The 71,221-nt window shown below is 48.0% G+C and overlaps 1 protein-coding gene across 6 annotated transcripts; it reads right to left on the minus strand.

The window, feature by feature from the left end:
• Nucleotides 1–8,578: 8,578 nt before the first annotated feature.
• CD6 (CD6 molecule) lies at nt 8,579–57,544 on the minus strand. 6 transcript variants are annotated; one of them, XM_064287992.1, is made up of 13 exons: nt 57,215–57,523; nt 25,220–25,288; nt 23,991–24,341; nt 23,052–23,360; nt 21,355–21,657; nt 19,602–19,658; nt 16,530–16,670; nt 16,119–16,217; nt 14,996–15,118; nt 13,196–13,267; nt 12,565–12,762; nt 12,167–12,268; nt 8,594–11,602 (listed from the first exon to the last, which is right to left on the minus strand). In XM_064287992.1, exons 1-13 carry the CDS (start codon nt 57,273–57,275, stop codon nt 11,538–11,540), a joined length of 1,950 nt encoding a protein of 649 aa, XP_064144062.1. In that variant the 5' UTR covers nt 57,276–57,523; the 3' UTR covers nt 8,594–11,537. The 6 variants fall into 6 exon arrangements, with proteins under 6 accessions (XP_064144066.1, XP_064144065.1, XP_064144063.1 ...); XM_023559701.2 differs by having other exon boundaries at nt 8,597–11,602; nt 12,167–12,295; nt 57,215–57,494; XM_064287996.1 differs by lacking the exon at nt 16,119–16,217 and having other exon boundaries at nt 8,579–11,602; nt 57,215–57,544.
• Between the last annotated feature and the right edge of the window lie 13,677 nt (nt 57,545–71,221).

The raw sequence follows: 71,221 nt of genomic DNA on the forward strand, positions 1-71,221 counted from the left end.
AAAGAGCTCCCACTGGCCAAAGCTGAAACACTTTGAGCAATAAAATAAAGAGGTATTGGATTGTAACCCAAAGTATAAAATAAACATCCATGAATCCATACTGATACAAATAAATGAATGGTTAAGAAATAAATAAATGAGGAAAGAAGAGACTAATGCCCCATGCAGAAGAACTAAAAGATGATTTATGTAGACACTTTGCATAGGAGAAGCATAACTCCTTACTCCTTTAGTGACAGCTCCATACAGTGACTAAAAACAAAATGAAACAAAAAAACCCATTGCCATGGAGTCAATTCCAACTCATAGTGACCCTAAAGGACAGAGTAGAACTGGTGGGTAGGGTTTCCAAGGGGCAGTCTGTGGGATTTGAACTGCCGAACCTCTTGTTTAGCAGCTGAGCTCTAAACCACTGTGCCACCAGGGCTCCACCCTTCCTGGTTTAGAGGTCATAAATTTTAGTCCACAAAATAAGCGCCCCAAGAAATATCTTGTATTTTTAATTTTCTTCCCTACTTTGGCCCAGGATGTGTCAAGTAGTTTCAGGAAGGGACTCCAAAGATCATTGAATCACATAGTGTGAACACGATGCCCATTTGAACTTCATGATGGTCCTTTCATGACATCGATTTCTCCTGAGATCAATGAGAATGTCTCCAGCTGGTGCAAGGATGTATTTAACACCTCTCTCCCCCTTAAATCCATTGCCATTGAGTCAGTTCCATCTCATAGTGACCCTATAGGACGGAGTAGAGCTGCCCTATAGGGTTTCCAAGACTGTAATCTTTATGGAAGCAGACTACCACATCTTTCCCCCATGGAGCAGCTGGTGGGTTCAAACTGCCCACCTTTCGATTAGCAGCCAAGTGCTTAACCACTGCACCACCAGGGCTCCTCTCTACCCCTTGCCCATCTTCAAATGTAATCAAGAACAGGCAGATCTCAGGCTCAAGCTTCAGCGGACAAATGTATCTAGCAAGATTAAGAGCATGGCTTTATTGTAGAATTACCTTCAAGTTAGAGCAAGAGATTGGTTTTCCATTTATAACAGCAATACAGACAGATGGCTGTCGTCGAGTTGGCCCTGACTCATGGCGACCTTATGTACCACAAAGTGAAACGTTGCCTGGTCCTACGTCTTCCTCATGATTGCTGGCATGTTCTAGTCCATTATTGAGGCTATCGTGCCAATCCGTCTTACAGAGGGCTCTCTTTCCCCTTGCTGGCCCTCCACTTCACCAAACATGATGTCATCCTCCAGCGACTGGTCCTTCCTGATGATATGTCCAAAGTAGATGGGTCGGACAGTGTTCTGTCATGATCCATAAGGTTTTCATTGGCTAATTTCAGAAGTAGATGCCAGGCCTTCCTTCCTAGTCTGTCTTAGTGTGAAAGCTCTGCTGAATCGTGTCTGCCATGGGTGACCGTGATGGTATTTGAAATACCAGTGGGCGTAGCTTCTAGCATCACATCAACATGACAGCCACCACACTATGACAAACTGACAGACTGGTGGTAGATAATAGCAATAAATTTTCCTACAAATTATTTTAAATTTTAAGATAATTTCAGACATACAGAAAAGTTGCAAGAATAATACAAAGAATTCCTGGGTATCTTTCATCTAGATCCCCTAGTGTCAACGTGTTACTGTATTTCACAAACACATATACTATTTTTTTTCTGAACCATTTAAAAGTAAGTTTTCCTTTTACCCCAAAACACTTCAATATTTCAGTGTATATTTCCTAAAAGTAATGACATTTTCTTATATATCTTCAGTACACTTACCAAAACTGAGGAAATGAAAAAAAAAAAAGAACTACCTAATAGTACTATCTAACTTACAGACCTCATTCATATTTCACTGTTTGTCCCAATAAATGTCCTTTATAGCAAAAGAAAGGATCCTGTTGGCACAGTGGTTGAGTGCTCAGCTGCTGACTGGAAGTTCAGGGGTTCGAACCCACCAATTGCTCCACAGGAGAAAGATGTGACAGCCTGCTTCCGTAAATATTCCAATCACTAACCATTGGCATTGAGTTGATTCCAACTCATAGCAACCTTATAGGACAGAGTAGAACTGCCCATGGGGTTTCCTAAGTGTCTTAGTTATCTAGTGCTGCTACAACAGAAATACTACAAGTGGACAGCTTTAACAAATAGAAATTTATTTTTGAACACTCTAGGAGGCTAGAAGTCCAAATTCAGGGTGCCAGCTCCAGGGTCTACTCGATGGCAATGGGTTTAATGGGTTTAGTAGCTTCTCAGCTCAGGGATCCTAAGTGCAAAAGACGTGCTTCCCTCCTCTTGCTTTTTTCTTGATGGCATGAGGTCCCTCCCCTCTCTGCTTGATTCTCTCTTTCACATCACAAAAGAGATTGACTCAAGAAACAACCTTATCCTGTAGATTGAGTTCTGCCTCATTAACATAAAAAAAAACATAGCTGCCTCTAATTCTGCCTCATTAACATCACAGAGGTTAGGATTTATAACACATAGGATCATCACATCAAATCACAAAATGGTGGGCAACCACACAATATTGGAAATCATGGCCTAGCCAAGTTGACACACATTTTGGGGGGCCATAATTCAATCCACAACACTAGGCTGTAAATCTTTATGGAAACTGACTGTCACATCTTTCTCCGTGGGTTCGACGTTTTCTGTAAAGATTTAGAGTCTTGGAAACCCTGTGGGGAAGTTCTACTCTGTCCTACAGGGTCCCTAGGGGCCAAGTTGACTCAATGGCAACAGGATAGCAGAAGACGACACCAGCTCATGGTTTGCATCCGGTTGTCGCATCTCTTTTGCTCCTTTAATCTGAAACAATTCTCAAGTCTGTCTTTGAATTTCCTGATCTTGGCATTTTTGAAAAGAGCATTCCAGGTATTTTGTAAAATGTCTCAAGATTCCTTTTAAGATAAATTAAAAAAATAAGTGAGTCCATTTAAAGAAAAACTGTTAAGTAACCAAGAGAACAAATGGCCCAAAAAACCAAAAACGAAACCCATCACTGTCGGGTAGATTCTGATTCATAGTGACCGTATAGGACAGAGTAGAACAGCCGCATTGAGTTTCCAAGGAGCAGCTGGTGGATTCGAACTGTCAACCTTTTGTTTAGCAGCCATAGGTCTTAACCACTGCGCCATCAGGGCTCCTCAGTAAAAAAAAAAAAGTAGATATAGCAAAAACCATGAAGATGGTACATGGATAACTAAACTTTGAGAAAAGTTGCTTTAAATCAACTTAATTCTGCCCCTGGGCCCTCATCCCACTGGGGTGGTCAGGTCCTGGGTTGATACATCAGTGGTTTTGTTACACAGGGGCGGCAAAGGCTGCCCTGGCTAATGGGCAGGAACTCACCCTCAGGGGAAGAGAGTCGGAATGTTGAACTGTCTCGGGGAGGGGGGCGGCTAGCGAGGGGCTGGGGAGAAAGGATGCCTCGTGTGGGGTCATAGTGCATGCAAATCCCATCTAAAGAGTGGGCTATACAAGTGGAATGGAGAAGAAAGCCTGGCAAAAGCAGCAGAAAGACATGAGCGTGGACAGGAGAGGAGGGGAGTTTTCTGGAACCTGAGGGAAGGGAGGGGATCTCAGGGTCTTTACTGAGTGGGGCTCCAGAGTCAACACTAATGCCATCATCCCACACTCCAGATGGTTACCCTAAAGACAGAAGGCTATGGTGGCCTTGCCTGACCCTAGACCCCCAAAGTGCCTTTTCAAGGGATGGATTGGTTGAGTGTAGGCATGAGCTGGGGTGGTCCTGCCAGGGCACAGAGCATCTGTTGGGTCTGTTTTGCGTCTCTAACTTGGGCTATCTGTCCTGCTGCTTGTCAAGGATACAGCCGCCTGTTTTCAGGTGCCAAGAAAGTGGGAGAAATGAGGGCACGAGCAGGAAACGCGGGGCAGACTGCAGGAAATGGGGGCACCAGCCACACAATGGGACTGTAGGTTTGGGGGAGAAGGGGTGACCATTTAGTCATATAACGAAAGGCATCACTGCTACTCTGCCAAGCTGAAAAGTCCGGGGGTTACTGGCCCCCATTTATTTCAGTGTCTCACCCTCTAATGGGAGCAGAGGCCAGCCTCCTGGATGCCAGGTGGGGAGACTAAAGGGCCTGGGGAGGGGTGGTCCACACTGCCTAGGTATGGCAGACGGAGGGGAGCAGGGCCCGAGTGCTGGTCCCTTCAGGAGGGAGAGCAGCGTGCAGCCCGGAGAGCCCGTGGGGCAGAATGCGTCTGTGAGGCTGAGGATGTGAATCATTTTTTCTCTCCCCACGTGAGGTGTGGAGGTGAGTGTGAGCCTGGCCCCAGCTCAGGGGGGCAGGGAAGGGAGGGGACCCCACAGGCAGGGAGGGTGCTGTGAGCAGAGTCACTCAGAAGAGGAAGCTCAGGCATCTTTCAGGTCCTGGGGCACCAGTCGCCTCCGTCCTGCACTTGCGGGGTGGCTGGAGGGAGGGGCTGGGTGTGGTGAGCTTGGGGTAAGGGACCCAGGAAGGGGGGCATCTACCATCAGCAAGGATGGGGCTGGGTCCTCTGGGGATGGTGGGGCAGTCCTTCCCCAAGGAAGGATGTGTCATCCTCCCCCATCACCCCCCCAGCCCACCCCTCTCACTTTCCAGCCTCTTCCCCCCTCCCCCATTTTCTTTCCTTTTCCCCTTCCTGCCCGCTGGGCTGGAGCCATTCAGACTGGGCATGAACCAGGCTCCCCCAGTTCCTGACTGGGTGACCTTGAGCTAGTTCCATGTCTTCTCTGTGCTTCATTTTTGTCACCTGGAAGACTGTGGGAACTAGGCTGGCCTTCCTGCTATGAGCAGGCTTTGAGGATTAGGTGAGGTCGCACGTGTAAGGGATTCAGCACAGGCCTAGCTCAGAGGGCTGGCTGGATAAAGGCAGCTTCGCTGGCCATGCTGGCCTCGGCCTTCTGCTCAACACTCCCTTCCCTCCCCCTTATCCTCATCTTCCTCTCTGTGTGGTCTCATCCCCCTTCTCTTTGTCTTTCTCTTCTTTGTCTTCCTCTGTTGCTATTTCGGGCCTTCCTCGGGTGAGGGTGCGGGTGCACTTCTTTTCATGTCAGGACGCCAGAGCCTGCTGAGCTGGTAAACAGCTGAAGGATGTGGTAGTCAATGAACTTCCCACTGAGGCCCCTTTGAACGGATCCCTCCTCAACGGGGCTCCCCTGCGCCTCCCCCACTTTGGAGACGACATCCCATCTTCAGCGGGAGCCAGGAAGGGGTCCTGGGGCCACGGCCAAGAGGAGTTCACGGACAAGGCCACCCGGACTTCAGCCACCTCTGCTCCTCTCCAGAACCTCCAGGAGGATCTCAGCGAGGGTGGCGGAAGTGGAAACCAAAGATGGAGAGATAGAGAAGGAAGGGGAGTGGAACGTGGCCTGGCAGATGTGCCTGGGGGGGAGGTTTCCAGTGGAAAAGTTCAGGTGCCCAGGAGGCGAGGCCCCGTGCTCCCCCGGGAGCGGCCTCAGAGCCTCGGAGCCCAGTCGACGTGGCTGGAGACCCTGGTGGGAGATAGGACCCTAGTGAGATAGTTCTGTCTGTGCCTCCTCCAGGCCTGTCCCCTCAGGCTCTCCCAGCCCTGTGGAGTACACAAACTATGGGACCTGAGGAATGGCACATTCACACGCGGGGCATTCACGTTCAACACATAGAATGAGCCTTTAGCAAGGACCTCACTAGCCCCGTTCCTGTGGAGTGGCTGGGTCCAGCCACACCTTGAGGAGCTGAGGGCTCTGTGGAAGACCCCAACCTTCCCCAGCCTCAGTTTCCTCAACCTTAAGATGGGCAATGAGGAGCCCTGGTGGCGCAGTGGGTGAGCGCTCAGCTGCTGACTGAAAGATCAGCAGTGGGAACCCACCAGCCACTCTCGGGAGAAAGCGTGGCAGTCTACTTCCATAAAGATCACAGTCTTGGGAACCCTATGGGGCAGTTTTACTCTGTCCTGTAGGGTCTCTGTGAGTTGGAATCAACTCGATGGCAGTTATGTTTGTTTTGTTTTTTGTTTTCGGAAGATGAGAATGATAATAGTACCCCAAGAGTCAACACTTGTTAGTAGGAGACCCTGGCTGGTGTTAACCCAAAGGTTGGAGGTTTGAGTCCACCCAGACGTGCCTCAGAAGAAAGGGCTGATGATTTACTTCCAAAAAATCAGCCTTTGATCTCCGGAGACATCTACCTCAATTGGCATAACATAGTTTATAAAGAAAATGTTCTACATCCTACAGTGGTGAGTAGCGTCTGGGGTCTTAAAACTTGTAAGCGGCCGTCAGAGATGCTCCACTGGTCCCACACCCTCTAGAGCAAGGGAGAATGAAGAAAACCAAAGACACAAGGGAAAGGTTAGTCCAGAGGACTAATGGACCAGGACTACCATAGCCTCTACCAGACTGAGTGCAGCACAACTAGATGGTGCCTAGCTACCACCACGGACTGCTCTGACAGGGATCACAAGACACAGCTGGGGAAAAATGCAGAACAAAAGCTTAACTCACAAAAAAAGACCAGACTTGCTGGTCTGACAGAGACTCCAGTCTCTGTCGTCCTTTTAACTAAGCACTGAAGTCACTTCTGAGGTTCACCCTTTAGCCAAAGATTAGACAGGCCCATAAAACAAAATGAGGCTAAATGGGATAAGAAGGCAGGAGGGGACAGGAAAGCTAGTAACGGGGCACCCAATGTCAAGAAGGGAAGAGTGCTGACATGTCGTGGAGTTGACAACCAATGTCACAAAACAATATGTGTATTAATTGTCTAATGAGAAACTAATATGCTCCGTAAACTTTCATCTAAAATACAAAAAAAAAAAAAAAATCAGCCTTTAAAAACTGTATGGAGCACAGTTCTACTCTGACACACATGGGGTCACCGTGAGTTAGGGTCAACTGGACATCAACTGTTTTACCTGTTAATATGCTCAGAGCAGTGCCCGATGTGTAGTAAGTACTCGGGAATGCATGCGATTATTACCAACATCAGTGTCCTCAGACTATCATTACGACTGGGGGCTGCTGTGTTGGAAAACCAACGCCCTTGTATGTAATCACTCTCCAAAATCCTGGGGTCCCTCTCCAATCCGGTTCCTCTTCTCCACCCCTCAGTCCTGGTCACCAATGCTCTGTGCTCACTTGCCAATTGCCCCCTGTCCCTCCAGGCTCCAGCCCCCTTAAGCCCACCTCCGCTTCACAGCAGTGATCTTTCTAGAGCATCCATCTCATCAATCACTTCCGGGTCTTAAAAACCACTCGTGGCTCCCCAGTACCTCTAGGACAATGACCAAACCTCTCGGCAAGTCACACAAGACCCTCTGAGATCCTCGCTGATAGTCTTTTCTACCTATGCCCCCTCTGCCCACCTCTCAGGCTTCAGCCAGTGCACACCACACTTGAACATGTTGGTATTGGGAACGTCCTTCACTTCTCAGCCCAGTGAACTCGTACACATCCTTCAAGGGCCGACCCAGTTGTCCTCTCTTTTATCATACTTTCCTCAGCAAACCCTTGCAGAGTTAATGGCATCTTCCTCTCTGCTGTCACAGCCCTCTGTGGCAATGTGGTGGAGTGTGGTATGAGGTGGAGGTTATGTGCTTGGGCAACACCAGGGACAGAACTAGAAATGTCTACCTTGCTCTGGAGAATCCCTTAGGAAAGTTCTCTCAGAGATGTTGAAAAGTGGAAAGAAGCAAGGAGTCTAAGAGTGTGGATAGAACGCCTATTTGTTTAAAAAAGGGGGGAAAGCAGGGGGTGTTCAAAACTTTTGGTGTTTGCATCAGACAAACAATAGTTCTCATGTTGGGGGAGGGAGGGGATAGGGTGAATGGGGGGTTGACGAGATTTGAGTGACATGCATTTGTATGTTGTTTGAGCTTTTAACTCTGTGAATGCATTTCCTAGTTTTTGAAAGAGGAAGGAAGGAAGAGAGGGTGGGAGGGAGGAAGGAGGAATCCATCCGTTTAGAACCTTGTTTATTGAAGCCGTGCACTGGCTCCAGTGTTTTTCCCTCCAGCGTGAGATGATCCACATGAAGTGGTAGGCTTACATTGCAGGCCTGCCATGTATGAAAAACATGTATCTTTAACAGTTAAATCACACCCAGTGTGGCTAGATGCCCACAGGGTGAGCTCATCTCAGTATCTGGAACCGACTGAGGGAACAGAGGGCCCCCGGCTCCCACTCCCCCTCCCAGGCATTTGTGCACTGGGGGCAACAGTGAGCTCAGTTGCCGTTTTACTTTTTTGCTGCTGAGCAGATACACTTAAGTCCGAGTGGGTTATGTGTGTCCACAATGTGCCCTGCTGTGCAGTGTGGTGGTTTTGCATTGGGGGAGCCCAGCCCAGCTGCAGAGAGGCAGTCAGGGAAGCTTCCTGGGGGAGGTGATGCCCAAGCAGAGCTGTGAAGGGTAAGTAGCAGTGAGCCATGGAGGTGGGCAAGATGTTTTCCAAGCTCCTTCCAGCACTGGCATGCTTAAAAAAAAAAAAGAAAAAACACACCAAAAACTGATTGCCATCAAGTTGATTTCAACTCATAGCAACCCCATAGGACAGAGTAGAACTGTCCCGTAGGGCTTCCAAGGTTGTAATCCTTATGGAAGCAGACTGCTGCATCTTTCTCCCTCAGAGGGGCTGGCGGGTTCAAACTGTCAATCTTTTGGTTAGCAGCCAAGTGTTTAACCACTGCACCACCAGGGCTCCCTGGGAGGTGCTTACTGCTGGCATATGCACTCAGATGGGCAAACAGAAACTCAGAGATGTTAAGTGGCTTGCCCAAGGCCACACAGTCAGGACAGGGCGGAGCTGAGATTTGAACCCAGGCTGTCTGATAAAAAAACCTTTCACAAACTCTGGAAGTCTGTCCCTACCCACCTCAGCAGGGGCCCCTCCCCTCGGAATCCCCCAGGCATTCATGGGGAAGGTTCAGAGGGCCGACGAGGGGGGCTATCACAGTGACAACCACATCCTGTGACGGTTACCCTGGGGAGTGCCTGCTTTCTCTCCACCTCTGGGACAGGTGAAGGGAAAACAGGCCCTGCCCAGCCCCACAGGGCAGGCATCCACAGCTCAGCCTCCCCAGCCCTGACGCCCACCTTCAACCTATAGGCACAGCGGGCATTGACCATGGCAGCTGGTCTACAGTCACCACCTCTGAGTGGACAGAGGCTGGAGGACGTGCCCACATTCCTCTGCAGGACTCCCATCCACAGCCTCACCTCGAACTCCTCCTGGGCTGAGGAGCTCACTACCTCTGGAGGTAGCTACAGCAGGCTTTGGAGTTCTCCCTAACCTTCCTACCTCCATGGATAGGGCTGCCCTGCCATTGCTTCCACCCAGCACACAAACACACACACACACACCCAAACCCACACACACACACGCCCCTGTTGTGTTGGTGCTCCTCCCTGACTGTTCCTATGGAAGATGACTTTCTACAGGGCTTGCCTCTGACCTTCTGCCCATAACTTTCTCTGGACCCAGGAACGTGCTCAGCACACACACAGTTTGAAAGTGCTGGGGTGGTGGTTACTGTCCCTCAGCCAATGGCAGGCAGGGGTTGTGCAGGACAACCTGAGGTGTGTTCTGGACACTCTCCCAGGTCCCCAGCAGGGTTGACCCCAGCTGCCCACAATAGTAACCTGTTCATTAGCTACCTGTACACATTCTTCCTCCCTTCCATCTTTCTTCCTCCCTTCCTCACTGATGCTCCTTGGGGTCACCTCCCAAATAAACAACTTTCTCTCAAATCCTTGTCTGATCTGCGGCTGAGAGAATCCAGTAGTGCCACAGACAGACAGACACACACACATGCACACACGCACACACATGCAGCCTGGGTTCCGTGAGATTTCAAGGATCCTGAGGGTAACTATGAGTCGGAATGGACTGGACTGCAACAGGTTTGGTTTTGAGAGCTAAACCTGCTATAATCTCTCTCACCCTCTCCCTAGCTACTAATGGACTTAGTAGCTACTAATGGATACAAAGTAAAGCATGTGCCTTAGGGGAACTGATTGCCCTCTGAAGAAAGCCAGACCTCTGCTAAGCTGTCTTAGTGGGGCAAAGGGGGAAGGCTCCTGACACCAGTAAATCTAGAGCGGCTATCAGGAGAATCGTTACCCACCCTAAACAGGGGCAATGAATGGTGTCCATTGCCCACAGGGGGTTTTCTACTTTTACTATCCCTTTTATTACCCCTTTCCCCTACTCAATTCCTGTACATGCTGTTTGGCACGTAGACATGGCTGTCTTGTTGGTACACTAACCCACGGAGAGAGAGGCTTCGGAGTTCTCCTACGCCGCAAAGTGGGGCGTGCATGGATGCCATAAAACAACACACCTGGGAGGGGAGCCTAACCCGGGGGAACCCTGGCTGATGAGGATGTTTGCTGTTCTCCTCATTCCTGTCGTGTTTGTTCTGTGGGCAATAAACGCCTGTTGACCACACCATTAGAAAAGTGTGTGGTCTGTGTTCTGCTCCAAATGGTCTTCACTACAAGCCTGTGAATACAGTACAGTGCAAAGGACTGGTCTCTCCACACTCCAGTTTCTTTCAGCAATTCCCTTTAATCTCAGGATACTCAGAACAGGACAACAGAACTTGGCCTCAAGCCCTCGGGCCTGGATATGTTTGCAGCTCTGGGTACGACACTGCACATTCACGGTGTCCGTCGGGAGCCTCCCATCCAGCCAAGGGGATGATGGGAACTCAGGGCTCAGTACCGACATCTCTGTGCTCTGGCCCCCACAGGGCCTGGGACCCCACCTCTGGGCTCTGTAGGGCACTGGGCCATCCTTGTAAACCACAGAAAGCTCAGAATAAGGATCAGCCATCCAGGGACAGTCAGAAAAGTGCTGTTCCCAGGTAAGCTCCAAGGGTCTCTAGAGGCAGGGCCAGCCTCAGGCTCCAGCCCCCTGGGGGGAGGCACACAGTTGCCCTGCTGGCTATCACCGGGGCACATCCAGGGAAGGTGGTACTGCCAGGCAAGCCAGGTGCAGTAGCCAACCTCGAGGGCCTGGGTCAGCCCTGCCCGTCAGTGTCAACCTGTCTGGTGACAACACTGGGTTTCCTTAGGCAGCAAAGGGCCAGGGACCTGTTTCTGCCCCCTCTACCTCTGGGCCCTGAGCTGTCTGGGACTCACAGATCAAAGAACCTGACACCAAGGTTGGGAGGGAGCCTCAGGAGCCATCCTGTCCAACTCTCCACGCAGCCTGCAGGCAGGGGGCACAGTCTGCTTCTTCACCTCTTAGACAGACAGCTCACTACCTCTTGGAGGCAGCAGCGGTCTTCTCGGGGCTGCTCTTTGGAGCCAGGGGAGGGCTGTCCCAGCAGGCTCTCTTTGATGCAGAGAGGTCATGTTCGATAGAGACTGAGGGGTCCAGCACATGGAGCTTCCTTTCTTCTGTCCAGGAGAGACCCCTTGACCCAGATGGAGCCTCCGGGGGTGGTGTGGGAGAAAGGTGTGAGGCAGAGGTAGTGGGTAGATCAGGAGGCCTGAGGAGCCACCCCGGGAGCCCTGGCTGGGCTCGGTCTAGGCTGCTCCAATGTCATCGTAGTCGTCGTCGTCAGTAGAGTCAGGCTCGGGGCTGGGGATTGCTGGAGGACCAGGAGGCTCAGGTCAGCCACAGGCTCAGCCATTGCCTCTGCTGCCCACAGAACAGAGCTGAGCAGGGCTGAGTCCACATATCCCTTCCCCCACGGTCCTGTCTGAAACCATCTTATCATCCCCTACACTGCCATCTCCTTCTCTAGAAGGTCAGCCGTGAGGGCCGAGACCTCATCTGTCCAGTTCATGGCTGTAGCCCCATACTGGCACAGGGTACATGATGAACGATTGACTGCTGGGAGCCCCTCTTCTACAGCACTCTCCCCCAAGGGGGCATCGGATGATTCTGCTTGAATGCCTCCACCAACAGGGAGCTCGCTTCCTCTCAAGGCAGCCAGTTCCATCTCTTTGAATCTTTCTTCATTCCATCCACACCCATTTTCCCACCTCCTAACATTCTCTTTTTGTTATTTAAAAAAGAAAAGTCCCTTTCCCTGTCTTTCCCTTCCCATCCCTTGTGATGATATATCCAACTTATCCAGAGCTCTCCGAGCCATCCACTCCCCAGCCCTCTCTGTCTCCCTCCCAAGACCCCCACCCCCAGCCTCTGGCACCTGGATACTCAGACTGCTCCATCGAAGGGGGCTGGGGTGGCGGCTGGAAGTTCTGGTACCACTCCCCGGATGAGGTGCTGGAGCTGTCGTCAGCTGCGGGCCCTGCTGGCAACCCTGGAGCATCACCCTCTGCCAGGAGACAGCCACTCACCAACTGCCAACACTGGGAGCCCCTCCCAGCTCAGAGAACCCAAGCCCTTGCTTGGCAAATGAGGAAACGAAGGCCCAGAGGAGGGAGAAGACTAGTCCAGGGGAGTGGCTGCAAATCTGGGACTAGAATCCAGAGCTCTGCCTGCTCAGGGAACTCCTGGGGCACCCAGGTTGGTGCTCCCTCCAGGCAGGTTGACTACAGGGTGAGAGACCAGGAGACACACAGGAACTTCCTGGGCCCAGCTTACCTGAAAGAATTGGCTGGGAGCCAGCCAGCTCCAAGTTAGGGGGCTGCTGCCAGAGGAGGTTCCTCTCCGAAGAAAAGACTTGGGGGTTCCATGGAGGAGGCAGCTTGCTGCTGGGGCTGTTGCAGTAATCCTCCCCGGAAGATGTGCTGGAGCTACTGCCGTGCCCTGGGTGGTGCTGAGGTCCCAGGGAGGGGGGATCTGCAACACAACGTCCAGAGTTGGCAGGTGGGACTTGGAGGCATGGACCTCTTCAAGTCCTGGGCCAAGAGTAGGAGAATGGTGAGGATAGAAGAAGCAATGCCACAAGAGGGCTTTAAGTTAGACTTGAGAAAGTACTTACCACCAATAAAAGAAAACCAAACCCAGCTGTCAAGTTGATTTCAACTCATAGTGGCCCTACAGGACAGAGTAGAAGTGCCCCATAGGGTTTTCAAGGAGCAGCTGGTGGATTCAAACTGCCGACCAAAATAATAATTGAGCTCTTAACCTCTACACCACCAGGGCTCCAAGTGCAGAAGGACCTGTTGCAAAAGGCTGCTACCAGTGCTTCTCACAGCGAGCTGAGCTACTAAGTGTGGAGGCAGGGCTGGCAACCTAATCACCCCCCTTGCCCCTTCCCAGCCTGACTCACCTTCTTCCAAGGGGGGCATCTGGAACCGGCTCCGCTGGACCTCCTCATCAGTGACCCGGTGCCGCTGGGAATCTGCAAACAGAGGGGGCGATGGCGAAGGGCGAAGCCTCAACTTCCTCATCCTGGGAGTCTGAAGGGGAGGGCTGGGGGTCCTTGGGGCCTGGGAGGGTGTGCCTGAGTCTGAACAGGGCTGAGAGGACAGTCCCCCAGGAATACAGAGTGGCTTCCATCGGAGGGAAGGATCAGAGGGATGGTTGCCACCAGATCCCAGGCTCGCATCTCAGTCCAGGCAGACCCCTAACCTCATATTGGGGCAGACCCATCTCTACTTGAAACCAGCACAGGGCAGGCTGCTGGTGGCCAGAGACCATGTGCCTGGCAGCCCACCCGTCAAGGGCCCCTCCTGGTACTTGGGAACATATCAAGAGTCCTGGGTTCTCCTGAGTGCCCTGGCAGCTCTGGGCAAGATGAGGGCAGAAGTTTGCCCTTCGAGGAGCTTCCAGGAGAAGAAGACAGATGGGCTGGGGTCTTTGCATCACAGGCCCTGCAACACCCCAAGTTTCAGTCAGAGAAACTGAGATTCAGAGAGTCTTAAACATTTGAGTCTCTGTGATCCTAGAGTCAGCCCTGTCAACCCTCGGTGCCACTGGTTTTCAGTCTCCGTGGCACAAAATTGTGGAATCTCAGGGTCTTTTGAACTGTACACACTCAGGCTCAGAATCCTGAGAACACCTCATTCTGGTGGCTGCCAAATGCTGCTCCCTGGACCGGCAGAGGTGGGATCATCTGCATCCCACCCCTTGAGGCCCTGGTTTACTGGCTGCTCCCCAATATCCAGCCTCCCCTCCTTCTGTAGTAGGAGACCCTGTGGCCTTTAACCGGACCACAGCTGTCGTGCAGCTAGTGTGTTTATGGTCCTGCCAATAGTATGTGAGTGGACATGATGTGGGCATCTCAGGGCTCCTGCCTTAGGGGGCAAGGCATGCCCCCCACCCCCGCCCCTCCCACTGGGTGGGATGGGGACATGGTGGTGAGCCTTTCTGGAGCGTGAGGATGAGGGCAACATCTTAGGGATTGCAGAGCAGCAAGAAAGAAGGAGCCTGGGCCCCTGTCAGCTTCTCAGGTCATTGGAGGTCTCTGTCACACAGCCAAACTCATCCTAAGTTATATAGGAGGTGCAGACTGGGGCTCAGGAATCGGAATTTTTGGCACACTCCCGAGTGATTCACAAGAAGACTGGGAGTCTCTGGTCTGGTCCAACCTCCCAGCATTGTTGGGCTCAGCCTTAAGCACTATCCTTCCTCTTCCTGCCTCCCAGCAGCAGCGAGAGGAGCTGGAAAAGCCAGGTAACAGGTGAGAGCTGGGGTAACAGTGGAGAGGGTGAGGGGAGGGCAAAGATGGGGTTGGGCAGGGCAGGAGGGGGCACTGAAGGCATACGAACGAGCAAGAAACCACCAGAACTGTGTCCTTCCCCTGGGTGCATACAGATGCAGCCACTCAGGTGAATACTGAGGGGCTGGGTGTGGTCTTAAGACTCTGCATGGCCAGAGACAAACATGGGAGAGAAGGTCAGAGTGGAAAGGTGGAGGGGACATTGAGCCAATGGAGCCGCCTCTCAGAACACTCGGGCCAGGGTCACAAAGCACTTTGAAACTTCAGTGCAGGACCATTTACAGTCAATCCAATGGAAAACAAGTGGGCTCCACCCATGTCACGGAGGAGTCACCAGGCAGAACCCACTGAAGGTTCCCTGGCCCTGGGACAGGTGGTGGGCCTTTGGGAGCTGGCCCAGGCACTCACTGTAGAAGGTGGTCAGGGCCACAGGAGGCTGGGCACTGAAGTCATAGTGCTCGTAGTCCGAGTCGGAGCCGGAGTCAGAGTCCTCGGGGGGCGGGGCCCGGACCTGGATGGGCAGCTTGGGAACTGGGGAGAGAGCAGAGTCGGGGCATGGCAAAATGGTAGGCAGAAAGGACAAGGAGGGGTAACACAAAGCACGGATGGCAGGAAGGAGGCAGAAAGGCAGGGAGAGCACCATCTAGCCTGGATTTCCCGAGCCCCTCACCCCACCCCACCTCAAATATGGGGAATCCACTATACAGTTATCTGTTTAACAAACACATAGCACTCACTACATGCTAGGCACTATTCGAGAATTTACAAATATCATCTCGTTCCATCCTCATAATCACTCTGTGGTGCAGGTACACTATTACTCCCATTGTACAGGTGAGGAAATTGAGGCACAGAGAGGTTAACCATTTTGCCCAGAGAAGCAGGCAGTCTGGCTCTTAACCTCTATACTGTGTGCTCCAGGAAGCAAGTGCCTTGTGCCTAGTGCTGTGTTTATACTCTTTTCCCAAATGTATGGATACTGCGTGCAGAGTTTTTATATTTGCCTGAGTTTTGTCTTGGGTTTCATGCCACTGAACCTTCTGAATAAAATTGACTTAATAGATGTATAATGCATTGTGATTAAACTTGACTGGCTATGCAAGAACTTCAAGAGATATAAATTTAGATACCTATTAATTTTTTTTCATTTAGAAAACATGAAATAGAATTATTTTCCAGGCAAATCTTTAATGGGGCCCTGCCGGCAAGGCTGGTTGAATGGTCCGTTGAAAACCAATAAGTCAGTTAGCATAGGGAGTACTCTTCTCTGAGAACCAAGATGAAAAATGCCCTTGGCCTAACATCGGTTGAGAACTGGAAAGCCTTGAGTCCAGGATGACTGAACTGGAAGGGTTATCAAGGCCTACAGAAGGGGCTGGGCCTGCTCATGGTCCCACAGCTCTTAGCGGGCCGGCCCAGGTCTCATCTCCAGCTGGGACACCGTTCTGATTCGAGCAGCACTGACCCTCCAGAAAGTATACCTTCCTGTCTTCCCCAGTCCTCCCCACCTCCAGGCTGGGTGACATCCTACCTTCCTCTTTGGGGATGGCGATGGAGACCTCTTGGTAGCTATTGATCCCTGCTGGGGTAGTGGTGGGGAGGTGCTGGTGGTTCACTGTAACAGGGAAGGCTGAGGGCGGGGAGGTAGGGGGTCTACAAGTCATTACAAGTCCTTTTATGCCTTCTCCCGGTCTACCTGGTTCTGTTCTCACTGAAACCCCTCCCTCCTCACCCCACCCTCCGCACTGTTCCTCTCTGATGGATCCACCTCTGCGGGGCATGCTGGGAGAATCCTTCCCAACAGGAGATACTCCCTGGGGCCAGTGCTGGGTAGGCTCATTGCTGTCCCAGGAACCCTCGTAGTCCTCTGGGACAGCCACATCACAGGCCTCCTTCTTCCTGTCCCTGGGCCTGCCCCTGGTTCCCAGGACTCTGCACCTACCGTATTTTCCTTTAACTTTCAAGAGGAGGAAGACTATGAAAATGAATGAGCCGAGGAGGAGGGCTCCCAGAATGATGCAGGGGATAAGCAGTTTCAGCTCCTGAGATTCCTTGTCCTCTGTTATCACTGTCACAGAAGATTCTGGAAGGTAGAACCCCAATTCAGGGAGAAAGCAGAATGGTCACAGACTTTTCACCCTTCTCCTGGCTGTTCCATCCCCTCTGCAGTGGACTCATTTCCTCTTTTCACCCATCTTCCTCTTCCCTTCCTTTTGTCAATCTTTGCCATCTACTTTCAGGAGCCTAGTATATAGTTGGTGCTCAATAAATGCATATTGAATGAACAAGTCATTGACTGAATTTATTGCCTGAAACATTCCCCTGGCCACCAGCCCACAGGGATGGCTCTCCTCTCCTGCCCTCCAGTACCATCATTTTATGTACCATGGCGTCTGTGTTCAACAGGCAATTGCTGAGAGCCCACTGTGTGCCTGGCACTAGGCTCAGACTAGGGATAAAAATATGACAACATACTCACAGGCCTTTTGGGGCTGTATCTAATTGCAGGGGAGGGTGCCGACAAGCAGACCCAATCTAATATGGGGAGATGCCTGCTGTGATGGAGGTATAGAGAGGGACCTCAGAGGCAGGAGACACAGCGAGGGCCACTAGTTCCCTATGGAGCAGGATCAAGGCTGGCTTTCCAGAGAAGGCCACACTCAACAGGGAAGAGACCATCAGGAGAGCCAGATCCCATCTCTGTGCCTTGGACTGATCCTTCCCTGCTCTGCTGTCTTCCTGCCTTCCCCTCCCCACCTTGGCCCCAAACCAAAAAACCCATTGCCAGTGGAGTCGATTCAGATTCATAACGACCCTACAGGACAGAGTAGAACTGCCGCATAGGGGTTCCAAGGAGCAGCTGGTGGATTCGAACTGCTGACCTTTTGGTTGGCAGCCATGATCTTAACCACTGTGCCACCAGGGCTTCCTCTCAGCCTCAATTCTGTTTAAAAGGATCGGAAGCACAAGAACAGAAGGAGGCTGTCTCCTGCTTAGTTTGAAGGGTAGTGACAGTGTTGTGGGGAGTCGGGGGATGAGATCATCCTGGCCCCCAGGCTGGGGGGAGGAATGGGGTGAGGGGGTGGGAGCAGTGCCTGCTTGCCCCGGAGACTACCTTCTCCCTGACCTCGCTTTCCTCCCTCCCCTTTCCGTCCACAAAGGGCTGGTTGAGCACGTGGATTTAGCTGCAGAAAGTAGGTGTCGGCTGGGCTTTAGGGGCCCAGAGGGCTGGGCTGAGGGAAGGATTGATGGGCTGGGGCTGGGACTCCCTAGGTCCCTGGAGTAGGGTCTCTTTTTGCTCCTATGAAGCCTCAGGGCTCCCTGCCCTGACCTCAGGGAGTGTATGAGGGGGTGCGGGTGGGTACGCTTGTGTGGGGGTGGTGTCAGGCAGGGGGCCGGCAGGAGCTCACCCACAGCCTGCTCTGGCTCCCAGCATTCCATCCCCTCTCCACGCCCTCACCCTGTGCCAGGGCCTCTGCCAGGACTTGGTGTCCCCACTCTCTCCTCGGGCCCCCGCCAACCCTCCTCTGAAGGGTGTCTGAGAGAAGGTGGAGACAACCAGAAGGCAGGGGAAGGGCATACAGCTCCATGAATCTGGGGTGCTGAAGGATTATTCCCAGGCCTTCCAAGGTGACCTCAGGAACTGGGGGAGGGACCAGGGGCCCTGTGCCTGGGCTAAATCACAAGAATAACTGACCCTCAGATAGTGCTCATTGCATATTAGGCACTGGTCTAAGCCCTTTATAAAAATTAACTCATTCTCCATGCTTAGGAGACACTAAGCTTCTGTTAATCCCTGCTGTCCTCGAGTGATTCTGACTCACAGCCGCCCTGCAAGACAGAGCAGAACTGCCCCATAGGGTTTCCAAGGTTATAAATCTTGATGGAAGCAGGCTGCCACATCTTTCTCCCTCAGAGCGGCTGGTGGGTTCAAACAACAGACCTTTTGGTTAGTAGTTGAGTGATTTAACCACTGTGCCACCAGGGCTCCTTAAGCTTCTGTTAAGGGTGATAGTATAATTTAGGGACGGATAAGGGTGATGATTGGGCACCATGAAAATATAATGAATGTCAATGAGCTGTAGGCATAAAGATTTTTGAAATGTCAAATGCTTTGTTACATGTAGGGTCAGCAGTTCAAATCCACCAGGCGCTCCTTGGAAACTCTATGGGGCAATTCTACTCTGTCCTGTAGGGTCGCTATGAGTTGGAATTGACTGCATGGCACTGGGTTTTTACTGGGTTGTTACACTTACATTTCCCACAATTAAAAAAATAACTAACTCATGGAAGCTTCACAATTACCCTAGGAGAGTAGTACAGGGTTCTCATCCCCATTTTAGGGACTGAGGTTCGGCGAGGTTAAGAAACACCCAACATTGCACAGCTATCAAGTGGCAGAGCTGGGATTTGAACCCAGTGAGTCTTCTCGATACCGGCCCCACTGCACACAGCTGGAGGATGGATGGGCCAACATGATGTGGAGCTCAGAGCCTGGGATGGGGCTCCAGCCTGCCACTGCCGGTGCTACCTCACCCTCCAGCAAGCCTCCTCCTCTGTGTGAGGTTTATTGTGAATTTATTGTGAATAGAAGGGTTACTGTGATGCCTTCCCCTGGGGCTGCTGGGAGGATTAAAGGATTGGGGAGCAACGGCTATAGAGCCTGGCCCAGTGCCTGGACCATTCTAATCACACTCGCTGTTGCCCACAGGCTCCCACCACCTGCTGGACCAGGATCACCCCCAGCTGGAGGTGGTATCAGACCTACCGGTCAGAACAGCTTCGGTTCTATCCTCCTGCCCTACGGGAGCTCACGAGAACTTGGGGAAGTGGGTTCCAGGCCACAAGAGATTGGGATTCCGTGAGCTGTGGGGCTGATGTGGGGGTGGGGAAGAGCGCCAGCACCCCTCAAGGCAAGTCCACTGGCTGGAGGCGAGTGTTGGGGGACAAACCAGCAGGCCCCTCCTGGGCACACACACACATCCTGAGAGGCTCTGCAGCGAGTGACACTCACCTACAGTGACCGGCCGAAGGCTAGTAGGAGCTTCAGGAGAGGATCGATTGTGCGAACCTGTCAGAAAGCACTGCTCGTTAACACAACACATATTTATAAGCAACTACTGTGTGCCAGGCCTAGAAAGTGAACAAGACAGACAGGTGTCCTGGAACTGGGGGGTAAGTACCCATCTGGGGCACATGGCTAAAGAAATGCCTGCTGCCCGCCCCCACAGTTCAATACTGGGAAGGTTCTTTGGTTAAACTAAAGGGGCTAATGGGGTCCCTGGATGGTGCAAACAGTTAACACTTGGCTGTTAACCAACAGTTTGGCAGTTCAAGTCCACCCAGAGGCACTTCAGAAGAAAGGCCTGGCAATCTACTTCTGAAAAACCAGCCAATGAAAGCCCTATGGAGCACAGTTCTACTCTAACACACGTGGGTTCTCCATGAGTTGGAAGGGACTCCAACTGGTTTGTATAATTTGCTACACAGCACACATTCCTTTTCCATTCAGCCTGCTGTTTGTTCTTCACACTAGTCTCAGGAGGTTATCACCATTATCATAATCAGCACTCCCATCTGACAGGTAAGGGAGGGAGCTTACAGAGTCCCATGGCGTGTAATATCTGATTTCCCAGCAGCCCTGTGAAGGGTTTGGTATCAGCATCCTCCCATTCAGGAGACTGAAGCCCGGGGAGGTTGAGGGGCTGTCCACAGCCCCCCACCTAATAAGTGGCACAGCTGGAATTCATAACAGGTGTCTAAACTCCATAGGGCTGCTAACTCTGTGTTTCTTCAGGTCTAACTCTCAATTTTTCACCTTTTAGCCTTCTGAAATCAGGATGAGTGTTGTAATTGATGGCGTGTCAAGAGTTTGTTCTGGCAGCTTTTTTGTTGTTGTTGTTCTTTGCTCATGGTCCATAAAATACTGGTGTGACTTATAACCACACCACAATACGGCAGAATGCATGTCACAGAGTGGATGTGAGGCTTAGCTGGAATGAGACGTGCTGAGTGCTTGGCATTGCCTGGTACACGGTTGGGGCTCTACAGATGGTAGCTGATATTAATAGTAATACCTTTTAGTATTATCTTTAATATTATATTTTAACTTCCTATAATCACCAGCCTGGGGATGGCAATGGTTTCATCTCCTAAGCCAATTTCGGTCAGCAGGAACCACTGCTTAATGTAACGTTGTTGCCACCATCGTGTCAGCCCTGTCTCACGGCGACCCCATGCACAACAGAGCAAAATGTTGCCTGGTCCTGCACCAACCCCGTGATCAACTGTGGACCGGACTGTTGTAATCAATAAGGTTTTCATTAGCTGATTTTTGGAAGTGGTTCACCAGACCCTCCTTCCTAGTCCATCTTAGTCTGGAGGCTCCACTGGAGCCTGTTCAGCGTTACAGCAACACGTAATCCTCTACCGACAGACGGATGGTGGCTGTACGTGAGGTCCACTGGCTGGGAATTGAACCCAGATCACCCGCATGGAAGGTGAACATTCTACCACTGAACTACCACCATCCCCATTTAGCATATAATTCACGATTCTAGGGCCGAGTTAAGGATGTGTGGAAAACAGTGCCCTGATCAATTAGTCATGTCTGCCTGGGCACGGTAATGTCCATGGTGCCTCTTATGCCAGTATTTGCCCTTCCCAATCTAGTCCAAGCCCTGGTCCTTGGGCTGCAAGTTCTTAGACCATGGATCTCAGTGGAATTCCTGATCTAAGTAGGGGGTGGGGGTGGGAGAGGGCGATACCTGAGCAGATGACCCTGGCTGCCATTGACTGGCTGCAGAGATTGGAGTTGTTGAAGCGCCAGGAGCAGCTGGAGAGGGTGGACTCCTCTCCTGTGCACGAGTAGTACATCAGGCCTGACAGGGAGTGGGGCAGGCCCTTGGGCACTCTGTCCAGGGTCCCACAGCCCAAGGTCCGGCAGAGCACTTTGGCCTCCGGCGCGTACCACTCACTGTCACACACCGTGTTCCAGGCCCCACGGAAGTGGACCTCCACCTGCCCCTCGCAGGGGTCAGCGCCCCCAGTCAGACGCCAGGACTGGTGCTCTGCAGCGGGAGTTGTGGGGGAGGGAGAGCAGATCAGGATTCTTTGGGTCAAGACCAGACCCCAGCCCAGACCCATATACGCAGGCCCCCACAGCTAGGCGGCCTCTCGCTCCTGTGCATTGTTCTCCCTCTCGCATTCACATCTCCCTCTTGCCTTTCCTGTCTGCCATGACCCTGCTGCGTAAGTTCCCTGTTGTTCTTGTGGAGTGCAGTACAGCGGAATCCGATTCATAGTGACCCTATAGGACAGAATAGGACTGTCCAGTAGGGTTTGCTAGGCTGCAATTTTTACTGGAGCAGATTGCCAGGTCTTTTCTCTCACAGAGCTGCTGGTGGGTTTGAACCACCCACCTTCAGTTCACAGCCGAGTGTTTAACCACTATGCCACCAGGGCTCCTTCACCATATCCCAGGTCCTCACTACACAAAGTGTGGTCCCCGGACCCGCAGCAACAGCATCTTGTTAGATGTGTAGAATCCCAAGCCTTGCCCCAGACCTACTGACTCAGAATCTGTGTTTTAATAAGAGCCCCAGGGATTCCCGAGCACAGTGAGGACAAGCACTGGGCTGGGCAGGGCCTCATGGCCTCTCCTCTGGATGGCCCCACAGCCTCCTCACTGTCCTGGCTGCCTCCAGTAGGCTGTGCTCTGAACCACGTGACAAACCCCCTCTGAGGAAGAGTTTCACTTGGAATGTCACTTCTTCCAGGGAGTGGAATGGGACTTACCCCTCCCCTCTGAAGTGCCTACTGCCTCTACACTTGACCTGACCCCCTCTCAGACAGCGGCATAGTGAGGGTAACAGCACCCAGGGGCAACCTCTAAATTTCGCTCCCACCCCCCCCCCCAATTTCAAGATGTATGGCCATGGCTAGCTCCGAGTCAGCAGAAATGCCTTCCCCCCTTTCTTGTTCAGCTGCCTCAGTCAGGCGCCTTTCAAGTATGTAGCGCCTCTGGCGTATCATCCTGAGCCTGTCTGGAGCCCCCCTGGACTTGCGTGGGGCGCCCCCCACCCACTACGCCTCTGCTTTAGGCCATTTACCTCTTTCTGCCCTGGAAACAGAAACTTTGGTGGCTTAGTGGTTAAGTGCTACCTACGACTGCTAACCAAAAAGTCAGCCCTTTAAGTCCACCAGGTGCTCCTTGGGAACTCTGTGGGGCAGTTCTACTCTGACCTATAGGGTCGCTAAGAGTTGGAATTGACTCACTGGCAATGGGTTTGTTTGTTTGTTTTTGGTACCTTGAGTTATTTTTGCTCTAGTCTCCTCTCCCCTCCAGATGGTTGCTCCCAAGGCCTGTGTCCATCCCCCCAGCACTAAACTCCAGGCCTGGCGCCTAGTAGGCCCTTAGTAAGTGTTCGCGGATGACCACGGTTCAGCCATGCTGTCCACTGACCTGAGCACACCACACCCGCGTCCTCTTTGTGGCCGCAGTAGCGGTCTCCCGGCAGCCCGGGGCAGTCCCACAGGTAGGCCTCGGCCCCGGAGCAGTTCACCTGGTCCCGGTGGATGGGCCCTTGGCCAGGGGCGAAGTGCAAGCCGGGGAGGGCCTGGATAGCCCAGCCGCATCCCAGTTGCCGGCACACCACGTGGGCGTCCTCTAGGTCCCACGTGTCGTCGCACACCGAGCCCCACTCTCCGTACTCCAGCATTTCCACGCGGCCCGCGCACCTGCCACCGTCCTCCAGCCGCAGTGCACGATTCTCTGGGGGTGGGCGTGGGGTGCCCCAAGGGGAAGGGTTTTGTGGATGGAGGCGCAGGGGGAGGCAGGGAGGCAGGGGAGCGGTGGGCTGCAGAAGAGGGGTGATTGGGACTGGGCAGGTTGTGGGTGGGGCTGTGGACCCAGAGAGAGGGGCAGGACTGGAGACCATGTCGGGCGGGGCCTGGAGACCAGGTTTGGGGGTAGGGGAAGGACAGTCAGTGCTTGGGGCCCCTGGAAACCTGGCATATTTATGTAAGTGAGGGAAGGGGCGGTGATAGAGGTAGGTGGGAAGACCGTGAGTGAGCTAGAGAGCCAGTTAGGGTTGGAGACCCAAGGGATCAAGGTGGGGATAAAGTGGGCGCATCTGGGGATCTAGTCGGGGCGGGGGGGGGGGCGGGGCAGGCGCGGATCTGAGGGTCATACCCGAGCAAATGGGAGATCTGATGCTGCGGTCCCCCCGGGGTGGGAACCAGTGGTGTTTGCTTTTGGTGGACGGGGAACTGGAGGTCGGAGAGTGAGGCTCGGGTCCAGTGACCCGGGCTGGGGACAGGTGTGAGGGGCAGTGGTTGAAGACCTGGGGGGGTGGGGCAGGCAGGGGCCGGAGGGCTGGCCCGCGGGGCAGTCCGCTTGTACCTGCACAGGTGACCTGGGCCGCTGTCCCGTCTCTGCTGCACGCGTGTTCCACCACTTCGCAGAACTGCCACTCAGCGCTGAGGCACACGATGGCGGGCGCCGAGGCCTGGGTGGCGTTCGGGGGGCCGCTAGCATTCCCCGCCGGGGACCCGGGCGGCGGCTTCCAGGTGGGCTGGACGGCCTGGACCCCCGCCTGCGCCCCGCCGCAGCCCAGCGCGCGGCACACGGCCTCGGCGGCATGGCCGCCCCACAGCGCCCCGCACGCGGGCTCCCAGGCCTCCCCGAGCCGGACCTCCACTGTCCCGCCGCAGCGGCTGCTCCCGTTCACCAGGCGCACTCCCAGCTGCTCCCCTGCAAGCGCCAGACACTGGCTGAGGCCTCGGAGGACTCCGACTTTGCCCCACCAAGCCGCTGGGTCACCTTGAACTACACCCGACCTGCCTTTGGACCTCAGCCTTCCTGTCTACAAAGTGGGGCTGGGCTGGCTCATCTCTAAGCCCTCTTTGAGGACTGACCCTCTGGCTCTCCCTGGAGTCAGGAGAAGGTGGGGCTCTGAGGTGGTCCTGGAGGTTAAGATGGCTTAGGCCTGGGGTCACAGTCCTCACAAACCCTCCTCTGCCCCTGCCTCCAGGGGGACCCTTGCTCAGAGTAGAGTTCTGGGTTTGGGAGCCCTGGCATAATGGGTGGCACAGAGCGTGCCCCACTTCCCCTGAGGGCACTGCATAGAGGTGACCCAGAAGTCCTGGAGAATGTTCATGAAAGACTCTGGGGTTAGGGACCAGGTAGAAGATGGATAGTTTCAGCTGATAGTGGTCCTCGCTTCCCCCAGAGCCCCACTTTTGGGAACCACCTGCCATTTTTGAACAAAAACTTTGCACAGAGTCAGTGCTTATTAAATACCTGTAACTAAAGGACCCACCTAGTGAATCCCACCCCTCCCACAAATAGCTCTTTAGTTTGTCCTCAACTAACCCCCTTAAAGTGTTCTCTGAATACCTTGCCCAGGAGTTTGTGTCTTTTTATCAGAGGCCTCTCAAAGACGGTAATTCTAAGATCTCAGAGTGAATCTAATGGTGGAAGTTCAGGCACTGTGCCAGGAAGGAGAAGCGTCTGAAGTCAGGGAGCCTCCTTGGGACCCTGAAAGTCTATTTCCCTTTCCCCACCCTGGGTGACCACCTACTTGATCTCAGAGAGCTGACTGTGGACCCCCAGAATGGTGGCTTCCTTACCTGGCTCCAAGGGCTTGATCTCGGCTCTACTGGTGTTGAGCTGGCTGGACGGGGCTGGAGACGAAGGACCTGAAATTAACCAGCAGCAGCCTAAGTGAGCTCAGGCATCGGAGGGCACAGAGCCGCCACCATGGCAGGGGCACTTCCTGGAGCCTGCTGTGGCTTTAAGGGGCCTTTAGAAAGACAAGATCTTGGGCCTTGGATGCATTTGCCTCTTTTCAGAGTAGGGAAAATTCTCCAACTTTGGAGTTGCCGCATCCTCCACTTCTGCCAACTGCTTGCACATCCTCAGGAAACAGAATAGATCGGGGAGGGATATTGTGGGCTTTGGGGTCAGATTCTCTTCCTGGCTGTGTGACCATGGACAGGTTGCTTAGCCTCTCTGTGCTGGAGTCCACATTTATTGGTGACAACACTTAGGAAAGTATTATGAGACTAAAATGAGCAAATATCTGACATAGAGAAGAAGCTCATGATTCCATTAAAAAAAAAAAAATAGCATGGTGTGTTTGTTTATAAACATACCTCCCCGGGGGGGTAGAAGTTGGCAAACAAATACAGAAGGGTGCGTGTTATTTGAGTAAAAATACGGTATTAGGAAAAGCAATTTTGTTTAGAGCATTTGTTTGAGAATTTCATATCAGGCTTAAGGATAATTAGAGCATCTGGGGTTTGGAACCATTAAATTGCAAAGTGCTGTCAGACTCTGAAAAAGTACCATTTGTTAAGTGCTTTTTATATGCCAGGACTTTGCATATATTATTCCATTTGTCTTCAACAGCACAGTGAGGTAGGTATTAGCAGTCCCAATTTACACATTAGGAAACAGAGGTCCTAAGAATAGAAAATGTCAGATAGCATCCCTTTGTCTTTCCAGAGGCCCCACGAGGCTAACCCGTTTGGACAAAAGCAATGTCTTACTGGGCCCTTTGGCTTCCTCTGGGTTCAGTCAAAAAGAAGCACCAGTAGAGCTAGGAGGGAGGGAGGAGAGTGAAGTCAGGCTGTTTATTCCTCTGGCTCCCTCCCTGTGAGGTCCCACGGGTAGCCTGTGTCTCTCAAGTGGAGGTCACCGATCCTCTCAAGGTGGCCGACTTGCTCAAGGCAGTCTCCTTCCAGGTACCATTGACCACTCCCTGTCCTTGTCGCCTTGGGCCCAGGTGGTAACAGCCCAGCTGTTCCCAGCCTCTGTTTACTGCATTATCCTTTGTAAATAGCCCCTTCATAAGTAAGCCCTCTTCAAACCCTCCTATTCTGAGTGTGCCACCTGTTTGCTGTTGGGACCCTGACTGGTACATCACCTGAGGCCACCCGGCCAGCAGGTGGCAGAGCCAGGATTTGAACCACTCTGGGCCAGGATGCTCTGGTTTGCAGAAGCCCAAAGGGAGGGCTGTGGCTTTCTACATTCCCGGGCCTCTCCTGCAGTTAGGTTGGCACCACTGAAATCTGGGCAGGAGATTCTGGGCCAAGGCAGTTCCTCCATCTCTTTTTTCCCTGTTGCAGTGATGTTTGGAGTCCCTGGATGGTATGAAGTTTAATGCATTTGGCTACTAACCAAAAGGTTGGCAGTTCGAGTCCACCCAGAGGCACCTTGGAAGAAAGCCCTGGCCATCTACTTCTGAAAAGTTAGCCATTGAAACTCCTATGGAGCACAGTTCTACTCTGACACACATGGGATAGCCATGAGTTGGAGTAGCCTCTATGGCTGTCTTAGTCATCTAGTGCTGCTATAACAAAAATACCACAAGTAGATGGCTTTAACAAAGAGAAATTTATTCTCTCACAGTCTAGTAGGCTAGAAGTCCAAATTCAGGGTGCCAGCTCCAGGGGAAGGCTTTCTGTCTCTGTCAGCTCTGGGGGATGGTCTAGGGGCTTCCCAGCACAGGAACCCTGGGTCCGAAGGATGTGCTTTGCTCCCAGCACTTCTTTCTTGGTGGTATGAGGTCCCCCATCTCTCTACTCCCTTCTCTCTTTTAGATCTCAAAAGAGATTAGCTCAAGATACAAGCTAATCTTGTAGATGGAGTCCTGCCTTATTAACATAACTGCCTCTAACCCTGCCTCATTAACATCACAGAGGTAGGATGTACAATGCATTGGAAAATCCATCAGATCACAAAATGGTGGACAGTCAGTCACACAATATTGGGAATCATGGCCTAGCCAAGATGACAAATTTCAGGGAGGACACAATTCAATCCATAACAATGGCAACTGGTGTTATTTGGAAAGTGATGCTAGAGGCCATGTCTTCTACACACAACTGCTACAAGATGGAAGGGTATGTCCACCCAACTGAATTTTGTGTGAGTGTAAAGTAAAATTTTTTTGTGTTAAGCATGAAGATCTTGGGGTGTACCTGTTACTACAGTCTAGCCTGACTAATACAGAGGCTGAAGATTAAGTCATGACTGCTACACATTCTCGTAGCTTCACTTGAGAAGACTCACGGACTCACATCCAGGTGAGGGCGTGTATAATGTGCCTGCGGACACAGCCCTCCCGTAAGCATCATCCAGACAGAAAACAGTCGGGTCATTACGGGCCCATCCTCACTAACTCTCTGGTTGGCTGCCCAACCTGACCCCTGAAGGGGAAAAGACTCAGAATTCAGAACACAAACTCCATAGCTAATGTAATATTCAGAGAAGGAATTCAGAAACCCACAAGTCAGGATTTCAGAATTCCAGCTCCCACAGTGACGGGGTCCCCAGTGCTCCTGCCTAGTTTTCAATATTTCCACGCGTGCCTGGAGGGAAGACTGGGCTGCTGACTGCTGTGTGTATGAGTGTGATTATGGGCAACTGTGTGTGAGGGTGTGTGTGTATGACTGAGGTGGGCGTGACTGTGTGCAAGTGTGACCATGTGTGGGTTCGAGTGTATGATTGTGTACAACTGTGTGTGTGTGAATGTAATTGTGTACAGCTGTGTGTGAATGTGTGTGTGAGACCGTGTGTGTATGACTGCATGTGAGTGTGGATTTTGTGGGTGTGACTGTGTGTGTGTATGACTGCATGTGAGTGTGACTTGTTTGGGTGTGACTATGTGTGTGCCCATGAGTGTGTTTGTGTGAGTATAATTGTGTGCAACTGTGTGTGAGTGTGTGTGTGATTGTACGAGTACAAGTGTGACCACGTGGCATTAGGGGGCTCTAGTTCAGTTCTGTATCCCATCTCTCTGGGTTCGGAAAACCACTTTCTCCTGCATAAAGGTGGGCATGCTTTTCCACTTGACCAGAAAACCCTGGCAGGCAGGGCCCTGGGGTGGCTCAGCCCTGTGATCCGAGGGTGCCCGACACAGTGTCTGCTAATTAACTGGGTAAAAGAAAGAGCAAGCAGGAGCTGCCAGTTCCAGGGACAACTGTCACCAAGGCAGTTTATTAATGTCAGATATACTCAGGGTTTTTTTTTTCCTCTGGCACAAAGCATTTCCCCTCCCCTGTGAGTTGGAATCGACTGGACAGCAACGGGTTTGGTCTGGTTTTGGCAGCCCAAGAAGGGAGCCAAGCTTTCGTGTTCTCTGACTTCTGGGCTACAGGGACAAAAGCAGAAGTTCCCTCCCACCGTCCTTCCACTCTGGGCCCAATGCAAGATCCATGCGTCCCAGACATCATGACCATCTTGCCCTGGCCCCCGCACTCCTCCTGTGCTTCATTCACACTTTTTTAGTTGGTTCACTTTTTTGCTGCAATAAAATTTTATTTCAAAGGAAGCTTTACCCCTTCCTGTGAATTTGCATTAAGATGCCCAAACACAAGGAGAGTTTTTTGAACAGCAAAATATTGAAAACAGAGTGAGTGCCCACCTGACAGGGAATGGCTGAGTAAGTTATGGCCCATCTACAGCGTGGCTCTAATGCAGCCTTTATAAAGAATGGAATAGACCAACACCAGTTGGAGGAATTTTACGCTATGTGAATTAGGAAAGCAAGATGCAGAGAAGAGTGTATAATATGATACAACTTCTGTAAAACAACCCTTCTAAGAAATGTTGGTTGGTTATATGAACATGGAGGTAAGTTGGAAGAACACACACCAGATTGTTAAAACTGGGTGGGCTTGAGGAGAAGGGGAAAGGCAGAGGAAGGCTGGCTTCATGGGTTTGTGACCCATGCTGTCACACAAGGTCTCATACCTAAAAGGGCCCCATACTTGGTTTAATGCTCTGCTGGTGCCATCTTGGAAACCCTGGTGGCGTACTGGTTAAGAGTTATGGCTGCTAACCAAAAGGTTGGCAGTTTGAATCCACCAGGCACTCCTTGGAAATCCTATAGGACAGTTCTACTCTGTCCTGTAGCGTCTCTGTGAGTCAGAATCGACTTGATGGCAATGTGTTTAGTGCCATCTTGAAGCTCTTAGTAATTGTTGACCAAGGGGCTGCCATGTTGAAACTCTTAACAACTGTTGAACAAGGGGCGGCCATTTTGAAACTATTAGCAATTGTTGAACAGGGGCCCCTGCATTTTTATCTTGCAGTGGGGCCCACAAATTATGCAGCTGGTCCTGAGGCAGAAGTAATGCTAGTGGAAGAAGACAGAAGGGTGAGAGATGAAGCAAGCAATTAAGGAAAAAGATAAAAGGCCGTACTTAGAAAAATCATGTATATTATTCCGTTTATATAAAATAAGGCACATATCTAGACATACAAAAAAATTAGAAACTATTAAAACATGATGAAACTTTTTGTATTGCTTGCCTAAAATAGAAGGTAATTGTAAAAGTAAATATATTTAAAATAAAGTCATGTTAGAAATATTAAAAGACACAATCGTTAAATTGAGGCTGCCTCCTCCATAGGATCAGAAGGAATGATAATTGAAGATTAAATAACAAAATACTTTTCTTGCCATGTGATTTGGCATTCATTTACCACTTGAAATTATATTATGTGCCCCCGAAAATCATCTTAATCTGTGTCCCACATTCTGGAAGTTATGAACAAAGGGGGTGGGGAGGAATAGAGGGAAGTGTGTTCTCAGTGGGAGAGGAAGAAGCAGTGGGAGGAGAAGGAAGTTGGGCGGCTACCCGCAGCTCAAGAAGGAGACAGGTTCTTCAGGCCACTCCCAAGCAGGCCACTCTGTGTCCTACAGAATCTCTGATGGGGCAGCCTAAAGATGCCAAGGGAAGACAATGGAGAATTTGTGAGGACTGGAGAAATGAAAACACTGAAGAGCCTCCTCATCAGAGCTGGAGAAAATAGAAGGCAGATCCTTGGGCTGTCACTTAGCCAGTCTGAGTATTAGTCTCTCATAAAGTAGGCTAACAATGCTTCTCTCAGAAGCTTTGTTGTGATTGTTTGTAAATGGTTGAGACCATGCAGACATGGAAATTACTACTGGCCAGGGCAACAATCTCATTGAGTTGAGACAAAATCTGAGGCCCAGGAGAAGTGCACCCCAAAGCACACAGAGAGTCAGACACCCAGTGCAATACTTTCTCCAACTAGCCCAGGTGCCACTGCAGAGTACTGCTGGGTACAGGCAGCTGGCACCAGGCACCTGTGACTGCAGTGTCCCCAAGCCTTTGGAAGGGTGTGGGTCCTGCTGGACTGGAGACCAGCATGGCTCTTGTTGGTGCAGGCTGGCCCTTCATGTTCTGGGCAAGGATGATGAAAGCTGTATGCACTCTGACTGGTCTGCCTTCCAAGGCTCTGGTTTGGCCCCAGACATTCAAAGGGAGTAATAGTGGTTCAGGGAGCAGACCAGAAACACCCACTGGTCCCTGCCCCAGAGTTCCATGGGTGGGCAGCTGGCCTGGCATTCCGGTTCTGTAGGTGGACATCGTGGGGGCAGCCAGATGGGGGCCTAGTCCTCTATTTTCATTCACAGTGAGGAAGCAGTTACCTGTGTGGGGCATCCTGGGTCCAAAACGCAGGGAGTTAAGGGAAAGGTGGAGTCCCTGGGTGATACAGTCGCCATGCTCGGCTGCTAACTGAAAGGTTGGCTGTTCGAGTTCACCCAGAGGCACCTTGGAAGAAAGTCTTGGTGATCTACTTCTGAAAAATAAGCCATGGAAAACCGTATGGAACACAGTTCTACTCTGATACACATGCGGTCACCAGGAGTCGGAATCGGCAACTGGTTTAAGAGAAATGTGTTGCGATGCTTCCCATGACATTGAAGAGGAAAAAGGAGACCCCAAGACCACTAAAGCACCCACCACCAAGTCTGCTGGCATGGCTCAGTGATTAACCCCACCATTTATTCGGTGTTTTACACACCAGGACCCTTTGTAACGCTTCAGGCGAATTAACCAGTTTAATTCTCCCAGCAAGCCCATAAGGTGGGGGAAACAGGCCCAGAGCAGTTTAGTGTTTTGCCCAAGATCACACAGCTAAAAAATGACAGGGGCTTGGTGTTTTGGTCTTATTTTACAATAGGATTTTGTTTGTTTTCACATCTATACCTAAGAAAGAGGAACCCTGGTGGCGTGGTGGTTAAAGCCCTCAGCTGCTAACCAAAAGGTCAGGGATTTGAACTCACTGGCAGTTCTGTGGGAGAAAGACCTGGCAACCTGTTCCCACAAAGATTACAGCTTAGGAAACCCTATGGGGCAGTTGTACTCTGTCCTACAGGGTCCTAGTTGACTCGACGATGGGGGGTTGGTTTTGGTAATACCTAGGAAGGACTTGGGGACACAAAGAAAACTCAGTGCACTTGACCAACAGGGGAAGGTGGATGACAAAGTCCTCAAGGACTCCCAGCCCAGAAGGCCTTCTGTCATTCAGGTCAGAGAAAGTCAGTCTTACTTTTTTTTTTTTGTCTCCGTGTCATATAACAAAGGATGTTCACTGGCATGACATACTCCATGCATACCTAGATTTTAAGCCCCCACCCCCTCCGCCTGCCACCAAATCCAAGGGGAAGTAAAGGACAATGACAATTCATAATCTCAACAGTAAGGCAGCTTAAAGATACAATCAACACAGGCACAATGGCTTTAGGGTGTGTTCAATTTCTGGAACTCCCTCTCTTTCTCCCTTGTTCAAGGAAATGAGGGTGGTGAGCGACGTTATCCTGCTATCTGAGGAATGCATTGCCAGCCTGAATCCAGTTCCATCCACATTTGCTGAACTTGCACCATGTGCTGAACGCTAGAGCTGGCATCAGGGAGGTAACTGAAAATGGAATGATCTCGGGAGTAGGAGCGTCAGCACGCGTCCCCAGGCGCCAGTGCATCTGCTGAACAACCTCCATCCACGCTTAGGAAATTCTTTGTTCATGGTTTAGAACAGGGACTTGGGGGGAGATGGAACTAGGATCCAGACCCATCTCTGCAGATGTGCAGCTGCGTGACCTTGGGAAAGTCATGAAGCCCTGCTAGATTTGGTTTTAACCTGACCAGGAGGATAATACCTGGATCACATAGAATTGCTTCGAGGGATGAATGTATAATGGCTATAAAATGTTTGACTAATTGCCGTCGAGTTGACTCCAACTCATGGTGATTCCACGTGTGTCAGACAGAGTACAGCTCTGCTCCGTAGGGTTTTCAGTGCCTGATTTTTCAGTAGATCCCCAGCCCTTTCTTCCGAGGTGCCCCGAGTGGACTTGAACCACCAATCTTCTGGTTAGAAGACAAGTGCTTAACCATTTGTACGACCCAGGGATTCCATAACCAGCTGCCATCGAGTCGGTTCCAACTCATGGATAACCCCATGTATATCAAGTAGAACTGCTCCATGAGGTGTTTTTGTTTTGTTTTGTTGCCAGTTCAGCTTTTTAAAGGTGTACAAATTATTGAATCAATTACATTAATCAGCTGTGCAACCCCTTACCCTTAATCAATGTGAATTTTCTATCACCATAAACCAAAACTTAGTGGTCCATAAACAATAACCTTCCCCCTTTCCCCATCCCTCTCACCCCTGGCAACCAGCAACAAACTTTGGTCTCTTTACTTTTGCCTGTTCTTGTCTTTTTATATAAAAGAGGTCATACAATGTTTGTCCTTTTGTGATCGACTCATTTCACTCAGCATAATGTCCATCGGGTTTATATGGCTAATTTTTTGGAAGCTCACCAGGCCTTTCCTCTGAGGCACCTCTAGGTGGACTTGAACCTCTGGCCTTTCAGTTAGCAACCAAGTGTCTCAACATTTGCATCACCTGGGGACTCTGTTAAATGTTTAGGACTTGGGAAACAGCTGCTCTTGTTATTATCTGCCAACATCCAAGATACCACAGTACGACAAGCTGACAGATGGGTGGTGGCCTCCTTACTATGGGGTAACCTTAATCAAATCATTTCATACGCCTGGCTTGTCTCCCTCACTTCACAGATATAAAAACCTCACAGGACTGAAATAAGATCTCGAGAAAAACCCAGGGCCTGGCACACAGCAAGTGCCCAAGAAGTTCTTGTTGAATCAATAGCACAAATGTAAATATGTGATAGATGTATGTGTGCACATATGGATAAAAACCAAGCCTGCTGTTGTCAAGTCGATTCCAACTCATAGCAACACTATAGGGCAGAGTAGAACTGCCCCGTAGAGTTTCCAAGGAGCGCCTGGCGGATTCGAACTGCTGAACTTTTGGTTAGCAGCCGTAGCACTTAACCACTACGCCACCAGGGTTTCACACATACGGATAGTAGAACAAAATGTACAACATGATCATAACCTTGTAAATAGAGAGCATAGAAAAATGGCCAGGGGTACCTCGTCAAGTTGAAGATGCTCACACCTTGACCCAAAATTTATACCTCTATGCATACATATCCTAGAGAAAAATTCTCTGTGATGTACACACACAGATGTGCACAGAAATGTTCACTGCAGTGCTGTCTGTAATAGAAGAAAATTAGAAATAGTCTAACAGACCACCTGCAGGGAATACTTAAAGATACTATATTTAGGATGGATTATTTAATTAAAAGAACAAACCAGATCTGTATTCAGTGGGAGAAAAATGTGGCAGTCTGCTTCAATAAAGATCTACAGCCTTGTATGGGGTAGTTCTACTCTCTCCTACAGGTTTTCTGCGAGTCGGAATGGACTTGATGGCAGTGGGTATGGTTTTGATATATCTATTCAATTAGGTGGAAACCCTGGTGGCATAGCGGTTAAGAGCTACAGCTGTTAACCAAAAGGCCAGCAGTTTGAACCCACCAGGCGCTCCTTGGAAACTCTATGGGGCAAGTTCTACTCTGTCCTATAGGGTTGCTAGGAGTCAGAATTGACTTGATGGCAAGAGTTTGGTTTTTTGGCCTTGGTATCCAGTTGGGTAGATCTTGAAAATACAATTATTAAGTGAGAAGAGCAAGTTCTAAAACAATATGCTCACTAGAATATCATTTACATAAATTCAAGCACATGTAATCATACCATCTATTGCTTCTAGATATATTTTTATGTAATGAAAGTATACAAACATGGAAGAGGAAGGTATACGCACCACATTTTGGAAGAATAAGGAAGCATTTCCCAGTATGTGCATGATTTTCTTTCTCATTAAAATGAATATGAGTGATGATGGCAAAAATGTGAACATTGCTTAAATTTGGGTTATGGGGGTGTCTGGGGAGTTGTTAAAAATATTTGCAATATTTCTCTCTAACAAAATGTCTAGAAGATTCTTTAATAGGGTAGTAACAACAATCACCTTTGAAGGTAGGATTACAGGTGGTTTGTTTTCTATGCTTTGCTTTTCCATATTTTCTAAATTCTCTAACATTTTGATGCTGTATTACTTTAGTGATAAAAACAAATGTTTTTTAAAAACAAGAACGTATGTGAAAAGCCTTTGTAAACTGCCTGAGACACACCAATGCCCCTGCCAATGATTCTAAGAGTTTTGGGAGTTTTCTAGAGTTTTTGGAGTTTTAAATCCTTTCATCTTTGACAATGCTCTAAGAGGTAGATACTATTATAATCCCCACTTTACAGATGGAGAGGTCAAGGAACTTTCCAGACAGCACAGCTCGTAAGTGGCAGAGAAGGGATTTGAACCCAGACAGGGATTCCAGGGCTCAGTTCATCACCACCAGATAAATACCTTCCCCACCACCTGCCTGTCAGTTTGTCATACTGTGGTGACCTGCATGTTGCTATGAGGTTGGAAGTTCTAAATACTAGCAGGGTCACCCATGGTGGATAGGTTTCAGCAGAGCTTTCAGACTAAGACAGACTAGGAAGAAAGGTTTGGCAATCTACTTCCAAAAATCATCCAGTGAGAAATCTTATGGAACACAACAAAATATCACCCGGTATAGTGCTGGAAGATGAGCCTCCTAGACACTCAAAGTACACAGTGGCTACAGCAACGGGCTTGAGCATACCAATGACCGTGAAGATGGTGCAGGACTGAACAACATTTCCTTCTGTTGTACGTGGGTGTTGCCATGAGTTGGAGCTGAATTGACAGCAACTAACAACAACAAACATCTCAGGGCATATAATAAAAAAAAAAATAATAATACGTGCTCAACAAATACTAGTTACTGGTATTATTAATGATAGTCTCTGTGGCGCAAAGAGTTTACACTTGATTACTAACCTAAAGGTTGGTGGCTTGAACTCACCCAGCAGTGCTGTGAGAGAAAGGCCTGGTGATCTGCTTCTCTAAAGATTAAACCCAAGAAAATCCTATGGGACAGTTCTACTCTGTAACATGTGGAGTCACCATGGGTTGGAATCTACTTGATGGCATTGATTTTTTTCTCTCTACACCTCACCTCTCCTCCACACATATTTCCTGAGCTTTGCCCATGGCCAGGCCCAAGCTGGGCTCTGAGGCAAAAAGGTGGAGGTAAAGGAGGCTTAGGCCTGGCCTTCAGGGAACCCAGCATCCACCAGGAGACCAGGTATCCCGAGCTGACTCACACCCATCTCTCAGTGGTAAGTGCAGACAGAGGCATGAATGACCTGCTGGAGGAACCCAGAGGAGGGAGAGGCCCCTCTGCCAGGATGGGAGTGGTGAGCAAGTCCAGGAAGTTATTGCAGGGAGGCGACCTTGAGTCAGGCCTTGAAGGTCAAAGGAGCACTTCACTGGGGCAGGGGGAGCAAACCCACATTTACGGGGAACTTCCTCCTTGCTGAGCACTTTATGTCCATGGTGGTGCAGAACCCTCATGTCAACCCTGTGAGGAGGTGCTATTATGAAACCCATTTCACTGACAAAGAAACTGAGGCTCAGAGAAATTAGGTTATTAGTTCAAGGTCACTCATCTAGGAGTTGACAGAGCCAGAACTCAAATCCAAGTTCATTCCTCAGATTCAGTCTTTCTGCTACACTGGCCTCAACAAGGAGAGGAGGTAAAAGACATCCTGGATCTGGGCACAGCATGAGCAAGGCCTGCTGGCAGGACGGGGCCTGGTGTGCTGGGCTAGACTCAGGTATGTGAAGTGCAAGGATGAAATCCCCCCAACATGGCCCTCTGTGCAAATCCCTGCGGAGCTAGGATTCTGCTGGCCGGGAGGAGCGGCAGAGGCTTAAATTCTGCTGACCACACATGCTTTCCAGGGGCCTGCCCCCACCCACTGTTCTCAGGAGGGGCCCTAGTTCTGAGTCTCAGACGGCCGCTGAAGCAGCAGTTTCTGGGTGAACGAAGCTTGAGCGTGGGCAAGGGGTGAAAAATTCCCCTGGGGGTGATGCTGAGACATTTCTGAGGTGGCCTAAAGCCCCCTGCCACCTTAAGAGAAGGGCCCTCACGATGTCAGATATCCAGAAGCCCTCGGAGGTCACAGGGGTCCCTCTAAGGGAGGCCACAGCCCTCCCCAAGCCGGTGGGTGTTGAGGTTGGGCCAGGACCAGAATGACTCCTCGGGTGGAGTACGGACTGGCCCTGGCTCAGCACTTGTGCCCACCGGCTCCACGTACCAATAGCCTCCTCCCCTCCCCACCCACCACCCACCTCCTCTCTTTAAATAAATCCAGGCCCAAATCTAGGTTCGAAGCAGAAGCTGGTAGAGGTCCTGGGAATAACCAGCTTAACACTCTGGGGCCACTTTGTCACTTGAACTTGGGGGCCAACAGTGGTCAGAAGCCACATAGATCTGTTGTTTAGGGCTCCAACTGGACCCCTGGGTTCAAGTTCAGGGAACTAGATTTGGGTTCCCTGGAAGGGAGGTAACCTCTAAATGCTTCTATGTATATCTTCATTACCTACAGAGCAGAAGGACCCTGTGAAGTCTCAGTTTTCTAGGTGAGAAAACTGAAGCTCAAAGGGGTGAAATGACCTGCCCAAGGTCACAGTTGCTAACAGTGGAGCCAAGATTCCACTTTGGGTCTAAGTCCAAGCCCACACCCTTACCCATCATACCATACTGTCGCCCCATACTCCCCTCCACATCTCCGCCCATCTTAACCCTTAGTCACTGAGGTGCCATTCGTTCGTTCCTTCCTTCCTTCCTCTCAGCCAGACTCTGTGCCAGGCCCCAGATATACTTGTTGTTGATCGTGATCAGACATAAGTGCTATCCCAGGGGTTGGGACAAAGTACTCTGGGAAAAATGGAGGTGGGAGGGAATAACTTTGACTCCATAAGTAGGGGACAAATAAAAGGGATCTTAGTGGATGAATAGGAGTTCTCCAGGATGAGAAAGTGGTGAAGAGAAGATAACCAAGCCTTTGCCAAACAACCTCGAAGATCTAAATTGTATCTTTCCAGAGGGTAAGTGGGCTAGGAGGAGAGATTATGGAGGTGCTGTGACCTATCAGGCTCTCTGTACCCCCATAACCTTCTCCCCACCTGTGGGCTGGATCACAGGGATTCTCCAGCCTTCTTTGCAAAGGTGCTCTAGTCCTGACTTTAATACTGGGAAGACACTGTTGCTTTCTCAGTCCTGAACCCCACTGATGGCTCTGTCTGTAATTTCAAAGCCTTTAGACCTTCAAATTGGAGAAAGCAGAGACCTGGCTGAATGTTCATTCAATGCCCAAGCGTGATGGAGGTTTAGGGACTTTTTTAAAGGAGGTTTAAAGCAAGGATCCCAGGCTCTGGTAACCAGCGCCACGGCCTTAAGGTGAGGGTCAGGCTCAGCCAACTCACCGCCCATCTCCTCTCCCTAAGGCCCACCCCAGCCTCCTGATGCACTCCCCCAGCTGCTGACTCTGTTTCCAAACTCCAGCATCCTGTGGGGCAGAGAAGACTAGAAGCGGCCCTCCTAGGGTTGGGGGCAGCACAGCAGAGTTAGAAGTGTGTGGGCTTTGGAGTCAGACCGATGTGAGTTCAAATCCCATCTCTTTCTGTGAATACCAGTACCTGAATTTCTTAACGTCTCTGAGCCTCAGTGATCTTGTCAATATAAGTGGTGATATTAGTACCAACCTCTTGAGGCTGTTGGGAGATGAAAAGAGAAGATGGATACTCCAGGGCTGACCCTCAATTAAGAATTCCGACTAAACTCGTGCACAATCCCTAACTACAATTCTGAAGCTGCAAAAACCCCCAAAGAGAAAGTGTTTTCAAAACTTTGTTGGTGGGATGACCTGACCTGAACTGATGGGCTATTGATAGTCTTCACTTATTCCGCCTGGGGTGAAAAATCATACGTTTTGCTGTAGAACCACTTGGGCACAGAGATTCACAGCCTGGAACCCTAAAATCCTTGGGACACTGGACCCAATCTGAGCAAAGCAACTGTGTTTATTGCCTCAGGTAAGTCAGTCCCTCCCTCTCTTAGTTTCTCCAATTCTACAAGAAGAGTGTGAGGCTAAATCAAAACCGAGCCCGTTGCCATCTAATGTATTCGAAATTATAGTGACCATATAGGACAGAGTAGAACTGCCTTATGGGGTTTCCAAGGTAATCTTTATTGAAGACTGCCACATCTTTCTCCCATGGGGTGGCTAGTGGGCTTGAACCTCTGACCTTTCCATTAGCAGTGGAGTGCTTAACACTGCACCACCAGGGGCACTTAGTGTGGAACTAAAAGGAAAGTTTTTTGGCTTTTGGAGGGTACTGGCTCCCTTTGAAAGGAGCCCTGGTGGCACAGTGGTTAAGCCCTTGGCTGCTAAGCAAAAGGTTGGCGGTTCGAGTCCACCAGCTGCTCCTTGGGAGAAAGATGTGGCAATCTGCTTCAGTAAAGATTAACCCGTTGCCATCAAGTCAATTTCAACTCATAGTGACCCTATAGGACAAAGTAGAACTGCTCCATCGGGTTTCCAAGGCTGTGAATCTTTGAAAACCCTGTGAGGCAGTTCTACTCTGTCCTATAGGGTTGCTATGAGTTAGAATCGATTTGATGGCAATGGATATGGTTTTTTTGAGTTTGACCCCCTTGAGAATTTGAGCATTTGAGGCCCTATTTCCTCACAGTGAGGCACAGATGCATATATGCTTGCAAGCTTGTGTAACACCTCCCTGGATGGCCTAGGACCCCGCCCTCTTGGACAGGACTCCAACCCCCGCCCACTCCCCCCCCCCCCCCGCCCACCCAGCCCCTTACAGAGGGCTTGGCCCATGCCACACCGTTCTTCCAGGAAGCGGGAGCTGGGGAGAGCCAAGAGACTGTGTGTAGTAGTGGGGAAATGATTCAGAGCTTCTAGGGCATTCTGGGAGGAGGAGGGGGAACCATTAAGATGGAGGGATATTCCCCTTCTTTACTTCCAGATCCCTTGTTGTTGTCTGTCTTGTCGGCTCTGACTCATGGTGACCTTATGTATAACAGAAAGAAACATTGCCCGGTCCTCTGCCTTCTTCAGGTCTCCTTAAAAAAAAAAAAAAAAAGAGTCTACTAAACCCCCAAGTGCTTCACTACGGGAAGAGAGGGCGTGTATGTGTGTTTGTGTGTGTGCGTGTAAACTGTGAAGGGGCTACTAAACCCCCAAGTGCTTCACAGTGGGAGAGAGAGGGCGTGTATGTGTGTTTGTGTGTGTGTGTGTAAACTGTGAAGGGGCTGAGTTTGGCAGCTGTGTTGATGTGGCTGGAACTCAGACAGCCCTCACAGAGGCCCCTGACTAAAAATTATCCATAGGAATCTTCAGCGAGGATTTAGAGTCTATCTAGAGTACCAGATCTAAGGAGGTGCTGTATAGGTCTTACCCATTTTACCTCAGAGAGGTTCAGGGACTTGCCCAAGGCCACAGAGGAAGTGGTGGAGCCTGGGATCAAACCTTGGTCTCTCAGACCCCACAGTCCATGTTTTCACAGCCACCTGACAAACGGATCAGAACCAGTATGAAGTTATCAGCAGATCCACCTTCACACCAATGAGGCTGAACAGTGAGGCTTCAGGGACAAAAACTCCCTCCTTCAGAATGAAAGGCTATGTGTGAGGATTCTGGATGATACGGCTTCTCTTTCTTTATACCTCTTTTAATGTGGTTGTTAGAACGTTTTTACAATAAGGATGACTAATGTTCACATCCCATCTGAACTTTCAGCTAGAATCAGGTGGGAGTGGCAATGAGAGTTGGTAGAATTGAGACCAGTCATTATTATGACCTTAGGTAAGTCCTTCACTCTTTTCAAGCCCTCAGTTTCTCCGCCGTAAAATGGATAGTTTGTGCCAGTTAGGGTCTGACTGGGTGTGGGGAGGGTCTTCCTGAGTATAACCACCTTGATTGAAGATTACTGACCAGACTATTCTCCCCTCCCTGACAACACACAGTGACCCCTGCCCTCTCTGCCTCCACACACCTAATCCTTGCACCAGTTAACGCAAAGTTTCCCAAGCCAGAGGTGGGATAGGAGGTGACTTAAGATACAAGATTAGATAGCACTGACTGGCACAGTAAGCAAATCCAATTCTTTATATGAAGGAGAAAGTCTCACTGTGGTGCTACTCGGCCTTTAACACCTAACACTTGCTAATGACAAAGGGAGAGCTGACTCAGGCTTGGATGGCAGGCTATTTAACAACACTTTTGTTTTCACTGTTTTATTTATTTACATGGGTATATTCTAATTTGGGGAAACCCTGGTGGCTCAGTGGTTAAGTGCTACTGCTGCTAACCAAAATGTCAGTAGTTCAAATCCACCAGCCACTCCCTGGAAGCTCTATGGGGCAGTTCTACTCTGTCCTACAGGGTTGTTATGAGTTGGAATCGACTCGACAACAGTGAGTTTCTGGTTTTTTTTTTTTTTGGTTTATTCTGATTTGGAAACCCTAGTGGCTTAGTGGTCAAGGGCTACAGCTGCTAACCAAAAGGTTGGCAGTTCGAATCCACCAAGTGGTCCTTGGAAACTCTGTGGGGCCATTCTACTCTGTCCTATAGGGTCTCTATGAGTTGGAATTTGCTCAACAGAAAAGTTTTTTTTTTTTTAATTCTAATTACTGCAAGTGATATTTATTCTATATATGTGATAGTGATAAAAGATTTCTAGGCTTCAATCAACTTATTTAAGTTTAAAAAGGAGTTTTTTTAAATTAAAAAAAATTATTATATGTTATTGTTGGGTGCCATCGAGTTGATTCCAGCTCATAGCGACCCCATATGACAAAGTAGAACTGCCCCATAGGGTTTTCTCAGCTATAATCTTTACGAAAGCAGATCGACAGGTCTTCTTCTCGAAGAGCTGCTGGATGGGTTTGAACTGCCAACTTTTCGGTTAGCAGCCGAGTGCTTAACCATTGCACCACCAGGGCTCTTTAATTGTTACATATAAAGGGCAATCGGATCACATCCCTCTGTGTTTAAAATCCGCAATGATTTCCAAGTGCCCTCGAGTTCAATCCAAGCTCCTACCTGATCTGACCCCACACCATGCGCTGACTGCTCCATCTCCTCCACTTCTCGACATGTCAGGCTCATTCCTGTTTCCATGCCTTTGCACCTGCTGTTTCCTCTGGCTGGAATGCCCTTCTCCTTGGTCTCTGCTTTCCCAGCTCGTCTCATCCTTCACGTCTCTGCTCAAATGCCCTCAGAAGCCTTAGCTAGGTCCCTATCCCCATCACTCTTGGTCCCCTTACTTCACTTTATTTTCCTCATTGCTCATATTTCTCTCTAAAATAATACTACTTTTTAAATCCATTAAAATGTCTACTTTCTCGATTAGAATATAAGCTCCTTGAGTTCTGGGGTGTTGTCCTGCATTCCCAGGGGCTAAAGAGAGTGCCCAACACATATTAGATGCTCAACAAATAAATAGCAAACACCGTAAAAGTGGAGGGAGATCTGGCCCCGTGGCAGAAAGGAGCTGAGCCGAACTCCAATATCAGGCAAAGCAAGATGGTACCTGGGCTTCCAGGTTGTGATTCTCTGTGCCCAAGTGGTTCTGCAACAAAATGTTTGATTTTCACACAAGGCAGAATAAATGAAGACTTTGCATAAACCCTGGTGGCGTAGTCAAGTGCTAAGGTAGCTAACCAAAGGGTCGGCAGTTCGAATCCACCAAGCGCTCCTTGGAAACTGTATGGGGCAGTTCTACTCTGTCCTGTAGGGTTGCTGCGAGTCCAAATCTACTGGATGGAAAAGGGTATGAACAGCTCATCAGTTCAGGTCAGATCTTGCCACTAACAGTTATGAAAACAATTACTATTTGGGAGTCTTTAGGGCTTCAGAATTGTAGTATATGAGTTTTGTCAGAATACTTATTAAAGAGTCAGTTCATTTTCTCTTTTTATCTCCCAATAGCCCTAGGAGGCTGGTACTATATTACCATTTATATTGACAAGATCACTGAGGCTCAGAGAGGTGAAGAAACTCAGGTACTGGTATTCAGAGGAAGAGATGGGATTTAAGCTCATATCAGTCTGACTCCAAAGCCCACACACTTCTAAATCTGCTTTTTAATGGAACTCCAAAATCCTTGGGACACTGAACCCAATTTGAGCAAAGCACCTAGGCTTACTGCCTCGGGTAAATCAGCCTCTCTCTCTCTCAGCTTCTCCAACTGTACCAGAAGAGTGTGGGACTAGAGGGGTAGTTTTTTGACTTTTGGGGGGTACTGGACCCCTTCAAAAGTAGTCCTGGTGGTACAGTGGTTAAGCGCTTGGCTGCCAACTGAAAGGCCAGCCGTTCGAACCCACCAGCTGCTCCTCAGGAGAAAGATGTTGCAGTCTGCTTCCGTAAAGATTAACCCGTTGCCATCAAGTCAATTCCAACTCACAGCGAGCCTCTAGGACACAGTAGAACTGCCCCATAGGGTTTCCGAGGCTGTAAATCTTTGAATTTGCTATGAGTTGAGATCAATTCCACAGCAATGGGTTTGGTTTTTTTGGGGTTTGGTGCCCTTTGAGAATTTGAGTAATCACAGTCCTATCTCCTCATAATGAGGTACTCAAAATACACAGTGGCCATAACAATGAACTCAAGCCTACAACAATTATGAAGATGGCGCAGGACCAAAACAACACATTTAGCTCTGTTGTACATCCAAGTTGAAGCTGTAACCCCTATACTCCCCAGCTTGTTTCCTCCTTTTTCAAAATGGGTGACTGACCCACCCAGTGCCGTCGAGTCGATCCTGACTCATATCGACCCTATAGGACACAGTAGAACTGGGCGACTGAGAACTTGACATAACTAATAATGATGAACCTATAAGTTCTTCTCCTTCCTCTGCCTGCCTTCTCCTTCACGTACCTTTGTTAATGACTTTGTTTTGACCTAACGTTAATGACTTTGTTCTTTGTTTTAATCTGATGCAAACTAACTTTGTTCTGTCCAACCACCTGTGACTTACAACCGCCTACAGGAAAATCAGGGCCCGGGTATCTGATATGTATCTCTTTAGTCTAATAAAGTGTCTCTTGTCACTATCTTGTAATGAATAACTCCTCTGGCCATGCCATCTGTGGACTACAAAGACACTTTTAACCCTTGTAAAAATTCTATGTAAGCTCTAATGTAAAATTGCTCTTTGGGACTTCATGGAGACAGGCTGTGTTGCTTCCGGGTCCCCGGTGATGTACACATCTCCTGAATAAGTTTTCTCACTCTTTCTGACTCAGAGTATGTTTCACTGGCTCGACTCCTCGAGGGCACGGACCCTAATTGGGTAACAAAGCCAATGCGATGGCAGCTAACAACAACAAAGAGACTTGAGAATTAAATGCAACGTAAGAAATTGAATTTTCTTTTGCTTTAAAAGACCTTATTGGGACAATTGGAAAAATCTGAATAAGGACTGTCAATAAAATAATAATATCGCATCACTGTTCGTTTCCTGATATCGATAAGTGTACTGTAGTTATATAAGAGAATATCCTTATTTATTTTTAAAAAAAGGACACAATGAATTCTGTAGGAGGAAAAGGGTGTTATGTCTACAATCTACTCCCAAATGGTTCAGAAAAAAGTAACAGAAAAATAGATGGATAGACACGGAGAAAAAAAAAATAAGCAAACGTGGTAAAATATTAACGTTTGAGGAATCTGAGTGAATAACATATGGAAATTCTTTGTACTATTTTTGTAGCTTTTCAGTAAGTCTCAAATTATGCTAAATAGAAAAAAAAAAACAAAAACTGGGAGGAAACAACACCAGAGACTAAGCCTGGGGGAGCTGTTGAGACAGGCCAGGAAGGCAGCTCCAGGAAGCCAGCTCCTCAGCTCACCAAGTGGCATCTCAGAGCCGGAACACCTCAAACCCCCTCACGCCACTGTACTATCCAGCAGTCTCACCTGAGGATACCCCTGGATACATAGGGCCTGGGCCACGCCCTCCTGGGCAATGATGGAAGGAGGAAGGTCCTGGGCTGGGCCTGCAGGCCCAGGTTCTCACCCCTGCTCTGTGTCCTGGGGCACATCATTCCCCACTCTGGGCCTCAGTCTCCTTCTCTGAAAAATGGGGTTTCTTCCAACATGATATTTCTAGAGCCCCATCGGGGCAGCGCAACAGATTTTCCCGAGGAGCTTAAATTATGCGCTTGGTGCATTCACTTTAGTGTGGCCAAAGGAAGAAGGGCAAAGGAAGGCTTTCTGAGGAGTGTGGAACGGACTGCCTCCCAGTCCAGGGCCCACTTCCCCACCTCTGTCCCTGCCCCCATCAACCCAGCTGCCAGGCACCCCTCCTGGAAAAGGTGAACACCCTCCTAAAAGAAAAATATGCTGAAGTATAGATAAAATCCTCTCTCCGAACCCCATTTAGAAAGAGGCAGCTGGCACAGCAGGTCAGTAAATAGATCATGACTCTAGTCCCAGCTCTGACACCAACTGGCTGGACATATTCTATTTACTGCAAGTGGTATTTATTTTACATATATGATAGTGATGGAAGATTTCTAGGCTCAAATAAACTTATTTAGGCTTAAAACAGGAGTTTTTAAAAAAATAATTGTCACATGTTATTGTTATTGGGTGCCTTCCAGTCACTCAAACTCTCTGAACATCAGTTTGCCCTTCCGTAAGTGGACAGAACCAAGCTTGGCTTTGCATGTGGCTCTTTTTTTTTCTGACGATCAGGGACGTCACCTCTGCATCCTCCACGGCACAAAGCTCAGTAGGGGACTTGTAAATTGAAAGTGAGGGCTCAGGTGCAATCCTCAAGACTTCTGGGAACGCTCCCAGCCCTGAGGTTCCTCCTCACTTGCGCAGTCTGTGTGCCCACACAGCCCTGGTCCTCCATTCCCACACACCGTCTCCCAGGACACTGCTGGCACTGCCTGGTGGCCCAGCTCAGAGTCCTGATGATGCTGTCAGACATGGCGTGGAAACTTGCAGGCTGAACCTTCTAAAGTGCCCCCGCCCCTAACACACAGTGGAGACCCCACCTGGGACACCCCATTGAAGGGGAAAGACAGGGGATCACTTTTCCTTTATGGGGCCCCAGGCTAGCATCTCCCAAGGGCCGGAGGCCCAGCCCCACAGCTTTCTCTTTCTCTCGAGGCTGCCTCAGCCACCATTTTCAGGCAGAAGGCAGTCCCACCCCAGAAGCCTACAAAATGGTGGCCAGAAACCAGGGCTTCCCTATGCTCTCCCTTTTCTGTCCCCGTGAGTTCCTGCCCCAGCCTCAGCCCTGGCTGAGGGTGTGGCCATGGGGCTCCTGTAGCATCTCAGGGAGCCTCATCTTTTCCCAAGTGCTTCACAGCCAACATCTCATGGAGCCTTACCCCAGCCCTGGGCTCCAGAGGTTGCTATTTACACCGGGGAAACCGAAGCTCAGCCAGGAAGAGACAGAGATCAGACTCCACAGGGCACATCTGACCTGCCAAGCACCTTCAGGTTTTTATCAACCATGTTTCATGACAGTCCAGCTAAGGGTGGGTGAGGTGAAATGTTCCCAGAGAACAGGTAGACCTTCCCTGCAGGCACCTTGGGGTATGTGGGGTCTCCTGTCCAAACCCATGTTCCAGGGCTGGGAAAAAGCACTGGGTGTGGAGTTACAAGGTCAAGTGAAAGATGCGGCATCTACTAGCATCTAGGGCAAGTCACTTCCCTCCTCTGAACCTCAGGTGCTGAATCAGTAAAACGGGGATAATAACTCCTACTTCATAGGGCTGTGAGGAGGAGAAGACCGGCTTAGGCGTTTACAGAGCACTGCATGGGAGACCATTAGCCATGTTATTGCCCATCTGACATTTGTAAATGCTCATTTTGTGTGTGCACTTGCTACAGGCCACACACTGTGTTTGGCACTCTCAGGAGTATCATCTCACAGAATCCTCATGATATACCAGTGAGGAGGAGTGGGGAAAAAGAAAAGGTCCTGGAGCTCAACTCCTTTGGGAATTGTGGCCCCACCCACCCAACGTGGCCTATGGAACCAGCAGGGTTGGATGGCCATCTCAGCTCCTCTCAGAGTATCACCTACCTTGCCTGTTTCACCTCCAGGCTTCTGATCAAATGGGTTCTTCTGCCTGAGGTGTTTCTTTTTAACTTACTATTTTGGAGTATAGACTCATTAGAGGTTGCAAAAACAATAGAAAGAAGAGAGAAGTGCCTTATACCATCACCCAGCTCCCCTCAATGGTAACATATTACGTAACTATAGTACATTATCAAAACCGGGAGGTTGGCCTGAAGTCTTCTTACAACCGAACAAATAGCTTAGCCTAGCTAGTGAAAGATGTCTGCCTTGAGCATTGTGCCCTTTTAAAGAACTGTCTATATGGAATCAAATTGATAACAGAAACTCTTAGATGGTGGTGAGTTTATGTTAAGGGGGTGGAAGAACTCAGAAAAGGAGGGTGAGAATAGTTGTATGATTCCAAGAATGTAATCAATGTCACCACATTGAACATGTATAAACTGTTAAATTGATGTATGTTTTGCAGTGTATATTTTCAACAACAACGATAACAAAAAAAAAAAAATCAAGAGGTTGGTGTTGGGAGAACCTAATGAACTAGGCTACACACTTTACTTGGGTTTCACCGGTTTTTGCTTTACATGTACAGGCAGTCCCCAGGTTACGAACGAGACCCGTTTCTAAGTGTCTTTAAGAATTTGCAGGTAAGTCGGCACAGGTACAGTCATGGATTGAATTATGTGCCCCCAAAATGTGTGTATCAGCTTGGTCAGGTCATGATTCCCAGTATTGTGTGGTTGTCCTCCATTTTGTGATTGTAATTTTATGTTGAGAGATTAGATGAGATTGTAACACCACCTTTACCCAGGTCACCTCCCTGACCCAAGGTAAAGGGAGTTTCCCTGGGGTGTGGCCTGTACCTTAAGAGATAAAAGGAAAGGGAAGCAAGCAGAGAGTTGGGGACCTCATACCACTAAGAAAGCAGCACGAGGAACTGAGCACGTCCTTTGGACCTGGGGTCCCTGCACCTGAGAAGCTTCTCGACCAGGGGAAGATTGAGGACAAAGACCTTCCTCCAGAGCCCACAGAGAGAGAAAGGCTTCCTCTGGAGCCAACGCCCTGAATTTGCACTCGTAGCCTACTTTACTGTGAGGAAATAAATTTCTCTTTGTTAAAGCCATCCACTTGTGGTATTTCTGTTACAGCAGCACTAGAAAACCAGGACAGGTACCTATGGGCATTTAGCCTTAGTTTTAGTGCAAGAAAATTCTGGAAGCCCTTTCAATGATTTAAAAGCTGCACATGCAGCAAGCGAAGGTGATTGTGATGAAGAATTTGCTGTAAAGGTTGGTTCAGTCATTTCAAAGTAGGGCAAATTTACATAACACTAAAGGACAAGTGAAAGTTGAGTTGTCCATAAGTCAGATGTTGGTAACCCAGGGACTTGCTGAACTCTCTCTTTTTTTTTTTTAAAGTCTTTGTGCCTCAAATCCTTTGCCATCCTTCTCTGTATGAGGAAAGACTTCTTGTCTCACTGTCCGGCCCTTCTTACCCAGGGATGTCCCCCCTCTGAAAAGCCGCCCTGCTTCTACCAGGGAGGCTCAAGCTCTCCCTCCACTGTGCTCCAAAGGCTTTTCAGTGACTGATTTTTTAGAAGTTGATCACCAGGCCCTTCTTCTGGGGCAGCCCTGGGTGAACTCGAACCTCCAACTTTTTTGTTAGCAGCAGAGCGTGTTAACGAATGGTGAGTCTCCCGTTATGGGTGGTGGATATAGTTATCTTTGGATAATGCCTGTTGTCACACCTATCACAGGCAGACCGTGGTGTGTTCTTCCACCTTCCTCACAACACGCTAAAGTGTTCAATGGCAAAACCTTCATATTGTATATCTCAGAGCCAGCACAGGGCCTGGCACAATGCAGGTGCTGAATAAATGTGAATAGATAGAGCCTCCTGCCAGGCTTTGCATTTGTTCCCGGTCCTGGCTAGCAGGGCAGCTGCAGGGTAAACCCCATGGGGCTGAGCCACGATGAGAAAGGCAGCCGCTGTTGAACCTGTCCGTCCTTAGGAAGCCTTGCAAGTGGTGGGTGGCTACCTGCCTCCATGAACAACTGTCTCCTTTGCCATGAGACCAGAAAAACTGATTGGTGCCTGTCCACCATCACTGAACCTTTTGATCAAAGATTCTATAGAAGTACTCTGATCAAAAGGGGGAAAAAAAAATTTCTAATTCTCACGGAATTCAGATTTTCTGGAGCCATGGAGACTGGATAAACCCTCAAAACTATTGCCTTGAGATAATCTTTAAACCTTAAGCCGAAAACATCCCCGGAGCCTTCTTGAAACCAAACAGTAGTTTAGTTCAATTAGTAAAGAATGTGTGCCCTGAGCATTGTGTTCTTTTGAACAACTGTCTGTATGGGATCACACTGACAACAGCAACTCTTTAAAGACTAGATAAGATACTTACGGAGCAGTGAGTTTATGTTAATGTGGAAGGAACAACTCAGAAAAAAGGGGTGAGAATGGTTGTACAACTCAAAGAATGTAATCAATGTCACTGTTGAATTGGCCCATGTTTTGCTGTGTATATTATCAACAACGGAAACCCTGGTGGCGTAGTGGTTAAGTGCTATGTCTGCTAACCAAGGGTTGGCAGTTTGAATTCACCAGGTGCTCCTTGGAAACTTTATGGGGCAGTTCTACTCTGTCCTATCTGGCTGCTATGAGCCAAAATCAACTTGACAGCAATGGGTTATTAACTACAATCATAAATTATTAAAAACAAAAACAAGAAGCCTTCCAGGTGGCCCCAGGACCTCAGAGGCCTGTCAGGACCATCCCTGGTCTAAGTGGTATGGCTGCAAGCCTGGGGGAGTGGCATTTGGGAGTGACGCCTTGTGCCTGGATGGAGCCCAGAAGAACAGACAGCCAAGAGACAAGCCACTTCTTTGTGGTGGAAGGAGCCCCAGGCTGTTGGGTGGGAGACTTAAGCTCAAATCCTGGCACTTAGAGCTACAGACTTTGGACAAGTCTCTTGTCCTTGCTAAACCTTGGCTTTCTCATCTGTAAAATGGGCTTGTCCTGTGGGTAAATGAGCTTATTGTGCTAGCAGCGCTGTTAACCACTAAATCCTGAGTTCACACACCCAAGGGATTTTTTTAGTCCTTGCTGTGTAACTTTTATAAACTAACATTTTGAGCACTGCTGTGTTTGAGCATTTTCAGATACATGATCTGAATTAATTTTCACACCGTGGTGAGCTGGGTGTATTTTATCTCTAGTAGGCAAGCACAGAGAAGTTAAGCAGCATCCTTGGGGTTACACAGCTGGGACTGGGAACCCAAGTCGGCCTGGCTCCAGAGTTCATCTTTCCACACGGCAGGATGCCGACTGGGGTCATGATGCTGTGCCTGTCTCGGGGTGAGTTTCTGAGATAGCTGGATGCCCTCTCCTCCCTGCCTTCAGGACAACCTATAAAGTCTCTGGAGGAAGGAAGGAAGAAAAGGAGGGAGAGAGAGACGGGAAGAAGTTGCTCAAGCAAGTTAGAACCAGCAAGTTAAAGCAGAGCTAGCTCCAAAAATCTGTTCCCACTGCCTGCTTCCTCAAACCAAAAACTCAAACCCATTGCTGTCAGGTCAATTCCGACTCATGGTGACCCCAAGTGTCAGAGAGTAGAACTGTACCGTATGATTTTCTTAGCCATGATCTTTATGGAAGTAGATCACCACGTCTTCTTTCTACAGCCCTGCTGGGTGGATTTGAACTGTCAACCTTTAGGTTAGTAGTCAAGCACAAACCATTTGTGACATCCAGGACCTCCTAGGGCTCACAAACACACAAACAAACCAGTTGCTGTTGAGTCGATCTCGACTCATGGTAACCCCACGTGTTGCAGAGTAGAACTGTACTCCATGGGATTTTCATGGCTGTGACCTTTCGGAAGAAGATCACTGGGCCTTTCTTCCAAGGTGTCTCTGGATGGACTCAAACTGCCAACCTTTCAGTCAGTAGTGATGCGCTCAATCATTTGTGCCTCTTAGGGACTCCTCAGGGCTCCAGACTCCCCGAATAATGTTCCTTCTACCTCCCTATGCTGCAGGGGCTCAGTTGCCCTGGGCTAAATGAGGAGGCACGGGTTCGGGTACCATCTCCAACTTCAAGGTTTGCCAGGGAAATTCAGAGGCTGCCCGAGGTGCCTGGTATGGGGCCCGCATGTCCAGGGCGTCCCTGAGCAGCTGAGCTCTGCCTTGTGGGGGATGCACAGGCAAATCCCCATTCCTCTAAATCAGTGTTCCTCAAAGTGTGGGGCACACACCCAAAGGTACGTGAGGTCATTTAGGAGTTCGGAGACGTGGCATTAAATACCACTGAGGTACATGGTGTGGAAGTTATGTCTATTTCCCTTCCAGCCTTTCTGGTGACTTGGAAGAGAAAGTCTCCTGGGGGAAAGTCCTTAAGGCCTCTGAGAACTACAAACCTCCCGTTTGAGCAAAGGGAAAGCAGCAACTCCCAGGCTAGAATTTAATAACATTGTTTCATTTTCATTGTTATCTTCACAATTATTGTTACAGTGATCTATAATGGCTTTCTCTTTAAGGGAGTGATATAAAGTTTCTTCTAAAATTAAATGCATTGAAGCTTTAGAGCATAAGGTTAAGAAAGAATATTTAGTGAATTGTTGGACTGATGGCAGCTTTAGCAGACCAGAAGGTGGGTGGGAACGCGAAAACCCCCGGAAGTGCTGCTCTGAATAACTCTTCAAGCTCTGATCGGAGATGGGGGGGTCCCCTTGATGGGGGCGGGCTGGAGGGCCTGGAGGGGACTATGGCTGGAATAGAAGATAGGACCTGGGGACTCCAGCTCCACCAGGGTTTTGCTCAATGCTGAGTTGAGCAACTGCCATGGGCATTGAAGTGGGTGGTTTCCCGCCTATCTATGTGGCCTGGTACCCGATGGTTAAATGAGCAAAAACCCATACCATTTGTACATCTGTGTTAAGTGCAAGCTGGGTCAAGTTCCCTGTGTTGGGCATGACTTCCTCACCACGTAATTCACTAGTATTTAATGCCACATCTGTATTTGTGATGTTTAAGAACACTTGGTCGTTAGAGTTTCTCACAGATGTGATTGAGTGTCTTTTCCTATAAGACTATTCTCTGAGGTCTCCAACCCTCTGTCCCAAAGCCTCAGCTGGGGGCAGCTGCTCCCAGGAAGGAGGCTGTTTTTTGAGCCTCAGAGTCCGACTGCTCAATTTAATCCCTGAATTTTCCTATCAGGAGATCAGGCTGGTGATGTAGGTTTGACTGAATGGTACAGTTACTTTCTCTGTGCTAAGTGGCTTTTAAGATTCCCTGGGTGGTGGAAATAGTTAAGTGCTCAACTCCTAGCCAAAACTTTGGCGGTTCAAACCCACCCAGGGGCGCCTTGGAAGACAGGCTTGGCAATCTGCTTCCAAAAGTTCACAGCCTTGAAAACTCTATGGAGCAGTTCTACTCTGCACACATGGGGTCGCCATGAGTCACCATGTTGTAACAACAACAAGTGGCTTTTAATGCCAGGAAAATTATAATTAAAAAATAGAAATGAAATGTAAACTATGGACTTTAGTTAATAATGCTGTATCCATATTGGTTCGTGGTTTGTAAAAAACGTACCACAGGAACGCCAAGATGTTAGTAACAGGAGAAACGGTTCCCATGGGGGATAGGGGCTAAAGGGAACTCTCTGTACAACTTTCTGCACAATTTTCCTGTAAATCTAAAACTGCTCTGAAAAATAAAGTCTATTTAAGGGGAAAAAAACAGAGATGATAAAATGAAAAAAAAAATCGTAGCTTTGTGTGTGGGTGTATAAAAACAAAAGCAAACCCCTTGCCGTCGAGTGGATTCCAACTCATAGCCACCCGATCGTCCTGTATTTGTGATATATAAAAACATTTGGCCGTTAGGGTTTCTCACGGATGTGATTGAGTGTTTGGCTTCAGTTGAAATTTTAAGCTGAAAATTTAAGAGAATTTAATAATGTCTGTAAACATGAATAGAATATTGTAGAGAGCTTAATAGTCACTTTGTTTAGAAGTTAGCTTTCTAAATTTGCATGCATTCTTTGAAATCCTCAGGAGGGTTTTGTTTCTTAGAGGTATTTAAAGCATTTATAAGAAAATCAAATTCGTTCAGTTTATAAATGCAATTTAGAATATCTAAGGCAGTGAATGCTATCCAGTACAAATATAACACAAGCTACATATCTAATTTTAATTTTTCTACTAGCCACATTTTAAGAAGTGTATATGTGGAATACCTATATAAAATAGGTACAATTAATTGCAGTAACAAAATTTGCTTAACCCAACATATCTAAAATATTATCATTTCCACATTGTAATTCAGATAAAAATTTACTAATGAAGTACTTTCCATTCATTTTTGTACAAGTCTTCAAAATCTGTTGGGTATTTTACATTTCCAAACACTGCTGAGTTTGGACTACCACATTCAAATGCACGTGTCTAGTGGCTGCCTTATTGGAGGGCACAGAGCTAAAGGAACTTAGCTGGCTACGTTTGTAAGTGGCATTATTGTTTAAGGAAACTTACTCTGTTCGACTTGATTTGCTCAAATATTAATCAAAGGCTCCTTGAGTGCCATTGTTAAAAATGGACTTACAAATACAATGAGATTTGTATACTGAACTTACAAGCTTAAGAAAAAAACAAATTTGTTAATTTGTTAATTTAAGACATTAAATATTATCATTATTTTTTAAGTAACCACAAGCAGCCTTCTGATACACAAAAACAGCCCTTGAGTCGTCACCAACGGCAGCACAGATGGAATTAGAGTCACCAACCTTGGTCCTGCCCTGGTGGGGAAAAGCCTGGGTCTTTGTTATTACCTCATTGTTGCCGTTGTTGTTAGGTGACACTGATTCAGTTCCAACTCATAGTGACCCCGGGCACAAAAGAACGAAACGCTGGCCTGTCCTGCACCATCCTCACAATCATTGCTATGTTTGAGCCCATTGTTGCAGCCACTGTGTCAATCCATCTAGTCGAGGGTCTTCCTCTTTTTCACTGACCCTCTTTCTTCTTTACCAAGCATGATGTCCGTTTCCAGAGACTGGTCCCTTCCGATAACATGTCCAAAGTAAGTGGGATGCAGTCTCACTATCCTCGCTTCTAAGGAGCACTCTGGCTGTACTTCTTCCAAGATTTGTTTGTTCTTCTGGCAGAACGTTCTACTGCCCCCAGAGACTGTCAGGTTTGGATAAGCTTTTAGAGATTGTCTGCTCAGAGCACCCTATTCCACCAATGGGAAAGCTGAGGCCCAGAGAGGAGAAGGAGGACAGCCACACAGTGAATTAGAGGCAGGGCCCAGGCAAAACCCCCAGCCTCCTGGTCCCACCCTACCCTCCTCAGACTGGGCATCTAGTTCATTCTCTCTGCCCCTTTATTCCCAGTTGGCTGATCAAGAAACGGAGGCACAGAATTGGAGGCACACAAACTGGCCCTGGGCCCAGGCCTCCAGGGCAGCACCAACAGAGAATTGGAGAGCCTGGTCCCATAAGCCCTGGGGTCTGCCCTGGGCATTTGCCAACAAGAAGCCAAGCTGTTGAGAAGCTTATAGGTCTGTGAGGCCCAGGATAGAGAGCCCGGAGCTGGAATAGGGAAGGGGAGCATGAGAAGGGGGGACTGCCACGCACCAGAAGACTACGGACCAGTCTGCCACAGCCCAGGAGAGCCAGGCTCCACCGACCTGTGCTCCCCATCTAGGCTTCTAGAAGCAGCTCTTACGGCAAGGGCTCTAGAATTTCCTCATGGGTCTCATCCTCCCACCTCCGCCTCCTCCGTCATTTTTCTTTCTTTTCCTTTTCTCCATTGTTGTTGTTAGCTGCTATTAAGTTAATTCTGACTCATGGCAACCCCATGTGTACAGAGTAGAACTGCTCCATAGGGTTTTCAAGGTGTGACCCTTCGGAAGCAGATCACCAGGCCTATCTTTCGAGGCATCCCTGGGTTGTTGGAACCGCCAACCTTTCAGCTAGTAGTTAAGTGCTTTACAGCTGCGCCCTCCCTAATTCACTTTCCTAACCTGGTCTGCCCCAACATACTAATATGGCCAAGAGACCCCTTGCAGAGAGATCTGGGTCAATCTTGCCCTCCCAGGGCAAGCTCCTGCTGGGGTGTGGTCTTGCTGGACCGAAACGGAAGGGAAGAAGTGCTCAGGCAGGCCCAGGGACAGCGGCTCAGCCTCCTTCATGTCAGCCTGCAGGCCAGCCTCAACTTCTGGCCGCACCAGGGGGCTGGCTTTCCCTCCCCACCGAACCTGGGCTCCTAGTTCTCCTTCTGCCTACAGTGTCTCTCCTACCAGCCCCCATTTTTCAGACTGGTAACCCTTGAGAGGGTTTAAGGAGCCAGCACTTAATGCCAGCCATTCAATTGCAGAGCAAAGAAACTATTCCCTGTTCGGAGTGCTTTCAATTCTTCTGAAAAATCAAGAAGAAAATAACAGCTTGGAGCAAGGGTGTTTTGAGCACCTCCCTCATCTGCCGTTTCCACAGAAGGCAGGCCCTAGGCTGCAGGCTCAAGGCCTTTGCATTTTATTGACTTTTTGCTAGAACATAATGGAAGTTTGTTTTCACTACCATTTATTTTTCTGATTACCTAGAGTCGCTATGAGTCAGAATCCACTAGACAGCAATGGGTTTTTGGAACCTTGGGTTAAGGCAAATGATATTGGTTTTCCGTGTACAATAGTGACATAAAGTTTCCTTTCAAAACGAAACTTGTATCAATTAAATATAAATGCAGTTTCAAAAGCATTAAGTAAATAACAGTACAGACAGCGTAGCAGATAGAGCAGAACTTCTCACTGCGAGGCAAGGTGACCAAAGAGTAAGACATTCTGCTCCTGGGCCCCTTCCAGTCACCTTCCTGCGCTCTGCCCAGGCCTGGGGCTCCCACCTCCTCCCCAGGCACTGCTAAGGGCTAGCTCCTCAGCATGCTGATCCTGCTGAGAAACCATGGAAGAAGCTGGTCTGACGCCTGGAGGCAGCCGACAGTGCCCAGGGCCAGCCACTCAGCCTTGCAAACCCAGCCTCCATCCTGAGTTGGCCTCATGGAGAAGACCTACGGGAGGCAGGGGCCACTCTGACTGTCCTCTGTCTCTGCTCCAGGGCAGGAGGCACCTGAGCCCCAGGTACTGCCTTGGAAACTCCTGGCAGGGTGAGAGGCAAAGCTGAGGCCCGAGCACACAAAGCCAACCGCACTTATCCCACCCCCAGAGGGAACTCAGGTCCCCTGAGCTATTATGAGGCCGGGAGGCTCAGAGCAGATGCCCCAAGTCGGGGCAGAGAGAAGAGGCCCCCTCCCATAACGCCCCGAATCCTCCCAGCCTTCCGAATTGGCTGGGATGCCCCCTCCTAGAAGGGCCGTCCTAGGCCTCCCTCGCAACAAATTGAAAGTGCTTGGCTCCTCCATTGCAGGGCAGATGGAGACCACTTTCAGGTTCTGTTTCCATGTCAGACACCCTTGCCAAACTTGAGCCAGCCAAGGACAGGATCTCTCTTGTTTCTGGGCCTCTGTCCTGCTCAGACCAACTTGAACCCCACATTCAGCAGGGGCCAACGATATCTGAAAAGCACAGCCCTGGTGCCCCAGAACTTCTGGCCACCTGGCGCCCTGGCCTGGACTCCAAGAAGGTCTCAGCACCCTGGGGGAGTTCAGGATTTGAAAGGGGGAGGGGACTCAAGAGCCTTCCTGCTCACTTGTGCCATAAATTATCCCAGCTCGTTGTGCCGAACCCCCCCCCCCCACCGCCCCGAGATTGGCTGACCTGAGCTCTGTTTTGGGGCCTGCTTCCTGAGCAGCGTAAGCCTGGTGAGACCAAGACTCTTGGAGAAGTCTCTCTTTGTCTCACCCCGTTACACAGTGGGCTTGGTGGGCTCACAGCAGAGGCAGCTGGGGGCTCTCCCCACCACCCCTGTCACACCAGGGAATGGGAAATACGGTCATCAGTGGTCCTGCCTCTCTGGAGGATAAATGGTTCCCTCCTGGGGGAATAGGGAATGGGGGAGTACCTGAGCCTATAGGTGGGAGGTGCCCTCCTCCTGAGACCCCTGGAGCCCACTGGTAGGACAAGACATATTGCCTGTGTTACCTCACCCACAGGGGTCTCTTAGGACTGGAAAATTTGAGTCACAGACACAGCCCCCAGCCCCTTAAGGAGTTTCCTGTTCCCTCTCGAAGCCCCAACTGCTGTTGGCACAGCTGGGGCCCCCTGCAACCAGGGCACAGCCTTGGCTGAAAGGATCCAGAAAGAAGCGTGTGAGAGAACAATCTGAAAGGGGGCCTAGAAGGCAGGACCACGTCCTCCAGCATGAGAGGAAGAGAGAGGGTGGCAGGAGGGGATGAAAAGGGGTACCTGAGAGGGCTGCCATCAGCCATCCCGCCATCACGAAGAAAAGCCACATGTTCGGTGCCATCCCTGAGGGCTATGCGTGCCCACCAGTGGGCGGAGCCATCCTGGGCCAGAGGTGGACACGGCTGCTGCCTGCCCGCTCGCCCACTCTGCCCTGCTGCTCCTGGTTGTGTCTTTGCCTGCTACTCTCTCTTGCACGCATGCGACCAAGCCCAGCCTGTGAGTGTGTCTCACGCCTCCGTGATGTTCTGCTTGTGGTTTGGTCTCCAGGAAGCCAGGTTGGTGTGACAGGGGTGGTGGGGAGAGCCCCAGCTGCATCTGCTGTGAGCCCACCAAGCCCACCGCGTAACGGGGTGAGACAAAGAGAGACTTCTCGAAGAATGCCCAAGGTAGAGGGGCAAGAAGGGAAAAGGTAAGGGGAAGAGAAACATCTCATTTCTGGTGGCCAACAGAGGGAGACCTGGTACAGAGTAAGATGTTCAGTAAATATATGTGAGGAGAATGAATGAATGACTGAACTGCTGTCTGTCCCATTCCATGAATTCCAGCTCTCGTGGGACTAAATCTCAAGGTTTACCTTGTCCTTGGGTGCAATGGTTGCTGGAAGAAGAAGGTGTGGTCTTAACACACTTGAGAGGAGAGAGCCTCAGCCTCCCTCAGACAGATATAAATTGGGAAGGGTCTGATAGACGGTTTGTCCCCCACGTCCTTCTACAGAGAAAGAATCTAAGTCTCAGGTGGATCCACTTCTCTCACCTCTGGGTCATGAGTTAGGCACTCCTTTATGGGAAGTCAGAGGGGAGGGTTCATGAGGTCAGGCACAGAAGCTGGGCCCAGAAGAATGAGCAGGAATTTCAGTTGGCAGTGATGGTGGAGGGGCCTCTGGGCCAGAAGGAACAGCAGGAGCAAAGGTGTGGAGGCAAGAAAGTCCAGGCTTGTTGGGATATGCTGAGTTGCCCAGTTTGGCTGAAGTGGACACTGAGAGAAAGATGCAGGGACCAAATATGTTTAATCCACCACTACACTCCCAGTGTTGGGCATATGCCAGAAACCAAAAAAAAAAAAAAAAACCAAACCCATTGCGGTCAAGTTGATTCTGACTCATAGCAACCCTATAAGACAGAGTAGAACTGCCCCATAGAGTTTCCAAGGAGCACCTGGGGGATTCAAACTGCTAACCATTTGGTTAGTAGCTATAGTACTTAACCACTACACCACCAGAGTATCCACTGGGCATATAGTCAGTGCTTAATAGACGTTTGCTGAGTGGGTGAATAGATAATTCAGTTTGGATGTCCAAGAAGAACTCTTGAAGAGATTGAGTCCAGAAGCAGGAGACTGGTTCCTCCCTCTGGCTCTGCCCCTTATGACCTCGCCTCAAGTTCACCTGTCCTGGCCCTATACTGAGATTCTCTACCCCCATCCTCACTTGTCTTCATTTCCCCACTTGTGGATTGGGGAGGAGGATTCCCTTTATGTGGTCCCAAGGGGGCACTTGATGTTGCAGGTTTGGAGCCACAAGGAGCCAGGCCCGAACCCCGTGGCCCTGCAGGGCAACCTGGCACTGACACCAGCTGAGGCTGCCCCCTTGTGGAAGGTCACTAACAGCACAGGCTGGAGGAAGGGTGCCTCCAGCTCCTGGATTCAATTCCATTTGACTGGCATCTACAGAGGCACAGGTGTGTGGAACTCTGGAATGGGCTCTGTAGAAGCTGAGGAGAGGAAACCTTATCCCTGCTGCTGAGGGGCATGTAGTTCACAAACACGAGTGACCAAACCACAGGCCAGGGTAAGAGGAACACAGTGAGAGGACTCCAGCTGATGGGCAGCTTCCTAAGAGAAACATATTTGGCTGGGCTGGGATGAATGGCTAGACTTCCATTTCTGGCAATATGGTAGACAGCATATCCTGAAAAATTATTCTGATATAAAACCAAAACCAAAAAAACCCCAAGGCAGTTACCGTGGGGTCGATTCTGATTCATAGCAACCCCATAGGACAGAGTAGAACTGTCCCATAGAGTTTCCAAGGAGCACCTGGGGGATTCAAACTGCCGACCTTTTGGTTAGCAGGTGTAGCTCTTAACCACTACACCACCAGGGTTTCCAGTTGGTGGAAACAAATGCAAAAATCCTCTTCTCAATTAACTCCTCTTAAACTCAGGCCTCAAAGAGCTCCCACAGAAAAAGTTCGAAGGAACATGAGCTCATATGCAAAATAAAATAAACAAAACACAGGACAAGAGGCACTTTGAATGAGAGTTGCACAAAGCGGTAAACAATAGACCTAACCCTTCAAAAAGTCCGGTTTTGGGAATAAGTATAGTGAAAGGATATAACCCTGACACACATCTTTCCTGATTTTAAACCACTCAGTATCCCTTGTTCTGTTTGAACAACTGCCTCTTGATCTATGCATAGGTTCCTCATGAGCACAATTAAGTGTTCCGGAATTTCCATTCTTCAAAATGCTATCCATAATTTGTTAAGATCCACATAGTTGAAAGCCTCTGTATAGTCGATAAAATGCAGGTAAATATCTTTCTGGTATTCTCTGCTTCCAGCCAAGATCCATCTGACATCAGCAATGATATTCCTTGTTCCATGTCCTCTTCTGAATCTGGCTTGAATTTCTGGCAGTTCCCTGTCAATGCACTGCTACAACCCTTTTTTAGTTATCTTCAACAAAATTCTACTTGCATGTGATATTAATGATGTTGGTTCATAATTTCCACATTCTGCTGGATCACTTTTCTTTGAAATGGGTACAAATACGAATCTCTTCCAGTCAGTTGGCCAGGTAGCTGTTTTCCAAATTTCTTGGCATAGACAAGCGAGCACTTCCAGCACTACATCCGTTTGTTGAAACATCTCAGTTGGTTTTCGGGTCTATTCCTGGACGCTTGTTTTTTCCCCAGTGCCTTCAATGGAGCTTGAACTTCTTCCTTCGGCACCATTGGTTCTTGATCATCTGCTACCTCCTGAAATGGTTGAAAGTCGACTAATTCTTTTTGGTAAGGTGACGCTGTAGTCCTTCCATCTTCTTTTCATACTACCCGTGTCATTCAATATTTTGTCCATAGAACCTTTCAAAATTGCAACTCAAGGCTTGAATTTTTTCTTCAGTTCTTTCAGCTTGAGAAATCCTGAGCGTGTTCTTCCCTTTTGGTTTTCTAACTCCAGGTCTATGCGCACTTCATTATAATACTTTACTTTGTCTTCTCAAGCTGTCCTTTGAAATCTTCTGTTCAGTTCTTTTACTTCATCATTTCTTCCATTCACTTTAGTTACTGTATGTTCAAGAGCAAATTTCAGAGCCTCTTCTGACATCCATTTTGGTCTTTCCTTTCTTTGCCGTCTTTTTAATGACCTTTGCTTTCTTTATGTATGATGTCCTTGGTGTCATCCCACAATTTGTCTGGTGTTTGGTCATTAGCGTTCAATGTTTCAAATCTATCCTTGAGGTGGTCTTTAAATTCAGGTGTTACATACTCAAGGTCGTACTTTGGCTCTTGTGGACTTATTTTAAATTTCTTCAGCTTCAATTTGAACTTGCATATGAGCAATTGATGGTCTGTTCTGCATTCGGCCCCTGGCCTTGTTCTGACTGATGATATTGAGCTTCTCTATCATCTCTTTCCACAGATATAGTTGATTTGACTCCTGTGTTTTCCATCTGGTGAGGCCCACATATATAGTCACTGTTTATGTCATTGAAAAAAGACATTTGCAATGAAGACGTCATTGTTCTTGCAAAATTCTATCATGCGATCTCCAGCGTTGTTTCTATCACCAAGGCCATATTTTCCAGCTACCAATCCTTCTTCTTTGTTTCCAACTGTCAAATTCCAATCACCAGTAATTATCAATGCATCTTGATTGCATGTTCAATCAATTTCACACTGCAAAAGTTGGTGAAAATCTTCAATTTCTCCGTTTCTGGCCTTAAAGTTTGGTGCGTAAATTTGAATAATAGTAGTATTAACTTGGTTTCCTTGTAGGTATATGGCTATTATCCTAACACTGACAGCATTGTACTTCAGGACAGTTCTCGATATGTTCTTTTTGACCTATAAATGCGATGCCATTCCTCTTCAATTTGTCATTCCTGGCATAGTTAAGGAAACCCTGTTAGAGTAGTGGTTAGGTGCTACAGCTGTTAACCAAAAGCTCAGCAGTTCAAATCCACCTTGGTGCTCCTTGGAAGCTCTATGGGGCAGTTCTACTCTGTCCTATAGGGTCGCTATGAGTCAGAATTGACTCAACGACAATGGGTTTGGTTTTGGTTTTTTGGCACAGTTGACCATGTGATTGTCTGATTCAAAATGGCCAATACCAGTCCATTTTAGCTCACTAATGCCTAAGATATTGATCTTGATGCATTCTATTTTATTTTTAACCACTTCCAGTTTTCCTAGATTCATACTTCATACATTCCACATTCTGATTATTAATGGATGTTTGCAGCTGTTTCTTCTCATTTTGAGTCGTGCCACATCAGCAAATAAAGGTCCTAAAAGCTTGGCTCCATCCACATCATTAAGATCAACCCTACTTTGAGGAGGTAGCTCTTTCCCAGTCATATTTTGAGTGCCTTCCAACCTGAAGGGCTAATCTTCTTGCATTATACAAGACAATGTTCTGCTGCTATTCATGTTTTCACTGGCCAATTTTTTCAGAAGTAGACTTCCAGGTCCTTCTTCCTAATCCGTCTTAGTCTGGAAGCTCCATTGAAACCTATCCACCATGGGTGGCCCTGCTGGTATTTTAAATGCCAGTGGCATAAGCATCACAACAACATGCAAGCCACCAGAGTAAGATAAAATGACAGATATGTGGTATGAATCATAGTATACATAATATAAAGTAAGGATATTTCATATGTTTAAAAAATTAATTTTGGTAATTGTAAGTATAGTTAAGGAACAAGAGATTATTAAAAATGACCAGGAAGATTTAAAAAAAAAAAGCCAACTGGTATTTTTGTAAGTAAGAGCATACTCTTTGAGGTTAGAAATTCAGTGGACAGATTAAACAGCAGGTTTACATAGCTGAAGAGAGAATTAGTGAACTGGACAATAGATTTGAAGAATTTACCCAGAATGTAGCACAGAGAGACAGAGAAGAAAAATATGAAACAATGGTTAAGAAACATAGATTTTGGAAAAAGGAAGACCAGCATATGTCTAAATAGAATTCCAGAAGGAAATGGGAGAGTCTAGTGTTCAAAGAGATATTACTGAGAATTTTCCAGAATTAATGAAAGACAAAACTCTCAGGTTCTGAAAGCTTGACCAACCTAAGTATGGTAAATAAAAACAATTACATCAAACACTTCTGGTAGCAAAACTGTTGATTATTAGAGAAAAAATGGATGAACTACAAAAACCGGCAGCTAACTTCTCAATATCAACCAATGAATCTAGAAGATAATGGAATCACGTCTTCAAAGTGCTGAAAGAAAATAACTGTTAAGCTTAAATATCTTTCAAATATGAGGTTGAAGTAGATACATTTTCAGGTAACAACTAAGAGCTTTTATAACAGACCCTCATCTAAGGAAACTTTAAAGGATGTTCTTCAAGAACAAGAAAAATGATCCCAGAAGGAAAGTCTAAAGATTCAAGTAGGAAGGGTGATCAGAGAAAAATGTAAACATAGAGGTAAATTAAGACTATAATAATAATATCTAATTTGTGGGGCTAGAAATAAAAAAAGATAAAACTAGAGAACCAGACAACAAGAACAAACAAATTGGGAAGGAGCTATTAGAGTTAGAAAGTCTATTATTTGGCAGGAGGGCAAAATATTGACTAATTTTTGGCACTGTTAATTTAAATTTGTGTGTTAAACTAGTAGAGTGATAAAATGGAATGAGAGAGAGAAAACAATAACTCTGCTATAAAGCTAAAAAAAAAGACAAGAAAGGTAGAGAAAAGAAACGCAGTAGGAAAAACAGGACAAACAGAAGAATGGGTAGGTTTCAGAATGTAGCACATCAGGCAGGACAGCATGAGCCAAGTGTCCCTGGGACTGGATTGAAATGACTCAAGCAGCCTATGTTTCATGGACATGAAACTCAGAACAGGAAGCTGGAAGATGTACTGAGCTGGGTGCCCAAATCAATGAGCTCATTTTTATTTATAAGTCTTGGAACCAGGACCTTTTGAACTCAATTTGCAAGGGACAGCTAGTGGCTCTCCATCCTGTGGAAAGCCCATGCATTTTTCATCTGGACAGTAGCTCTCTCCTGACCTTGGCCCAGCAAAATGGAATAAACAATGTTATTGAGGGAAGCCTGACTTTCTGATCAGAAGGAGGACCTAGAACTATACCCCCTCTGAAAGTTTAATGCTGACTGCTACTTAGTGAGCACTTTCTGTCGTGCTAAACACTGTAAGTGGGATTTTTTCTGCCTCAATTCTCACAACAACCCAATTAAATAAGTACTATCGTTGACACCTGTCATGGATTGAATTTTGTCCCCTCAAAACATCTGTCAACTTTGCTGAGCCATGAGTCCCAGTATTGTGTGATTATCTACAATTTTATGTGATTTTCCTATGTGTTGTAAATCCTATCACTATGATGAAACGAGATGGATTAGTGGCAGTTATATTGATGAGATATACAAGATTAGATGGTGTCTTAAGCCAATCTTCTTGAGATATAAAAGAGGGAAGTGAGCAGAGAGACAGGGGGACCTCATACCACCAAGAAAGCAGCACTGGGAGCAGGGGCTTGAGGTTCCTGCACTGAGATGTTCCCAGACCAAGGGAAGATTGACGACAAGGACATTCCTCCAGAGCTGACAGAGAGAGAAAGCCTTCCCCTGGAGCTGAAGCCCTGAATTTGGACTTGTAGCCTACTAGACAGTGAGAGAATAAATTTCTCTTTGTTAAAGCCAGCCACTTGTGGTATTTCTGTAACAGCAGCATGAGATAACTAAGACAACACCCACTACCAATCTGCCAGTAGGCTTATGTGTTGCGGCGATATTGGAAGCTGTGCCACTGGTATGTCAAATACCAGCAGAGTCATCCATGGTAGACAGGTTCCAGAGAATCTTTCAGGCTAAGACAGACTAGGAAGAAAGGCTTTGTGATCTCCTTCCAAAAATTAGCCAATGAAAACCTTATGGATCACAAGAAAACACTGTCCAACTCACTTAGTTTTGGACATGTCATCAGGAGGGGTCAATCACTAGAGCAGGACATGATGTTTGGTGAAATTGAGGCCCAACAAGGGTGAGGGAGACCCTTGGTGAGATGGGTTGGCACAATAGCCGTAATGATAGACTTGAACATGCCGGTGATGGTGAGAATGATGCAGGATCAGACAGTGTTTCATTCTCTTATACATAAGGTCATCATGAGTCAGAGTCGACTTGAGGGCAGCTATTTATCTATGTCTCTAACACAGCTTTGCAGATAAGGCAACTGAGTCACAGAGGTGGAGTGGCTTGCTTAAGATTCCATAGCTAAGATATAGTGATGTAGTAGGCCTAGGCTGTGAACTTGGGTCTGCCTTTCTCCCTGGTCAACAGCGGAAGCCAGAGACAATGGAACCACATCTTTCAAAGCGATAAGAAAAAATAACCGTCAATGTTAAGTAGCTTTCAAGAGTGAGGTTCAAATACATACATTTTCAGATAAAAATTAGGGGCTTTTTCAACTCGCAGACTCTCATTTAAGAAGATTTGCAAGGATGTTCTTCAGGAACAGGGAATTCCATCTTTACAGGATCTAAGCACAAGGGCTTAGAAGTTAGGATGGCAGAGAATAGGGCAGTGTTTCGTTCTACTGTACTCAGAGTCGCTGTTATTTGGAACCAACTCAACAGCACCTAAAAACAGGCACTAGGGCTTCAGCTGAAACACAGGACCTCTGTCTAAAGCGGCTCTGGCTCTGTGTGAATCCGAACGTCAGACCAACTCTGCCCCCAGCCCAAACCAAACCCACTCCTCAGTCGCCAGAGTCCTGGTACTCCACGGTCCTGACCCCAATCCCCAAACAATCTTTGTCTTCTCTGAGGCCCAGAATGTTCTACCAGGGTCTAAATATTCAGCACCTAAATGTACATACAACACCTCTAGTCATTTATTCATTCAACGAATACTTATTGAGACTTTATCATATATTCTAGGTGCTGGGGACATAGCACTGAACAAAACAGACAAATATTCTTGTTCTCGTAGAGCTTACATTTTAATGGGTGTTATGGATTAAAAAAAAAAATCCATAACACCCATTAAAATGTAAGCTCTATGAGAACAAGAATATTTTTTTTTTATGGATTGGGAGTTGTGTCCCGCCAAAATATGTGTTAGAATCCTAACCCCTGTACCTGTGAATGTAATCCCATTTGGGAATAGGGTTTTCTTTGCTATGTTAATGAGTACTTATCGGTGTAGAGTGTGTCTTTGCAGGGCAAAGGGTTTCTCTTTGTATATGACCTTTTGGCACTGGGTTTGTAGTTCTGCCAGGAAGATTTGCTAGGCTACAATTCTGCAAATGAAGTGGACAGTACTAGGCAGATAAGGTATGTAAAACCGTTGCAGGGACTGGTCAATTACTATGCAAATAAGGTGCCTACAGCCTACCGAGGGAACTGGTCAATTTTCTCATCCTTCTAGGCTTAAAGGAGCCAATTCCACAGAGATCGAGGGGGAACCTCACTACCATCAAGAAGAGCCAAGAGCAGAGTGTGTCGATTGGATCTGGGGTACCTGTGGTAGGAACCTCTTCAACCCAGGAGACAGAGAGAGGTGTAATACTTGAAATGGCAAAAGACAGCACAAGACTCCACAAGACAGCAGGAGTGGTGAGAACCAGACCAGCGCAAGAGGGCCGCAGTGGGCTCGCCAACTCATGGAGCAAGAGAGCTGAGGGCCTTCAGGTAGGGGTCTTGCTGATAGAGTGGGGTGCCTCTGGGCACTTGATGGCAGATCCAAAAGAAATGTAACATTTGCCTGAGTGAGAGTTGGTGGCAGAAGCCTGAGTGTGGCCTGTCTTTGGGCACGACCAAGGAGGAGCTGAGAGCTGTCCTGGCTGGAAGTTGCTCTAATTGACAAACTGTATCCTGTCTCTTGAGTTGTTCCAGTTACTTCCAAGTTGATCCTGATCATGAATTGTAACCTGTTACTTCCCTAATAAACCTCATAATCATGAGTATGGTCTGTGAGTTCTGCATTACCATTGCAGTGAATTATTGAACCCAGCAGAGAAGTAGAGAGTGCCGTGGGAGGGACGGCTGGTGTCAGGAATCAGCTTTGGGCTGACACGGATGGTGATTCTCCCTCCTTGTGAATTTAGAGGACTTCAGACACCAGTACATTACAGTCTTAAACATAATCACTTTTTTAAAAAACGAAATTTTATTGCATTTTCAATGAAAGTTTACACAGCAAATGAGGTTCCCATTTAACAAGTACTACACTAATTGTTCAGTGGCATTGGTTAGATTTTTCATAATTGTCAATATTCTCATTAATTCCATTCTGGATGTTCCATTTCTAGTAATCTAATTTTCTGTCCCCTTACTATTCCATCTTTGCTTCAGAGTAATTGTTGACCTTTCAGTCTCATATAGATGATTTTTTAAAGGTTCACAGTACTCATGGGTGATATTCTTTATTTTAGGAGTAAATCTGTTATTTAGCTAAAAGGTGATCTATGGGTAGTGTCAGTTCAAGGTTTAAGGAGTATCTAAGCAAGTGTCTTGGGGAGTCCCCTAGTCTCGACCAGTCCAATATGTCTGGACTTCTTAAGAATTTCAGTTCTGTTCCACAACCTAACCACTTTTGAGATATAAAAAAGAGCAGATTAGACACAGAGAGAAACAAGCAGAAATTGGGGAAAAGATAGATCCCATGTGGAGATGGCCAAGAAACTGAGGAGCACAGAGGTTACAGAAACTAGGACAAGGATCTTCTCCCATAGACAACAGAGAGAGACCCTTCCCCTAGAGCTGGTGCTCTGAATTCGGACTTCTAGCTTCCTAAACTGTAAGAAAGTAAATTTCTGTTCTTTAAAATTACCCACTTGTGGTATTTCTGTTACAGCAGCACTAGAAAACTAAGACAGGAAGAGAGTCACATAATAATCAATAAACGTAGTAAACCAAAACAAAAAGCCAAACCCATTACCCTGGAGTCAAATTCCAACTCACAGTGACCCTACAGCACTATTTGTTAAAAAGGCTGTCTTTTCTTCATTTAATGGACTTTGGGCCCTTGTCAAAGATCAGATTGCCATAGGCAGATGGATTTACATCTGGGTTTCCGATTCTGTTCCATTGGTCAATGTGTCTGTCGTTGTACCAGCACCAGGCTGTTTTGACTACTGTAGCTATATGGCAGGTTCTGAGGTCAGGAGGTACAAGGCCTCCTACTTTGTTCTTCTTCAATAATGCTTTACTTATCTGCAGACTCTTTCCTTTCCATACAAGGTTAATGATTAGTTTTTCCATCTATTTAAAGAATGCTGTTGGTATTTGGATGGGGATTGCATTGTATTTGTAGATTGTTCTGGGTAGAATTGACATTTTCACGATATTAAGTTTACCTATTCATGAGCATGGTATGTTTTTCCATTTATGTAGGTCTCTTTTGGTTCCCTGAAGTAGTGTTTTATAGTTTTCCTTGAAGGAGTCTTTTACATCCCTGGTTAGATTTATTCCTAAGTATTTTATTTTTTTAGAGGCTATTATAATTGGTATTTCTTTCGTGATTTCCTTTTCGTAGTTCTCTTTATCGATGTATAGGAATCCAACTGATTTTTGTATGTTTATCTTATATCTTGCTACTTTGATGAATATTTCTATTAGTTCCAGTAATTTTCTTGTAGAGTCTTTAGGGCTCTCTGTATAGTATCATATTGTCCATGAATAGGGGTAGTTTTACCTCTTCCTTACTAATTTGCATACCCTGTATATCTTTTTATTGTCTTATTGCCAGTACCTAGGACTTCCATCACAATGTTAAATAGGAGTGGTGATAAAGGGCATCCTTGTATTGTTCCTGTTCTCAGGGGGAGTGTTTTCAGCCTCTCTCCATTGAGAATGATGTTGGCTGTTGCTTTTGTTTAGATGTGCTTTATTATGTTGAGGAATTTCCGTTCTAAGAAGGCTGCTCTCTTTGATCTTCATCAGTAAGTGCTTCAAGTCCTCTTCACTTTCAGCAAGCAATGTTGCATCATTTGCATATAGCAGATTGTTAATGAGTCTTCCTCCAACCCTGATGTCTCATTCTTCATATAGTCCAGCTTCTCAGATTATTTGCTTAGCATACAAACTTACTATACAGCCAAGGTAATCAAGCAGCCTGGTACTAGTTCAATGACAGACATATAGAACAATGGAATAGAATTGAGAACCCAGAAGTAAATCCATCCATCTACTGGCAGCTAACTTTCAACAAAGCGCCAAAGTCCATTCAATGGAGAAGAAACAGTAACTTTAACAAATGGTGCTGGCAAAACTGTATATCCATATGCAGAACAATGAATCAAGATCCATACACCTAAGTGCCCATGAACAGATGAATGTATAAACAAATTATGGTACATACACACAATGGAATACTGTGCAACAATAAAGAACAATGATGAATCTGCAAAACATCTGACAACATAGATGAATCTGGAGGGCATTATGCTAAGTGAAATAAGTTAATCGCAAAAGGACAAATACTGTTTGAAACTACTATTATAAAAACTCAAGAAAAGGTTTATGCATAGAAGAAAAATTCTTTGATGGTTACAAGGGTGGGGAGGGGTGGTGAGGGCAAATCACCAACTAGATACTACGCAATTGCCACTTTGGTGAAGGGAAAGACAACACACAGTATAGAGGAAGTCAGTACAACTTGACCAGGGCAGTCACAGAAGTTTCCCAGACACACCTGAACACCTTGAGGGACCAAGTTACTGGGGCTGAGGGCTGGTGACCATAATCTCAGGGGACATCTAGCTTAATTGGCATAACATAGCTCATAAAGAAAACCTTCTACATCCTACTTTGGTGACTAACATCTGGGGTCTTAAAAGCTTGTGAGCAGCCATCTAAGATACATCTATTGGTCCTATCCCGTCCAGAGCAAGGAAGAATGAAAAAAAACCCAAAGACACAAGGAAAGTATTGGCCCAAAGGACTAAGGACCACTTGAACCACAGCCTCCACCAGCCTGAGCTCGAAGAACTAGGTGGTGCCTGGCTACCATCACCAACTGCTCTGATAGAGATCACAATAGAGAGTTCCAGACAGAGCAGGAGAAAAATGTAGAACAAAATTCAAATTCACAAAAAAAGACCAGGCTTGCTGGTCTGACAGAGACTGGAGGAACCCCCTAGACTACAGACCCCAGACACTCTGTTAACTCAGACCTAAAGCCATTCCTGAAGCCTAAATTTTCAGACAAAGATTTAGACAGACCTATAAAACAAAAAAATAACACGTGTGAGGAACGTGATTCTTATTTCAATCAAATATACGAGAACAAATAGGTAACTCCTACCCAAAAGCAAGAAGAGAAGGCAGGAAGGGACAGGAAAAGTGGTTGAATGGACACAGGGATCCCAAGGTGGAAAGGGGGAGAGTGCTGTCACATTGCAGGGATTGCAACTGATGTCGCAAAACAAAACGTGTATAAATTTTTGAATGAGAAACTAACTTGAGCTATAAACTTTCACCTAAAGCACACACGCAAAAAGAATAATGAGTCAGGTGAAACATCTTGTAACATGGATGACCCTGGAGGACATTATGCTGAGTGAGATAAGTCAATCAAAAAAACCAATATTGTATGATCCCATTATTTTTATAAAAAGTCAAGAATAGATATACACACAGAAAGCAAAGCTCTTTGATGGTTACCAGAGATGGGAGTGAGAGGGAAACCCTTTCTAGATAGTAGACACTTGTTACTTTTAGTGATGGAAAAGGCAATACCAGATACCAGTGAAGTCAGCACAACCTGATCAAGATAAATAAAGACACTAAGAAGTACATGAGAAAAAGGAACAATTTCAGTAAATGTTATAACACATACGATTTTGTAAAAACAACCAAAAAATATGTGTGTGGTTACGTAGGTAGATATGGATGCATATATGTGTATAGGAAGGCATAAGCAAGTGTATGTATAGGTGCATCTATAGGCATATGTGTACACATTCGTGTATACTGCATATATTTCCACATATATAACAAACCACATGGGAGCACAGTTACGGAGGCTCCCTAGGCACGTCCAAACAACTCGCAAGATTGCCTTACAGGGTCAAAAGTCTTGGGACCATAGTCTCAGGGGACAACTTAGTCAACTAGCATGACACAGTTCACAAAGATAATGTTCTACATCCTAGTTTGGTGAGTAGCATCTGGGGTCTTAAAACCTTTTTAGCAGCCATCTAAGTTAAAACTACTCATCTCTACTCTTAGGGAACAAAAGAGAATGAAGGAAATTAAAGGCTGAAAGAAGAAATTAGTCCATGGGACTAATAGCCCACGCAAACCGAAACCCCTTCTGACCTCAGACTAGAAGAACTGGATGGTGCCCGGCTACCACTACCAACAGTTTAGACCAGGGACACAATGTAAGATGCTGGATGGAATGGGAGAAAAAATGTAGAACAAAACTTAAAATCTGAAACAAGTCCAGAGCTGGGAGCAGCGCACATCTTTAGACCTGGGGACCTTGTGCAGAGAAGCTCCCAGACAAGGGATAGTTTGATGACAAGGACCTTCCCCCAGAGCCAACAGAGAGAGAAAGTCTTCCCCTGGATCTGGTGCCCTGAATTCAGACTTCTAGCATCCTAACCTGTGAGAGAATAAAATTTTCTTTGTTAAAGCCATTGACTTGTGATGTTTCTGTTACAGCTGCACGAGATGACTAAGATGAGTGGTTAATAAGGGATGGGGCATTGAGGATGGGAGTTATTGCTTAAGGGGTACTGAGTTTCCGTTTGGGGTGATGAAAAACTTTTGGAAATAGTGGTGATGGTAGCATTA

This window comes from Loxodonta africana, chromosome 7, assembly GCF_030014295.1.
Source record: "Loxodonta africana isolate mLoxAfr1 chromosome 7, mLoxAfr1.hap2, whole genome shotgun sequence".
NCBI classification, from domain to species: Eukaryota; Metazoa; Chordata; class Mammalia; order Proboscidea; family Elephantidae; genus Loxodonta; species Loxodonta africana.

Excerpts from the sequence above, each read along its gene's own strand:
- CD6 (XM_023559701.2), bottom strand. The coding sequence starts at position 57,275 with ATGGCACCGAACATGTGGCTTTTCTTCGTGATGGCGGGATGGCTGATG. Across the intron at positions 24,342-25,219 it reads GATCAAGCCCTTGGAGCCAG|GGGAGCAGCTGGGAGTGCGC; the intron begins GTAAGGAAGCCA and ends TGGCGCTTGCAG. Across the intron at positions 16,671-19,601 it reads CCTTCGGCCGGTCACTGTAG|AATCTTCTGTGACAGTGATA; the intron begins GTGAGTGTCACT and ends TCTACCTTCCAG.